General features: G+C 35.3%; 2 protein-coding genes across 2 annotated transcripts; both read right to left on the reverse strand.

The window, feature by feature from the left end:
- Positions 1-10,078: 10,078 nt before the first annotated feature.
- LOC131055858 (momilactone A synthase-like) lies at positions 10,079-39,992 on the reverse strand. The gene is made up of 5 exons (XM_057990174.2): positions 39,935-39,992; positions 39,538-39,765; positions 39,267-39,456; positions 26,031-26,179; positions 10,079-10,134 (listed from the first exon to the last, which is right to left on the reverse strand). The coding sequence occupies exons 1-5, from the start codon at positions 39,990-39,992 to the stop codon at positions 10,079-10,081; spliced, it is 681 nt and encodes a 226-aa protein (XP_057846157.2).
- A 5,609-nt stretch (positions 39,993-45,601) lies between these two features.
- LOC131055853 (lectin 1-like) lies at positions 45,602-51,237 on the reverse strand. Its single transcript, XM_057990170.2, has 2 exons — positions 49,688-51,237; positions 45,602-46,303 (listed from the first exon to the last, which is right to left on the reverse strand). The coding sequence occupies exons 1-2, from the start codon at positions 50,404-50,406 to the stop codon at positions 45,736-45,738; spliced, it is 1,287 nt and encodes a 428-aa protein (XP_057846153.2). The 5' UTR covers positions 50,407-51,237; the 3' UTR covers positions 45,602-45,735.
- Between the last annotated feature and the right edge of the window lie 20,852 nt (positions 51,238-72,089).

Raw genomic sequence — 72,089 nt, forward strand, 5'->3', positions numbered from 1 at the left:
TAACATCTCTAAAATCTATGCATATTCTGATGCTTCCATCTACTTTAGAAACTGGCACAATGTTTGAAATCCATTCAGCATAGTCTATAGGTCGAATAAATCCGACGTCTAATAATTTCTTTAGTTAAGCTTTGACCATTAATGCTACAAGTGGATTCAGCTTTCTTAGTTTTTTCTTGAATGGCTTAGCTCCTGGAGCAATAGATAAATGATGCATGATTAAGTGTGGATCTACTCCGGGTATATTTGCATAGGACTAAGCAAAATAGATTTGATTTTCTTTGAAGAATATGATAAACTGGTTTTTCTTCTTTTGTCAGAGATTCTGCTAGGTGTATGTTTTTAGCTGCTTCTTCAGTACCAATGTTGATTGATTGAGTGAGCTCAATCAATATGGGCGATCGCTCCTGATAGTGTTCGGGAAGAGTGTCAAGTCTCCCATCCTTAGGTGCCTTAAAAAGGTTTTCACCCTCAGATGCGTCCTTTATTTTTACTTTTTTGTGATCTAATGTTGTCATTTGCTGGTTTTCAACATTAGATCCTTTATTTCTTTCACTTTTGCGACTGAGAGACTTGACACCCTCCCAATTGTAGATATCGTTACTTTGTTTGCTGGTAGAGTTTGTTTCCGGATTGACTGTACATAGGTAATGGATAATGGATTTATCATCTGGAAATATGGGTAAGTCATGGTGTTCAGGTTCATCCTAGTCTATTAAATCAGGAAATACGAGTGGTAAAGGGTCATTTGGTGGGTCAAGGTCGGTTACGGTAAGTGTCATGATAAAGGTATCGTTAAAATTGTTTGGGATATTGGTTAAGTTAATGATATTGTCGAGGTCTTCGATGGTATCATCTTTTGTGTATACTTGCTCGTAGTGTTGCTGCTCATTTTCCTTAGCTTCATAGATATGTTGCGGACCAAATTCAAGTAATCTAGACTCTGTGCCGTGTCCTTCCTGAGAAAGGGGTGTATGAATAGCACCTTCAGGGATATCTTCAGTAACATTTGAACATCTGCCCCATTCATAGTCATTAGAATCAGTTTTAGAAGTATTGTCCCAAAGTCTTTAGTATTGTTGACAGGTATGTTGTAGGGTGAAAAGAGATCCCTGATAATTAATACCAGTATGGTAGTTTTCTCCGATTCCCAATCAGAACCTACTTGTACTCTTTTTATATTTTCATCTACTATTTCTCCTTAGGGAGTAGTAATTTCTTCAGGAGGTGATTCTGCCTTGTTTTGAATAGGATCTTGGACATGGTGTACTTCCTCGTAAGATGCTTCTTCTCTCTGAATGGTCAACTCCTCTTGTTGTTTCTCTTTTTCCTGGTATTCTTGCTCTTTCCTTATTGTTTCTGCTGCTTCGTGTAGTGCCTCTTTCCATGATTCCTCGCTGTATTTCTTCTTTGCTTTCCATTGAGGTTTTTGATATTTATTCTTCTTTTGCCTTGGGGGTAGATTGTGTCCATAACCCAGTCCTGTTTTGTCTCTAGAAAATTGTGATGGAGGGTCCAGTGGTTCTGTGATGCCTTCTTGATGCTTGCCTATAGGTCCTTTTCCATTGTATCCAATACTGTTGTGTTGGTATAGCTATCTCCAGAGTAGCAACTCAAACTTCTTCTTCATCCTTGTATAGCCAACTAAGGATATCTTTCTCTTCTAATTCATGTGCTAGTGTGCTCAATTGGATAAATTTGCCATCAAACTTGGTGATGGGTTGCGTTGCTTGGTGTGTCAATGCATAAGGCTTCGCGTGAGTTTTTGGCGATGTTGGTAATTTGGATAGACACATGGGCTCGAAAAAGTATTCTCCCATGCCTTGCTCTTTGATTTTCATCTTTTGTTTGAAATCCATGGATAAAGTTTTAAGCTTTTCTTGATGATGATCCGGTTTTGAGGAAATTTGGGCTTCCTTGTTGTGTGGAACCAAGCTATCTTGGGCTGCCCCCATAGCATTGCAATGTTGAAAAGGGTTATTATCAGCAGAGATAGAAATCTCTTGTCCATTGTATGGGAATTTGACACACTGATGGTAGGTTGACGATACTGCTTTCATTTCATGTATCCAAGGACAACCCAATAAAATATTGTATGTCAAGCCTATGTCTAGGACTTGGCACATAGTGTCCCTTTGTATCGGTCCTATCTGAATAGGTAATATTACTGTTCCCTTGGATGATATTTCTTCATCATCATATGTCTTGATGGTGATCTTTTTGTGTGGATCAATAGACTGTTCAGAGAAGCCTAATGCATGGATAAGTTTTAAGGTACAAATATTGAGACCAGCTCCTCCATCTATTAGTACTCTTTTGACTTGATGTTTGTAGACTACTACTTCAATATGAAGGGGAGTATTATGTGGATGATTTAAAGAGATATTATCATGTTCGGAAAATGTGAGATTATGAGGCCCTATCATGTGAGCCACCATGGCTTGAAACAACTTGTCAATATCTAGATCTTGAGGTACATTTGTTTCAACTAGTGCATGTTCTAGAATGTCCTTATGTTTTGGCGAGATTTTGAATAACTCGAGTATGGATATCTGTGCAGGAGTTTTCCACAGTTGATCAACTAAGTTATACTGAGTCTTGGGGAGGATGGTTGATGTTGATGTATGTCCTTTCAAGACATATTTTTGAGCTCTGTTGGTTACATTGATCGACTCATGTTCGTGTTTGTCTTTGATTTTAATGATATTTGCTTGGTTGTCTTCTGTCAATATATGATTGATGGTGTTATTGTATACATGATTTATGCGAGCTCCTCTAGTATCGTTTGATGATGAAGCTCCTTCCTTATTGTAATTTGGAAGAGGATTTTTAAATGCATCATGATCACTCTTTGTTTTGAGACCATCGACCATTAAATCACTTCTATCAATCATGTCTTGAACAATTTTTTTAAGCCTCATGCAATCGTTTGTTTGATGTCCTTTGTTTCGATGAAAACCACAAAAGTGTGAGTCATTCCACCAAGGTGGTTTGACCTGGGGTTCAAAGTTGTTTATGGCTGGTAAAGTGATAATCTTGTTTTCCAGGAGTTCTTGGAATGCCGATTCTAAGGATTGTCTCAATGGTGTGTAGATGCATCTATTTGGAAAAATGTTGGTGTTATCCCTTTGATTTGGATTAGTTCCTCGATTTGTGTTGTTGCCTTGGGTATTGTTGGTGGTGTTTGTATTTGAAGGTGCCTAATTGGTATTTGGCGGATAAGTGTTAGTGCCTTGGTTAACACCCTTTTGATTCTTGGTAGCTTGGGGATTACCTGATAAAGCCAATACTGGTTGTTTGGACTTCATATCATTAGCATCGGTTCCTCCCTCATTAACAACGTTTTTGTTTTTGGTCCAGAATCTGGATTTGTCTATGGTGTTGTTGTTGTTGTTGTTGTTGTTGTTGTTGTTGTTTTTTTGGTTGTTAAAATGAGAGCTGGATGAATTAGTTCCTTCTTTGAAGAACTTCAATGTTCCCTTCTTGATGCATGCTTCCTCTACTTGGATTTCGTTTTTGATTAACTTGGCAAAAGATGGTATGCATTGGAGCTTGAGTATATAACTCATCTCACTATTTAGATTGTCGATGAAAATCTCCATCTTTTCCTTTTAGGAACATCTCGAGGATATCTCGAAACCATCCGTCTCCATCGTTGAAGAAACACCATGAATGTTTCATTGTTTTTCTGTTTGGTATTACATACATCGAGCATGGTGATTGCATGTTGAATATTGTAGGAGTATTGAGTTATAAATTTATTGACCAACTCATCAAAGGATCTGACGGGAGGTGTAAGCTTAGACAACCACTCCATTGTTTGCCCTCCCAAACTTCTTGGGAACAACCTCATCAAATAAGTGTCATTGTGAGCAAATTCAAGGCTCATGGTACAAAACTCCCGAACATGATCTCGGGGATCACTCTTACCATCATATTTATCATATTTGGGTATATCTGAATTCGAGGGAAAAGGTATCATGTTTAATCTCCTGTCAAAGGGGTAGGGACAAATTTCATTTAAGGAATATTGTACTGTGGTCCCCTGTTGCATGTCTTGCATTTGTTTCTGCAACATTTGCATTTGCTGTGTAAGAGCAACCGTGGGCGCATTTGTTTGCCGAGAAAAAGGTTCTTCTCTTTCATTATCCCTAGTTCGGGTATGGGTGTGTTTAGGTATATCTAGTTCAGGGTCACATGTTTCCTCTTCTCTCTGTTGTTCTTGATAAGCATAATTTTGAGACCTTGTCCTAAAGATTTCAGTGTCGAAGTCTTCAGAAATCCTAACTCCTTTTCTTGTTAGCATGAGCATGTATTTTTCTTTGCCAACCTCTATGAGTCTTTCCATAAGTTTTTGGAATGAGGGGTTTTCTTGACATTCTTGAGGGAGCTCCTTAGTGATCTTTGTTTCTCCTAGATCAGTATAATCAAACGGGTTTGATAATCTTCGACCCATATTGGACTCTGGTTGTGGTTCACTTTTCTTGTTTCGTTGAGAGCGAGTGACATCGGGCATCTAGTAGAAACTTTTCGTGACAAAGGGGATAAACTCTTCTTCTTGTTTTTGTTCGGGGGTTGGCGGTTCAAATCGAGCTATGTTATAAGTGATGCAAACTTATGGGAAGAAAGCGAGGTTGATCTTTCCTCCACGATTCAAGCGTTGACTGAATGTTGATTTTTGGCAAAAGGCTCTACTTCTCAATGGTTCTTCGTCAAATTCGTTTGACTTGTCTTGAAGATACAAGCGCATATGACAGAGAAAGGTGCGATGTGATTGAAGAGTTGGCAATTGATATAGAGAAATCTATTCTGTTTGGCAAGTTTCTGAGAACTAGGTTGTCGTTTCTTCAACTTAGTTTTGTGATGAAGACTTTTTCTTCTCAAAATATGAGGAGTGGTCATACACGAGTGATCAATGGTTTCCTTTGATTTTTTTGGATTGAGATACTTCGTTTGAAAACTTAAGCCTACTTTTATCGAGTAGAGGTTTAGATTCACCTCCACGACAAAGTGCATCAAATGATATGGATAAGAGTTTCTCGATATGGAGACTCGATTTGATGACATAAGTTTAAACTAGGTATGTTTGGTTGATGAAATCTGTTTAATTGGCGGACCTTTTGATCAATGTGATGATGTTACCTAGTTTTGATCGGAGAAAGCTTTACCCCTAGCTAGTTTTGGATTTGACAAATGTTGTTTTGAGAATGACTTGCTTTGATTGTTTGGAATATTTCTTTGATGTTTTGGTTCAAGTTTTTCTTGGCAAGGTCAACTGAGGATCCAAAAGGGTATCTGAGACTGATGATACAATTTTTCAAAAATGGTCAATTTTGCTCTTTGTTTTTCTAAGTTTTACCTATGTGCTAAGACAAAGACTGGATGCGCTAAAGTGTGATCTAAATGTGCTATTAAAAGCCACCAATGCGCTAAGCTACCTATGCTACGTGCTAAGCTAGAGTTTTGAATTTTGCTTTGATTAGGATGATTACGTGCTATTATGTCCTTAATACTCGCTAATGTTTAGACTCAAAGCGCTACAATTTGCCCCCAATGCGCTAGGTTGATGCTTCAAAGCGCTAATATGGTGTCTTAGAGCGCTAGTGAAAAGTTTGCTTGCCAAATTTCAGACTGTTATGCGCTATTTTTAAGAATGAGTGCGCTAAGTTTCAACTTGTATGCGCTAAAGTGTGTTCTAGATGTGCTAGGAGATTGGTTCGACGTGCTAAACTGCTCTATTTGCTCTGTTTTTGGTTTTCTTGGAATTTTCAACACTTGTTTAATTTTGATGGATGATTTTATGAATTATAAATTGCAAACACAACACGAAAGAGAAAACCATTTTTGCCTAAACTAAACAGATAGTGTATGTTCAACGAGGATGTGTTCAAATCCCCAATGTTTTTACAAGTTTGGATACAAAGAATACAAATCAGATAGACTCTTTATTCAAGGGTCATCGACAATATCATAGCCCACTAGTCTCGATACTCCATCAACTCAAACAACTGTGTCACCCCCTAGGGGGCGCTCATTTTTTTGCCTTTTGCCAGAAATTAACCCAAAGTGAATTGCTTCACAATTGGGTAGTTATCTTGGGAGATATATGGTGAGTAATCTTGGGGGCAGATTCTTCCCCACCCTTGCACTATGATATTGAAGATATTTGGATACTGACTCGGCTCAAGGTTTCTATTGCTAAGGTCCGTAATCAAGCTTCCTGTTCGGTCTTCAATGATAAAATCCATCGGGAGGCTTCCCAACCTTTAGAACAAAGACTTTACGTATCGTAAAGATACTAGGGGAAGACTAATCGCTGAGCAAAACCGTTGAAGGGACTTTCGTCATCCTCCACTTTTGATTATATTGGGTTGGAACACTTGGTGATAAAGCCGTTTCCCACTTAGTTCGTTCCCCTCTCACCGACCATTTAAATGGGGCTCTAAGAGAAACTCAGGAGAGCAGGCCTGCTAAAGGATGTAAATACTTGAATTACAGAAAGCTTAAGAGTGGTTTGGCTTTTTGGTCACCCAAATAAGGGGAGATCATATACCTTCCACTTTCGAGACAAGGCACAAAAATGGTTCCTTTTAACCCTTTAATTTAGTGATTTGCTAAAGTCTATTGGGAGATGTTGCTCCAAAAAGGCATGGTGTTATTTTTAATTTTCAAATCAATGAATTTTTTGATCTAAGTAAAGAAATCCAGGTCAACAAAGCAATTTTTCGATATGGTCAACAAAAATAAATTCGAAAGGGGTAAGATTTCCCTCTTTTTCTTTATCTAGAATTTGAAAGTGAAGTTCTTTTACTTGTGCAAAAAATGAAGTGGATCCTTTTAAACACCAAAGGATGGTGAGGTTCATTTTATACTTTGCAAAAGTAAAGTTTGTCTTTGTTCTTTTTAAATCCCAAAAATGAAGTGTTTTTCTCCCTATGAAAGCAAGATTTAAGGTTTTTTTGTTGTTCTTTTTAAGTAACCCAAAAGGAAAATGAGTTCATTTTTACCAATAAAGAAAATGAAAAATTTCAAATAACTAACTTAACAAAGTTAGAAACTAGAAAACTTAATCAAATGCCTAAAATAGTAAAAAATAAATCTTCCAATCCTGCAAAACAGATGTTAGTGACTTGCAATAAAATACCAGTTAGCAAAAAGTATTCTATAGGTGGACTTCTACAAGTCTAATTTTCGGTCTTGGTTACAACTGTGTTTTTCCCTCTGTATCTGCTATGCGCTAATCTGTAGACCCTACGTGCTACAAAATCTCTCTAATGCGCTAACAAAATACCCGGATGCGCTATGCTATTGTATGGACGTGTTGGATTGATGCTTCAAAGTGCTGATGCTTTTCGGGAATCAAAAGAAGTGTGATGCGCTAAGGTTACTGCGAAATGTGCTAAGTTTTGGGTCCAACGCACTAAACAATACTCTGAATGCGCTGATAGACAGCCCAGATGCGCTAAAGGAAGGCACTAACGCGCTAACTCAACTTTTCTGCGTACCTACAATGTTAGTCCTACATCAAAAATGATTTGATAAATGTGGTTATGCCCCACGGTGGGCACCAAAAATGTGTGTGGGAAAAGTGGTGCGATGAAACAGAAAATACGATTTCAGGACTAGTCCACACACCAATGGGACTCTTGGTGCAAGTTATGGAGTTTATTGGAATAACTCAACTTCCCAAGGGATGTTCCATTGTTCTCTATCTCACAAGACCCCTAAGACAATGCCTTTGCTCTCAGATCACTGAGAAAAGTGACTTAGGGATGACAATCATGAGAATGAGGGATACTTGATCAATCTAACATGAATGCAATCCTAGATGTGCATGATATTAACAAGTATGAATTAAAATAACATGTATATGATGATTAAGATGGAAGGATTAATAAAAGAACTATCCTAACATGATATGCTAGCCTATTATGGTTATTATGATAATAGAAATGCTTCTAAAATGTTTATTAGATTATTTCTATTCAAAGATGGACTAAATGCTTTATAAAAATGAGTATAGATTAGATGCATGAAACTTGGATATAAAAATGGAGGAATGAGAGCTCTATTTATAGGAAAAACAGGGTAATGGATGGTCAGGATTGGATGATCTTATCAAGGACCAGGATTGAAAGTTATCAATCCATGTTTACAATTCTCACTAATGAAATGGTGACAATTGTCAGCATAAGACTGCTTGAGAGGAGATGTAAGAAGCATTAAATGCTTGAGAAGACCTCATGGTTACCTTAGGAGGTAAGGGTTAAGGTTAGGTTAGCGTTATCGATTGAACAAAGCTTTTACCCAAGGGGTAAACTCTTGTACAAGGGTTAAAGGGATAACCAAGGGTAAAGCCATGAATGCTTGATGAGACCCTTGGGTTAGATGAGGGTTGAGTTAGAGAGAAAATCTCTAATCATGATAGAGGGTTGAGTTAACCATTAATCGTTTAGAAGACTTTCAAGGTTAACTTGTTGAAGACATAAAGCCCTTAATGGTTTTCAAAGACTTTGGGGGTTTGAGAAGTGACTTCCCTTTGTTTAGGGACATGACAATATTTAGTAGATGGGTTAGGATAATTTATAAGTGATTAGAAGAATCTAGAAGGGGGGTTAGAGAGGCAAGTGGGAGATGTAGGAGAATGCAAGTGGATAGAGGGTAATTTTAATTAAAATAAATTGCTTTATTTCAACAAAATAGATGCAAGTGGGGGATTTAAATAAATTAGATTAATTTGTTTGCCATGAGCAATTTAATTAAATGTAAATTTAATTAAAAGGGGAGAAAGGGAAATTAATTAAATAAAGTGATTTATTTAATTAAAGGGATAGAAAAGACTTAGATGAATTTAATTAAATAAATTGAATAACTTATTAATCAAATAGATGAATGTGAATAATTTAATTAAATAGAATTTAATTAAATAGAGGAATGAGGTAAAAATGAATATTAAATAATCACTTAGGAAAGTGGTCATTTTTATACGTCTACAACCGTCAGTAGCATTGAAGAATTTACCTTATTTCATTGGAGAAAACCTGACAACGATGGTAGATCATATCGGAGATATTGCATCACCGTGTGTAGTTCACAATATCACACGGGAGAATGTCTCCATCAGATTACTTGCCATGTCATTCAAGGGAAAGACACTACAATGGTTTAGACAACTACCTGTAGCTTCTATTAGAATTTGGGATCAATTAGGAGCTGCATTGAATGAACGATTTAAGGACATGTCAGACATTCTATTATTGATAGAATAACTATTTACAATAAAGAGAGCACATCACGAGCTCATGACCGATTTTAATAGTAGATTCCAAAAGACACGGAGCAGGATTCTGACATCGGTAAGACCCACCAATGACCATTCTTTCTTGTATTATTTGAGATCTCTTAATAGCGATATATCCATAATGATTCGGTCTATGGGAGGTTTTACCTTGCCAGATGATTTTAATGTCGCTATTAGAGTAAAGAACAGTCTAATTCTGGTTGGAAAGTTATCTCCTAGAGCTCTTATGCCAATTCTTCCAGAAATACAATGAAATATGCTATTACCGGCCCCAATTATAGTTGTTGTTCCAACCTTAGAGTATCCAACAACACATCAAAATCTTGTTGTATGAGCCTCATCCCGAGAAATCCAAGAGTTAAAAGATATGTTACAAATTAATAAAGGGAAGTCAGTCCTTTGCCAACCTAAAATTTATAATCACTGCACTTACCCCAAATAAATATAAGGTCAAAGCCATCATGGGCATCACAATTACATGGTTTCTAAATATTCAATGCAAGACACATATGAGAAAAAAGGTCCATAAGTTCAGGAAAATATTTTCATTTGTGTATATATGAACTAGAAAGAAGATGATAAGGATCTACCACAAGAAAATATCATGGTTTCTGGATAGAAGGATGAAAGTGTCGAAGAAGATGAGCTGGCTTATCAGATTCATCTTTGCAAGCAAGAGATAAAGGATCAAAGAAAGCAATATGAAGAGTAGTTTACAAGGGTAATGGAAGAAAAGAATGAGCGAATCAAGGCTTTATCGGTTCAATTTCAAAAAGATCAGATTCTTTCAGTGCCTAGTTTTAGCCAAGAACCTCCGGCCACAATATCTTCACCTATGACATAAGAGGTAACACATGCAGATAATGTTCAATATGATAAAGCGGGTCTATTATTTGAAGTAGAAGTGGTTAGTAGTCTATAACAACAAATACAAGAGCAAGGAATGATTCATTTCGATCTATTTGTTGAGATTCATTTGTTTGTTGATGATGATCAAGACACATGTGAGCTAACCTTTACAACAAAAGATAAAAATAAAATAACTCATCCATAGGAAATAGGTATGATGCATGAGCTTGCATTCTCAAGAGGTTGTCCTATTAGGCACTTATCCAGAGAGGAGAACAACAAAGCATTGCAACCAAGCTTTTAACTGAGCATGAAATTCTGAAGGCCAAAGATCCCGATCATGAACTTATAGCAGAAGATATTTGCATCCCAATCATCTCTTCATTTATAAAAGGATGTGATTATGAACAACTAAAAGAGGTAGAAGATATGTTTTTCATTATTAAAGAGGTTATACAGTATTGTCTAAAGCATATCTTCAGCCTGATTCTCTTTGTAGCCGCCCAAACATATGCACAATATAACATTTTGTCAAGAAAGGGCAGTTACTTTTCAGAACCAGTCAATGGTTTTGTTTGATCTGATGCCATATCTGGTTAGCATAAGATATGATAGGTTTATTCTTAGTTTTGTTTTCAATAAGTGCATTTGTCGCACATCCTTCAGTTCTATTTTAGGCTAGTTTGTTTCAATAAATGCTAATACACAGTTTTCAGGCCTTGCTATAGGCAGAGCCTTAGTAGTTTTCTTTCGGTTTTGTTTCTGCTGTTGTTTTGCTATAAACAACTGAGCTACAGAGGGGTTTCACAAATTAGAGGAGATTTCTCAGAAGATGAAGATAAGGCATGACTCTGTTCCCAATGGATGCAACAAAGGCTACTGGTCTGATTCATTGTGCAAATTGGTGTTTTGATGAAGAATTGTTGTCATTTAGAAAATAATCTGGTGCATCACCTTCTTGAGTAGTTTTCGATTTTCATCTTTTCTCACCTTTTCTTACTCTTTTCCACACCCATAATTAGTTTTAGGAGGTATTAAAAGGGAGTCGACCCATAACCCGGAGATTCATTTCTCATTCTGAGTTCACCCACAACTCGAGATTCGTTTCCATGTTGCACAAGATTGCATAAGCATTGGTACTGATTTGCTTTGCAGAAGCAGGTGCATCCTATGTGACAACACTTATCACATTATTAGTTACACACAAAATATATTATTATAATATATAATAGTAATATTGTTATATTCTTTATATTATATTGTTACTATTATAATATATTATTATATCAATATCATTATTATTATTAACTTTAAATGCATCTTTTGCATTCTAAAAAAATAGAGATAAAGTATTTTTACTCTTAACCAATTACAAGGATATGCTTTTCAACAACAATCATAAAATAGATACATCAAAATTGTGTTGTCACATATTTTTGTATATTTAGAACCAAACTTTAGTTGGACAAAATTTATGTTTACAAAAACTAAAATTTTCTTATAAGTATGAGAATATCATTTCAAGCTCTACAACAATTGTAGCATCAAGCTCTTTGTTTTTTTTAGCTTGTTGATCCCAAAACCTACAAAATTGACAAGAATTGCTAAAGAAAACAAATGACATAAGCATAGTCAAATGAAAAATCCTCCTAGCCAATAATAAAGAAGCAAGTTAATCTCCACACTAAAAACAAAAGAATATAATGTTGTATTAGAATGTAGAGGCTATTCTCATAGCTTCTTTAAACAACTCGAACATTTGCACGACTAAGAGTAACAAAGGACTTGATCTCACACGCATTAGTGGCGAGTTGTTTTATTGCATTGTAAATGGGTGAAATCTAAGATTGTTAGTTCCTACCATTGCAGGGTCCTATATCAATCATTATTTTTAAATGGCTAAAATAGTTATTAATCATTGTCCTTTCCAACCAATCATTCAAAAAAAAAATTCAAACTAAAACAAATTTTTATCTTTTCAAAAGTCAACATGCAATTTTTTAGCAAAATTGATTTAAAAACTGATTTATTTGTCATATGATTGGTCTCTATTATTTTCAACATGCATAAATTTCAATTTTTGTCCACAAAAAATACAAAATAAATACATTAGCAAATGTCAAATCATCTTTTAACTTCAATTTATTTTACTATTATAAAGAGAACATAGAGTACATCATTTATTATTACAAGTGACATCATGTCACATTAACAATATATTTTTATTAAAAAAAACATATTTTTATACATATATAAGCATTATTAAATTTTTGAGTGACATTATGTAACATCTAGAGTTTATTTTTCTATTTTTTAAAATTTAAAATTTACATATTGATGTTTGTGGTGGGCGACACAAATGATTTAGCTTTAAGAACGTTATTTCCATTAACATATTATTATTGTCTTGAATTTTTATTATTATAACTTTAATTTTAAATTAATAGATAAAATTGACACTCAATTTTTTAATGGACGAACAATTTTTCCTTTCCGCTTTTTATTGTGCTTGCTCTTCAAGTGCGTTAGAAATTATCAACCGACCATTCACCTCCTCCTAGGAGTAATTGATCACCTTTTTGAAAGTTTAAATTAGCTAAATTTATCGTATTAAACTAATGTAATATATAGTTTATAAATTAATATAATATACATTCATTAATTTAATTATAGGGTAATGTAGTCTAAATTTAATTGGTAGACTATAATGGGATTTTTGATGTATATTGTCAACAAATCAAGCTTGACAAAATCTACTTCTTAGATATTATATTAAATAATTCAAGCTTGATAAAATTTGTTTTTAGGATATGTAATGAATATTTTTGAAAGGAAATTATAGTAATATAATATGCATTTATTCATTATAAATAGTATTTTTACTTAATTTTATGTCTTTCAATCAACCATTCTTTAATTTTATATTACTATACTTACATTTGCATGGTTATTTTAAAATGTAACATTTTTAATAAATATAAATTTATAACTTAATGTAGATTATTACAAATTTAGTTGATATAGTATAATGAGATTTTAGATTTTCTCTTACCATTACTATAATGTCAGAAAAATCAAGTTTGAAAATATTTATTTTTTGATATTTTAATATAGAATATATAATTAATTAATTGTAATATACATTATATGGAAATTTAAATAATACTAATACTTATTATCATGTATAAATTGAATTAAATAAATTGTCAAATTAAGAATTGATTTTTTAAATCTTATTAATATTGAAATTTATTATAATTATTTATATATATCATTAGGTTGGGATAACCTCTGTAAGCATTTTTAGTCGTTTGTTTTGGAACTTGTAGTTTACACGTGGCGATAAAGAGAAGATAAACCTTCTTTTTTGAAATATGTGAGAAGATTAAAATAACGCCATTGTCTTAGCATGTGATCACAAATCCAAAGCCGTTAATGTGTCCATGTGGAACAACATTATTATTTATAATGTATAACATGATATAAAAAGAAGCTCATGTTTATCGACTATAATGGATGCACAATTGACCAAATTGACAATTAATTAAATTAAATACATTAATTATATTTGTAGTCACATAAATCTGTCCAGTTTAGTTAAATGAATATTTGATTAAAAACCCACTAGCCAACAGTTAATTAAATTAACATTTAATTAATTCATCTTCAAACAATCTCCTATTAATTAAATAAATTATTCAATTTATTTTAATTCATTCATAAAACTAAATTCACAATCAATTAAATGAATAAATCCTATTTATTTCATTTAATCCCCTTTCCTCTTTTAAATAAATATATTAAAACATTTATTTAAATCATTAGACCTATTTGTTGAAATAAATGAATTTTATTTTAATAAAAATCCTATTTTCCCTCACCCACCAAACCCACTTGCAATCATAAATCCCCTTTTAGATTCTTCTAACCTCTTCCTAATTAACCTAACCCATCCCCTAATTATTGTCACATTCTTAAGCAACTTGGAGTCACTTCTCAAAGACTCCAAAGTCTTTGAAAAGCATTTAATGCTTTATGTGTCCAACAAGCTAACCTCTAAAGTCTTCCAAACCACTAATGACTCTTACATGGCCATTAATGGCTCTTACATAACCATTTATGGTTAGATCCACTTGCACCCATGGTTAGGGACTTTGACCCCTAACTCAACCTTCATGTAACCCATGTGTCTCCTCAAACATTTATTGCTATGACCATGGTTATCCTCATTAACTCTTGCACAAGAGTTTATCCATTGGATAAAAGCATTATTCTTTGGATAATGAATTTATTCACTCAACTCAACCTTAACCTTACCTCCCAAGTTAACCCTCAGATCATGTCAAACATTTAATGTTTCTTCCCTCTCCCCTCAACCCCTCTCATGTTGACACTTGTCATCTTGGGATTGGGTTGAAAGTCCTCACATGGATCTTAAACCATTCAATCCTGACCCTTGTTGAGATTACTCAATCTCAACCATCCATTTCTCCTTTTTACCTATAAATAGAGCTCACATTCCTCATTTTTAAATCCTGAAGAATTCTCAAGCATCTAGCATTTTTAGCTATCATCCTGAAAACTTGTATGCATTTACCTTATAGCAAATTTTAGAGAGAGCATTTACCCTAAATCACTAATATATTGTTATGTTGGACTAAAATAAATTATTTTCATTTCATACCATCTAATATTAGTTTGTTTTACATTGGCATTTGCATAGTTAATCATTTTCAATCTTGAACCTCCATAAGGCATCTATAGTGCAAAAAGCTACTGAGAGCTACACTCATTTGGAACTTAGAGAGGAGAGGAAAAAGGAAGGAGAAGCTACCAACATGGTAGAGAGAATTTGGAGATGTTTAGTTGCATTTCTTAGATTCATTAAGCTTTCTATTTGCTGTGTAGTGTCTTTCTTGATATGTTTGCTTAGGATAGTGTTTAACCTTTGATTTGCTAACACTAATGACTAACATCTGTTTCTTGTGCTTCTCTTTGTGTGTGTAGCAACCAAAAAGGTTTTTCTAACAATCCTCCATTTTGCAGAGCATCATTTGGTGAACCCGACGTGAATCCAATATTAAGATTTCCAAAACTACTAACTTTTTTGTTTAAATTGCCACACAGGTTGCGCTTTAGCGCTTTTGAACGCATTTTAGTGCCTGCAAAACTTCCTTAGTTAGTGCTTTTGTTCATCAGAATAGCGCTATTGTTTGGAAAATAGCGCTATTGACCGTAGTTTAGCACTTTTGCATTTAGAGTAGTGCTTTTGTCATTAGTTTAGCACATTTGTGCTCCCTGTTTGACAAAATTTATTTCTGTCTGACAGACTCTTGTATCGCTATTGACCATAGTTTAGCGCATTTTTAATGATTTTAGCGCATCTATTAGGGAATTAGCGCTTTCGAGTTAAATAGCGCTTCTGTGTTTCCACAGAGTGGCGCTATTATAACAGAAAGTTGTAATTTTTTTTACTTTGTAACCGTAAATTAGAACTTAGGCTTGTGGAAGCCCACTCGTACCTCATTTTATTTTATTTTTATTTTTGACTAACTGTTTGGTTGTTTGTGCTGGATTGAAGGAGTTAGGTTAGAAAGCATTTGAGTTTCTTTCTTTAACTTTGTTTTTTTCAAAGTTGGATAAAATAAATTCACTTTATTTTTGGCTTAAAAATTGAATTTAACACTTCATTTTGGGTTCTAAAATTAATCAACTTTTCAGATTGGGCTTAAAAATAACCTCATTATGCAAAAATAAAAAGAACAACAAACTCAAATCCCACAAATTTTCTTTCTTTGCAAGTTAGGATTCATTTGTATTTTGGGTTTTAAAAACAAGACAACACAAACTTTATTTCTTGCATCAAAGTTAAAATCCACAATCAACACTTGATTTTTTGCAAAGGTAAAAAGAACAATCAAAAGTTTTCTTGTTTCCAAAAGTGATTTACTTCAAGAAAATGTGTTTCAAATTCAGTTGACCAGGATTTTAAAATTCCTAGTTTACCAAACATTTTGCCTTTCAAGTTAAAAATAACACCATGATTGTTGGAGCAACATCTCCAAATAGTTAGATCACATTGCGATAAAAAATGGTTAAAAAGAACAAGTGATTTTTGTGATTGGCACACTTGTGCAAATTTTGTCGACTGGTCCTACTTCTAACACACACTATCCTCTCCCTTGGCTTTCATGGTCCTAGGTGCAAGAGAAAAGTGTTAGTAACACTCAAAGTTTATCTTTTTAAGAGAGGCTTGCCAAGAGACACATCACTCTTGGGAATGACCTCGCGCGGTAAATCCTTCAAGCCGCTATAGAAATCAGGTATGAGTGAAAGCTGTAGCCTTGGGTATAGCTGTTCTTACAGTGTAACTTGCCTAAAGGACAAATGGGCCCCACCACAAGTTACAAGGCTCTTAAGTGAGTCACTGTAGAATGAACTTATGTCCAAAGACAACAAAAATTACTAAACACCTTTATGTAATAGCTGTTAGGGTTTCAAGCAGATCTGAAGCAAATATGAACTAACAATTATATGCAGATTTAAATACGAAAAGATAAAGAAATAAAATAGGACACAGATAACACAGAGATTTAACGTGGTTCACCCAGAATGGGTTACGTCCACCATACACAGCCGTCCAATCTTTCTTATTATCTAGCAAAAATAGTACATCAACCTTATAATGCCTTAAGCATCCCAGTCACTTATAGCATGCGTTTTTAGTGCAACAAACAAAGTCGGCCTTTTTAGGGTTTTATTACAATGTCGGTTTTCATCAACGAAAAATGACAAATTTTTTTTTCTCGGGGGTTGCGCCCCTGAACCCCTGCCCGGGGCCCGGCCCGGCCCCGGACCCCGACGAGGATACGTGCTGAGTGTACAGTACTTTGCTAATCAGTCGCCACATTTCAACAATCTCCCACTTGGAGATTGATACTACATGACACCATTGTACATGCAACATCCGCTGGATAAAACACTAGGACTTGACTGGTATAAATTCCACAATTATCAATCAAGAAGACCAATAGAAACTGATGAAGAAATCAGCTTCTCCTGTGGAACTGCCTTTGTGAACATATCGACAGGATTCTCACTTGTGTGAATCTTCTCAAGCCGTAACTGACCCTCCTCTAAAATAGTCCGGATGAAGTGGTACCTAAGCTGAATGTGCTTTGTCCTTGAATGAAAAGAAGAGTTCTTCGCAAGATGAATGACACTCTGGCTATCAGTATACAATTGGCGATCCTCCTGTGTCTGACCCAATTCCTCCAGAAAACATTGTAACCAAATCATCTCCTTACTGGCTTCTATAGCAGCAACATACTCAGCTTCAGTGGTTGAAAGTGCAACAACCTTTTGCAGCCTAGAAATCCAACTGACTGTAGTTCCCCCTATAGTAAAAACATACCCTGTAGTACTCCTCCGTGAATCAATATCACCCACCAGATCAGAGTCAACAAATCCACTCAGAGCAACATTAGATCCTTTGAAACATAATGCCTTCGTAGTAGTTCCTTTCAAATACCGAAGAATCCATTTCACAGCATTCCAATGTTCCATACTCGGATTACTCATAAACCTGATCACAACTCCCACTGCATGTGCAATATCTGGCCTTGTGCATACCATTGCATACATCAGACTGCCAACAGCTGATGAATACGGGATGTTAGACATTTTATTAACCTCTTCCTGTGCCTTTGGGCACATCTCCTTAGTCAATTTGAAATGACTAGCCAAAGATGTACTAACTGCTTTTGCATCCTGCATGTTAAATCTTTTCAACACCTTCTTTATATACTCACTTTGGGACAAATTTAAGGTTCTATTTTTCCTATCCTGTGTAATCCTCATACCGAGAATTTGCTTAGCTGCACCCAAATCTTTCATAGCAAATGACCTGACAAATTTCTGTTAAAGATCATTTATATGTTGCATGTTAGACCCAACAACCAGCATGTCATCGACATAAAGCAACAGGATAATATAACTGCCATTATCAAATCTCTTAAAATATACACAATGATCAAAATGACATCTATGATAACCGTGTTCAGCCATGAAACTATCAAATTTTAAATACCATTGTCGGGGTGCTTGCTTTAGGCCATACAGACTTTTCTTCAACCTGCACACCAAGTTCTCCTTACCTTTGACCTCATATCCCTGTGGTTGCAACATGTAAATTTCCTCCTCCAAATCTCCATGGAGAAAAGCTGTTTTGACATCTAATTGTTCAAGATGTAAATCATTTGTAGCCACAAGACTAAGTACAGTTCTAATTGAAGTCATTTTTACAACTGGAGAAAATATTTCATCATAATCTATACCCTTTTTCTATGCAAAACCTTTTACCACAAGTCTGACCTTATATCTTTTCTGACCTCCTTCCTCCTCCTTCAGCCGATAAACCCATTTGTTAGGCAAGACTCTTTTTTCTACAGGTAAAGGGACTAAGTCCCAAGTCTTATTTTTCATCAAGGAGTCCATCTCCTCTTTCATGCCTAGCTCCCACTGTTGTTTGGCATCTACCTGCATTGCTTCTTCATATTCTTCTAGTTCACCAGAATCCGTTAATAATATAGAATACAAAGAAGGAGAAAATCTTTCAGGGGGTCTACTTGTCCTCGTAGAACGTCTAACACTTGCAGGAGTTTGTGAGACAATCTGTTGTTGCTGAGCATTAGGTACTTGTGGCATTTCATTTTCAGGAATCTCATCCAACACCACATATTCTTGTTTGTCCTGTTCATGCTTCTTTTCCTGCATTTGTTCTTTATACATAACCTTCTCATTGAATATAACATCTCTACTTCTAATTATTTTCTTATTTTCAAAATCCCATAACCGATAGGCATATTCATCTATCCCATATCCTATGAAGGTACATTTCTGAGATTTAACATCAAGCTTGGTTCTATTTTCTTTATCAACATGGACAAAAACTTCGCAACCAAAAGTTTTTAGAAAAGAATAATTTACCTTTTTACCAGTCCATGTCTCCTCTGGAATACCACCATCCAAAGGGGTTGAAGGTCCTCTATTTATCAAATAGACAACAGTATGTACAACATCTACCCAAAAATGTAAGGGCAATCCAGCATGTAATCTCATGCTCCTCGCACGTTCCATGATGGTCCTATTCATTCTCTTTGACACACCATTTTCCTGTGGAGTTCCTGGAACTGTCTTCTGCATTCGAATCCCATTTAAGAAACAGTAATCTTCAAATGCTTTGTTGCAATACTCACCTCCATTATCTGATCTGAGACACTTCAACTTTTTTCCTGTTTCATTCTCAACCAAAGCTTTCCATTTCTTAAATGTTTCAAAAACATCTGATTTTTGTTTTAGGAAATATACCCATGTTTTTCTGGTTGAGTCATCAATAAAAATAACATAATAACAAGAGCCACCAAGAGATGATACCTGAGCCGGTCCCCATACATTTGAATGTACAAGCTCTAACTTCTCACTCTTCTTCTCTTTCCCAACCTTGAGAAATCTGACTCTTTTCTGTTTACCATAAACACAGTTTTCATAGAACTCTAAATCAATCTTCTTTAGTCTTGGCAATAGATTTTTGGAGTGAAGGATTTTCATCCCTTTCTCACTTATGTGTCCAAGCTTATGGTGCCACATTATCGAATCTGTTCTTGCAACATTTATTGTTGTTGTCCCTGCAGTAACTTTATCTGTAGCAGCTAAGGTAGAGTAAGTGTTACCAGTACACAGATATAATGTGCCTACCTTCGCACCTTTAGCTACTACTAATGATCCTTTAGTGACCTTCCACATACTATCTGAGAAGGTAACTATGCAACCTTCACTACCTAGTTGCCCTGCAGAAATTAAATTTTTTCTTAAATTAGGAACATGTCTTACCTCCTACAGAAACCATTCATTACCATTATGCAACTTGATCTTTATCTTTCCTTTTCCAACAATTTGACAGGGCTCATCATCACCCAAATATACCTGTCCAAAATCACCTTGAACACAATCTAGAAAATATTTTCTATGGGGTGTAGCATGAAATGAAGCCCTAGAATCTATTACCCAGGAATCATTAACATTATCCAAACATAAGATTAAAGCATCTTGTAAAGTATTACTTGCAATATTAGCTTCCTTACCGTCATTTTCATTTTTGTCTCCTTCTTTGTTTTTCCGAGACCAACAGTCTTTCTTTAGATGACCAGGCTTTCCGCAGTACCAGCAATCTTTCTTTCCTCTAGATTGAGAGCGTCCTTTCTTTGACTTCCCTCGCGACTTCTCATTCCCAGGGCCTTTTGCTCTTTCCTTTGATCTTCCTCTGTTTTCCACATTCAAAACACTACCCGATGATGTTGGAGTCTCACTTGTGCTTTTCCTTCGCATTTCCTCGCTTAGGATAACACCAACAATATCATCAAATACCAAAGTATTTTTACCAGAAATAGAGTTACTTACAACCATAACCAAGCTATTCCAGCTTTCTGGCAAAGAACATAAAATCAAGAGAGCCCTAACCTCTTCTGCAAAGGTAATTTTTACCGAAGACAATTGACTGGTAATTGTATTAAATTCATTTAAGTGCTCTGCTACAGATCCTCCCTCACTCATTTTCAAATTAAACAAACGCTTCATAAGAAATACCTTATTCGAAGCTGAGGGTTTCTCATACAACTTAGCCAATGTTGCCATCAAATCTACAGTCGTTTTTGCTTTTGTTATATTGAATGCTACAGATGATGCAAGGCACAATCGAATGGATCGCAGTGCCTTTCTATCTAAAATGTCCCACTCCTCATCTGATATTGTGGTCGATTTCTTTGCCTTTCCTTCCAATGGCCGCCACAAATCCTTTTGATACAGGTAATCCTGCATCTGCATTTTCCATAATTGATAATTCTGGTCGTTAAACTTTTTGACCTTGAATTTGGAATCCTCCATTGCTCCCACTCAAATCTGAAAGCCTGCCAATTTATAGAAAACCTCGCTCTGATACCAATTGTTAGGGTTTCAAGAAGATTCGAAGCAAATATGAACTAACAATTATATGCAGATTTAAATACGAAAAGATAAAGCAATAAAACAGGACACAAATAACACAAAGATTTAACGTGGTTCACCCAGAATGGGTTACGTCCACCATACACAGCTGTCCAATCTTTCTTATTATCCAACAAAAATAGTACATCAACCTTACAATGCCTTAAGCATCCCAGCCGCTTATAACATGCATTTTTAGGGCAACAAACAAAGTCGGCCTTTTTAGGGTTTTATTACAATGTCGGTTTTCATCAACGAAAAATGGCAAAATTTTTTTTCTTGGGGGCTGCCACCCCCGAACCCCTGCCTAGGGCCCGGCCCAGCCCCGGACCCCGACGAGGATACATGCTGAGTGTACAATACTTTGCTGATCAATCGCCACATTTCAACAGTAGCCCACCCGTTCTATTGATTGAAGATATTTGTGAGAAGTTCAGTGCAAGAGCATAGAAGGTTTTGCTCCCAAGTACTCACCATACATATTTCCTTGAGTAGGAACATAACTTTTTGAAAGGTTACTTGTAGCCTGACAAAAGTGGTGACTCCCCCATCATAGTGATCATCTATTTGTTTTGCTCGTGCAAGACTTAGTATATCACATCCTTACTTGCGATGACGAGATTCATAAGGTATGTAGTACCAAAGTTGAAGAAATATCAAGATGTGGGTTGAAATTATCGCAACTGGCCATTTGATCTTAGGGATAAAGTGTGTTTGAAGTGTCTTCGTTTTGTGTCAAGACTAGTGATAAACTGAGTCGACTTCAGGCTTTTTGGAAAAACATACTCAAAAACATTTGGAAAGAAAGGGTCATAAAAGTCCAAAGATTGGGTTGATCTAGACCCACACTTATTTGTGCCTTTTGAGGCAACATTCTTGTGTTTGTGTGATTGCTTTGTTTTCTTGTCAAAGAAAAAATAAAAAAAACATCAATTCAAAAAAAAAAAAACAAGTATTCATCCAACACAAACATTTTCAAATACCAGCAAAAAATGAAAAACAAAGTGCAAAAAACAAAGTATCAAACTATCTGACCATTCTTCACATTTTGAGAAGGAAGAATCTTCATCAACATATCAACTTGAAGAAAAGACCATTGAGCTCAAAGGCTTTCATCAAAAGAAGGAAATTCTTCTATCTTAATATACAAATCTTTGTCTCACATAGAACCTTCTTACGTCACATGCGTCTCTATCTTAAAGGAAAATCCAACGAGTTTGATCAAAAGTCTTTAAACCACAAAACTTTTACTCAATATAGAGCTTTGAGTTATCATAAAAACAAAGGAGGCAAAATCAATCCCACCTTCTTTCCAGACATTTGCATCACATATAACTCAGCTAGGGAAGAACCACCAACCCCTGAAAGAGAAGATGAAGAGTTTGTTCCTTTTGTAACACAAAGTTTCTATTGAAGTTAACATTTCATCCATTCTCACATTCACACATCATCAATCCATTCCAACTCTCAAAACATAAAGAGGTCTCCTCAGTTCTTTTTTGATATTGCTTGAATAAAAAACAACACATCACTTTTTAGAGTGTCTCTACATCTAGGATAAACTCATCCTAAGAGGCATTTCTACGCAGGTTAACACTAGTCTATGAGTGCAGCCTCTCATTACTAGGTAGTTGGGTCTGTAACACACCTCATGCCTCTCTAAACCTTATCATATCAAACATTGTCAACCAAACACACCAAACAATTCAAGAAAAAACAAACTTTGGTAACATCTACCTTTAGTGTTAGAGATCCATATGCGAAACACTTCACCAAAAATTTATCTCTCATTTCATCACCAACTCATCATCATTTTCACCAAACTTCAACAATAGCTCTCAAACAAAATGGATCAAACTAGATCAAGGTCTAGACAACTCGAGATAGAAGAGGAAGAGGAGGAAAATCTCAATGAATTCCAAGAAGCTCTTGGAGGAAATGCAAATGATGAAAATCCAAGTACTCCTACTCCTGCATCAATAGAAAGGGCGCAACACAATCCTCTCTTTAATCGACTTTTTGAGGAAATACTCAGGAGCAACGTTGATGCTCACTTTTTAAGACTTGCCCAAGAGGGAGCCAAACTACCCTTTGATTTTGATACTACACAACTAAGGCAAGCTTCGGAACACTAGAGTCGTAATGAGGATAGACAAGGTCGAGATCACATCAGATACAACCTTCATCAAGAAAATCCCCCACCTCCTCCTCCTCCAAATGACATTGACATGTTGTGGCAACAAGTCGAGAATTTATCCCAACAACTCCATAGTGGTGTGAAAACAAACCAATTTTCACTAAATGATATTTGTCCCTATCCCTTTGATAGGAACCTACATATGCCACCTTTTCCACGAGGCTTTGAAACACCTAAGTTCAAAAAGTATCGAGGAAAAGGAGACCTTCGAGATCATGTTAGATAATTTCATTAAGCTTGCCTAGAAGTGGCATATGAGGACACATACCTAATGTGACTCTTTCCTCCAAGTTTGGGAGGGACAACCACATCATGGTTTTCCTGACTAGCAGGCAGCATTAGGACATTCGAAGAACTGGTCCAGAAATTCATTACACATTATTCACACAACATAGAGCGCGATGTCACCATGGCAGACCTGTGTAACACCAAGCAAAAACCAGGAGAACTATTTTTAGCTTTCCTGCAACGATGGCGACAAATGTCTAGCAGACGTTCCCTTCAGCTACTTGAAAGAGAGCTAGTGGAAATATTTATTTCCAACTTGAATGAAGAAATGGAATTCCATTTAGACATGAAAGGCACAAATTCTTTCAATGACATGATCACACAGGGTTTAAAATGTGAACGGGCCTTCATAAAAAAGGGGCTTATCAAGATATACAATGAACCAAAGGACGACCCTCACCCACGCTTCAACAATGATAAACCTAACTTCTGGAATAAAAACAAAAATATCATCAATGATGGAGTTGTCGATGCAAGGACTATCAAGAGTGCACAACCTGTGGTTCGATTTGTGGGGCAAAAATCCCCTCCTAAGAACAACATGGTTGCTCCCCCGCCAAATCAAGGACACAATGTACCGCAAGAAGAACCAAGACAATGCCAACAAAATTATAAACAAAAATGAACATACACTCCCTTAGGGGAACCTATTGAAACAGTGTTATGTCAGTTGGTCTCTTCAAATCTGGTGACTTTACCAAAGATGTCCAATTACGAACCTCAGGTCAAACCTTCATGGTGGAAGGATAATGACCATTGTGAATTCCATCAAGGGAAAGGGCATAAAACAAGCAATTGTCATAGATTGAAAGATCTTTTTCAGGATCTTATTGATGGAGGAGAGATTGAAATTGAAGGACACGACCCAAAAACTACAAATAATGATCATCTTATGTTTAAGAATCCACTTCCATCACAAGATCAAAGGGGTCTTTCCACTTCAGGGCAAAACATAGATACAACCGATTATATGCGAGCCGTCTATAATTACATTGTGAATCGCCTATATGATGCCAATGAAAAAATTACAACCATTACCATAAAAAATCCAAGCTCTACCTGCAATGTTGTTACCGTCGTAACAAGATCACCATTAAAGAAGCTCCACAAGGCACACCTTCCATCCCAAAGCAGTATAACCTTGTGGAACAGTTAGATAAGACGCCCACACTTATATCTATCTTAGAGCTTTTGCGCCTATCCCCATCTCATAAAACAATATTGGATCAAGCTCTTCAAGAGGCGTCAGTCCCTGCAAATCTAAATACAGATCAATTCCAAGTCTAAGGTCATCACCATGTCTCACTTTCTCTGAAAGTGACAATACATCCTTCCAACAACCTCATAACGCCTCACTCCATATTGAAGGATTTATCAACCAACATAGGATCAAGCGAGTCTTGATCAACAATGGAGCAGGCCTATATATCTGTACATTACAATTGGTCACAACATTGGGATATGCAATTGAATTAGTGGATCCATGCAAAAAGATAACCATAAAAGCCTATGATGATGTAGAGCATTCTTCAAAAGGAGCAGTTGTGTTACCAATCCGAGTGGGCCTAGTGGTGAAGTATATCATATGTCAAGTTCTGAACCTTCCTCTTTCGTATAATTTGTTGTTAGGAAGACCTTGAATACATGCCATGCAAGCTGTTCCATCCACCTACCACCAATATCTAAAGTTCCCTCATAACGGTGTAGAAATTACAATCCTGGGCGATGCAAATCCTTTTGCATATTGTCACAATATCAACCATCAACCAGAGATTACCATTCCTAACAACAGAGAAGCCATCTCGTCCACCTTATATATAAGTCCAGCCTCTCTTTCCAGTTCAAACACCACTATACCCAAGCAAGAGAAGCTCAAAATGAAAATGACAGAGGAAGGTCCTGGAGGGTACAATCTAAGCCAACTCTTTTGTGTTGGACAAATGCCCACATCTCCTAGAACTCATGGTAAACCTCAATGGTTACTTCAAACACCACTAGTCAAGCCAACATGCACTTTAATGCCTTTCATCCTTGGAAAGAGTCAAGAAGAAGAGACCAGAGATGAGGACTTAGTAGAATGGATCTATAAAGATCCTATCACCACAAACATACCACAAGCTAAGCTTCCCACAAATCAATATGGAAAAGGCCTTCTCATTATGCAAAGAATGGGTTATGATGGTCAGAGTGCCTTGGGACCTTGCAAGCAAGGACGACATGAGCCATTGCAGCCAGAATTAAAGCCCAAAGATAACAGAGGATTAGGCTTTCAAAAGGAGATTCTTCCTAAACCCAGATTCAAAGGGAAACCCAACAAACCTCTATATCAGTCTACTACAAACATAAAGAGGTCACCTTTGATTATATTAGCAGCACCAAGAACCACACCAATTGCTCCAATACGGTTGAAGATCCCACCAATAAAACCAGCAACCCCCCCAGTAGCAACAACTATATCAATAGCACCATTATCAATATCAGAACCCCCAGTAGTATCAACAACACTGGCAATTCCAGCAGAAGCAACAGATTCAACAATGCCGATACTCCCCGTATCAGATTCACTGATCCCCATAATCCTTCCTGCAGCACCAATCATTCCATCTCCAAAGGTACATAGGACGATTACACCAGCAATGTTTAACTCAAAGGATATCCAGATTTGCTATAGTAATCGGATATTGGAAAGCGACTCAGAGAACGACTCACATGAGTGGGAATTTGATTTCATCCAGCTCAATACTTCAGATGAGGAAGATGCATCACCCTCTCCACCTCACAAAGAAATCCCTATTTACGGAGAAGCACAGATTAAAACCTCTTGGGTTCCTAAACTGGAAACACCTTCCACAAACCCTACGTCACATCCTACACCCGATTCTGACAGGAAGAGTACCATGAACAGCCTTCACCACAACATCTTGACCCTCATTGACACATCTTATGAACTTAACCTGATCGATGAGGTAATGCCCATTATCCATCCTGAACTCATCGAATGGAACCAATCTAATCCCCCATGTCTTGACCATTTCCAACATGATGAGGTGATCATTGACTTTTTGGAACTACGGGATAACATACCAAGCGGGGATCACAAGGCTGGATTCGCCATTGAACTTAATAGCACAACCTACTTTGGGGCGGATGCCAAACCTTTCAGCTGCAAAAATATTACAATAAAACATGGATCTTCCAGTGAAAACCACACGGTGGCACTGTTTGATCCCAAAAAAGTAAAAAGAAAGAGCGTATCCAATGGCAAAAACCTCTCTGAGGCGCCCGAGGATGAAAGGTTTGAAATCCTCCCCTCTAGTACAAATCAGGAACGATCAATGGTCCTTATCGAGGAAACAAAAGAATTCAACGTGGGGACTCCTGAAACTCCTCACCACATATATCTGCCATCTCTTTTAACTCCAGAGGAACAACCTAAGTTTGTAAAAATTTTCCAGAAGCGTCAGATGAACTTTGCATGGTCATATGCACACATGCCTGGTCTTGATCTTGATTTAGTCATGCATCACCTCACCATAGCAGAAGGAGCTAAACCAGTAAAACAAAAGCTTCACAAGATGCACCCCCAGATTGCGGTACTAGTCAAAGAAGAACTTAAGAAACTCTTTGATGTTGGTTTCATCCGACCAATTGATTATGCAGATTGGATCTCCAATATTGTACCTGTCGGCAAACCAAATGGGGGCATCCATATCTGTACCGACTTCAAAGATCTAAACAAAGCATGTCCTAAGGATGAATTCCCCCTACCAAACATTGATATTATCGTAGACCTAACAATAGGACATGTCATGCTTTCTCTCATGGATGGCTTTTTAGGGTACAACCAGATAAAGATCGCACTAGAGGATCAACATAAGACAGGCTTCACATGTCCATGGGGAACATACTGCTGGAATGTAATGCCTTTTGGTCTAAAGAATGCAGGAGCGACCTATCAAAGAACAATGACCACCATATTTCATGATATGATGCATACCATCATGGAGGATTATGTCGATGATTTATTGGCAAAATCCTTAACACGAGAAGGTCATCTAGAAATCTTAGATAAAATCTTTGATCGACTAGAACAGTATCATGTTCGACTCAACCCAAAGAAATGTGTCTTTGGAGTAACATCAAAGAAACTTCTAGGATACATTATCTCAAGCAAAGGCATTGAGGTCGACCCAACAAAAGTCAAGGCAATCATGGACATGCCACTTCTAAGGAACTCAGTCAGCTAAGGACATTACAAGGGCGGCTACAATCCATCCGAAGATTCATTGCACAACTGGCAGATAAGTGTCACCCCTTTACACACCTGTTACACAAAAACATCCACTTTCAATGGGATGCCAGATGCTAGCAATCATTCCAGATGCTTAAAGATTATCTCATGAATACACTGCTGCTGATCCCACCAGATCCAGGTAGACCTCTCTTGCTCTATATTTCAGCAACAAATACAACCTTGGGAGTGCTATTGGCTCAACACAATGCAGAAGGGAAAGAATGTGTTGTTTACTACATCTCTTGCACACTGGTTGGCTATGAACTCAATTACACACCTATTGAACAAGCTTGCCTAGTAGTAATATTTGCAGCCACTAAACTAAGGCATTACATGCTAACACATAAAGTAAAATTCATTGCAAAGATAGATCCACTAAAGTACTTACTCAACAAAGCAACATTGACAGTCCGCTTGGCCAAATGGGTGATGATTCTAAGTGAATTTGACATTGAGTATGTGGACCATAAGGCTATCAAGGGTTAAGTTATTGCGGATTAGTTGGCCGATGCACCCCTCATAAGCGATCATCCTCTCATTTCCAATTTTTTGGATGAAGAGATATTCATGATCACAACAACACAACCATGGAAACTATACTTTGATGGCTCATACACTAGGCATGGCTCGGGGGCAGACAATCTGTTTATCACACCTCAAGGTGACAACATCTCGAAGTCTTATAGGCTCACATTTCCATGTACAAACAACATAGCCGAATATGAGGCCTTGATCACAAGACTCAGACTAGCCATACAATGGAAATTGAAAGAGTTACAGATATATGGTGACTCCCAACTGGTCATCCGACAAGTAACCAATGAATATTAGACCAAGGATGATAAACTCATGCTGTACAAGCAAATGGTGGACAGTTTAAAAACATCATTTACTACTATCACCTTTGAGAAGATACCCAAAGATCAGAATTGAGCTACTGACGCTATGGCTACCATTGCATCTCTCCTCAATCTTCCACATAATTCAACATATTATGAGTTCTTGGTAGAACAACTTTGGATTCCCGCTAATGATATCCCCGAATCTGAGATGATATGTCGCCTCGTCAGTTCCGAATCCCCATGGTACGGTGAGTACTACACCTATCTACGTGATCACATACTTCCTCCTAACCAATCGAATAACCAACACAAAAACCTTCATTCACCAAACCGCTCGATATACCATCATTGCTGAAACCCTATACCGATGCAGTCTTGATGGTATTCTCCTTCAATGTCTAGAATAGGATGAGATAACAAAGGCCTTGGAAGAGGTACATGAAGTAATTTGTGGAACTCATGCAAGCGGTCCTTCCCTGGCAAAGAAGTTCATACGCGTTGGATACTATTGGCCATCCATGGAAAAAGACTCCTACTATTTTGTCAGAACATGTAAGAAATGCCAAGTTCATGGAGACCTGATACATGCACCAGCATAGGAATTGCAACCAATCACAACACCATGGCTTTTTTGTCAATGGGGACTTGACCTTGTGGGTAAAATCCATCCATCTTCATCCGACGACCACAAATTTATTATTACCGCCACCGACTACTTCACAAAGTGGATCGAAGCTATTCCACTTACCCAAGTCACCGACAAGTAGATTGCCTCATTCATCCTTAATTACATCATCTGCTGGTATGGTGTACCCATGTCCATCATCATAGATAATGGGCTTCCTTTCAAAAATCAGGACGTCCGTGAACTCCGTGAGAAGTTTCACATCCAACACCGCTTTTCCACTCCCTATTACCCACAAGGCAATGGTTAGGCCAAAGCATCAAATAAAAACATATTGAGAATCCTCAAGAATACACTCAATGATGCCGACCGTGATTGGCATGTTCAATTAAATCCAACACTATGGGCGTATCGAACTAGCATTTGAACCCCTATAGGTGCAACTCCCTACCCACTAGTCTATGGAGTAGAAGCTATCTTACCTATTGAGGTTGAGATACCATCTCTACGAGTTTCCTTGCATAATCTCATAGATGATGAAGCATGCAGAGTATCATGTCTTCAAGACTTGGAAATACTTGATGAGAAATGACAAGCTGTATAGAATCACCTCAAATCCTATCAACAAAGAATGAGCAAAAGCTATAATCACCGAGTGAGACCTCGTACATTTGAGGTAGGTGATCTTGTTCTTTGAGAGAATCTTTGTAACCAACCAAACAGAGAACATCAGGGAAAGTTTGAATCAAACTGGCTGGGTCCATATGTTATCATTGTCGTATTTGGGTCCAAGGCATATCAGTTGGCTACTTCAGAAGGAGAACCACTGGCATATCCAATCAACAACATGCACCTCAAACGGTTTTATACATAAACTGTACAGAGCATCAGGCTCCCATACATATCAGAAAAACACCAAAAACATTTAGATAAATGTCCTGAAGAAAATACAAAAAAATGAAAATAGTAAAGAAAAATCATGCATCCAAACGATGAACAACCACTCCAGTGGCACCTTGGGTAAGTCCGATGGTGAAAACCTGACAAACAGGTGCCACTCGTAAAAGCTATGGCTCCATTGTCTTTCAGACTTGTTGTGATCACATTCATTACCTCCACTCATCCATCAGTCAAAGCCATGGCTTGTTATTGATCTGCAATCAAGGATAGGACTTCGTACATCTTGCATCCCACTTTTTCATAGTCATGTCTAAACTGGGGGCAATGCTCTTAACCTATTGATGGAAGTGGATTTTGCATTACTTGTGATTAATTGAGTTCTTCATACAAAATTGCCTCACAAAATACCAAAAACATTCAAAACTGTCTCACAAAATACCAAAAACATTAAAAAACACTCACAAATATCCAAAAAACATCAGAAAACATCCAAAATCAATCAAAAACATGACAACGCTTTTGTACATAAGCCAAGGAATATGGACGAAAGGTTGTCATAAGCCAATGGATAAAGTCCAAAAGCTATGATAGACTGGAAGCTACGAAGAGGATGTATGACATAAAGATCCTCAACCTTGTCAAGATCAAAGGTGGAAATGGGAATATAGACATGAGGGATGATAGGATAATGGAGAGTATGATAGGGGTACAATAGGATAATGAAGGATTGAAGGGAAATAGGATATGATAGGATAAAATAAATGAAACTTGCCCGCAAGTATGGTATGCAAGAAGTTTATATTTTACACATGATGCCTGTTTTCCAGGTTTTCATTATGGTACTTGCCCAAGGCGCCTATTTGCCAGGTTTTCACTAATGGACGAATTATTTTTCTTTACTTTCCCTTTTTGCTTTTTTTTGCTTTTCTTTCCTTTTTTTGCTTTTTTCATTTTTGTTTTTTGGAAGAAAATGGACACAAGATAGGGGATGGAAGAAAGACTCAAGAATCTTGTTGTTTGGATAAGAGCCTTTAAAGATGGATAATGACTATTAAAAGCATACTCAAATACGTTGGTAGGATAATGACATGGAAATAAAATGAAAATATGGATTTAGGCCAAGGATTGGATAGGATGGATGAAAGGATGGAAAAGAGTTGTTGGATAATGGATAGGGTATTGGAAGAATTGTGCTTGAGCAGATAGAAATATTGGCAATATCAGCATTTGCACATACCTTGAGGGGTAGTGGACTGATGGAGGAATAGTAGATCTTTAATTTTGAGATTTTGATGGAGGAATAGCTATGAATTTTGGGACATAAGGACCGAAAATGGATGAAGAAGGTGGTGGAGGAATAGATTTGAAGGTTTGGATGGATGTATAGCAATTTTGGATAACAAGTTGGATTTCTCTTTAGAATGTTGTGCTTCAAGGAGCCGCTTGGGAATCCACATGGTTTTTGTTTTTTCATTCTTTTGTGGTTCCTTATAACGCATTGCTTGCACAAGGGATTTACGAACCCATATAGATTTTAACTATTTATTTTTCTTAGTGGGCCTTTGTGGTCTTTTGGACATTTCTTTTTCTTTTTGGATCATATTTTTCTTCATTTTGACATGTCGATTAGATTGGACATGTTGATCCTTGACTACATGCAGATTATTGGACTTATGACCTTTATGCTTGGAATCCAAATTGATTGGAGGGGGAAAGGAATGTATGGATGTATAGGAATGAAATGGAGGTCTTTTGGATGGATGGAAGGTGCTCAAGGATGTGTGCCTTTTCTAACCTTGAATATGGGATGAAGGGATATAAGGACCTAAAATGGATGGAAGGAATGAAGGGCGAGGCATATGTTTGGATTTAGGTGGAGGGACACCAATGTCTTGAATATTGTCACTGTGGCCATGACCATTAATAATTTCTTTAATATGGAGGGGTTCATTCTCGTGAAGGTCTACCCCTTTGCCTTTATGAATATTTTGACTTGTATGATACTCTTTGCTTTGGGAAAAAGACGCGAGACCATTATGAGGTGGATATGCCATGATGGGATCGTGAAGTGAATTAGACTGGACCAAAGTGGAGGAACCCATTGTGCATGTAGGGGATTCTTGAACATCTTACACCGATATGTTAGGATCATGAGGGGGACTAGGATCAATAACAAGCACTGCATGAGATGGAATGGGAGGAATAATGGGATCATCAAAGGAAATGAGGTTTTGGATTGTATATGGAGGATTAGGACATGGGGATGGAGGGATGACAACATCCTGTGGTGGACATGGAAATAAAAGGATACTTTGATCTTGACAAGTAGGAAGATTATTGAATTCCTATTTAAAGGTGCTTTTCTCTTGACTTTCATTGGGATTATTAGGAAGAATGGAAGGGAGATCTTGATCTTGGTCAAGGAGTGGAATACCAATAGGACGTAGAAAGGCATTATGTTCTTGGATAGGAATAGGGGGGTCATCAAAGGAAATGAGATATTGGTCAAATGTAGTATGCAATGGAAAAGTTTTAGGGTCTTGATCTTGATCCATTTCAAGACTTATTTCTTCGTGGTCCGAATCATCCTCTTGACATGGGGTATGATTTTGAATATGCATGGGGGATTTTGGCAAGGAATAAATGCTTTGACATGAGAGGGATGGAATTTGTATGGAACTCTCTTAAAGAGAAGCATCTGGTGGCATTGAATCTTGCATTTCCAAATAGTACAAGGGATTTGTATAAAGACATAGATTAGCATGTATTTCTGTTGCAGACAACCCTTAAGAGGATGCATCATTAGGTGTATCATTTGAAGGCAATGGTGGAAATTACTCTTGTGAAACTTTAGGAGATGATATGGGAGGTTCTTGCAAAGCTTCAAAAGGTGTAGGAATAGATACCACTAGAGAGTCAATTTGTTTATGTGGGAGTGAGCCATTGCTAGACATAAGTGTATGATTTTGATCTTTCTTGAAAAAGTCACTTAGGGCTCTCTAAAGAGCTTTGTAATAGAACTACCCTTCTTTGGAGAAGCACTTGAATCCTTGCAAGGTTTTGACATGGTTGGGTTTTGATTTTGGGCTTGATTTGTTTGAACTTGTTGTGGGACACAATTTGCTTACTCACATGCCAAGGCCCATTGTAGGTGTGTGTCAGTTATGAAAGATCGATGCTCAGGACTTGAGGCCAGGTCTCTTATAATGCATGGTAAGTATTTTTGAGGATTGGTTAAGATTTCTTTGTCCAAAATTTCCACAAACTCAGGATTGTTCATTGCCTCAATAACTTTAGAATCTGTGTATGATTCGTCATCTGAATCCGCCTCTTCTTGGAAGTTTGGTAATGATTGACCTCAAACATAACCATAATCTAGATGAAAGATGTGTTCACCATTTTCCAAGGGTCTTTGTACGTAGGGACCTTGACTTAATTGGTTTGAATAAAAAATTGGCGACACATTCATTGGTGGCATTGGTGAAACATTGCCACATCTTGGTTGCATTGGCATAAAACTTGATTCAAAATGTGATGGTTGTCCTAATTGAACAATTCCATACTCTCGTGGCATGTTTGCAGGCGGACCAACATTTGGATTAAAGTTTGGTTGTATTATATTGCCTTGTTGTTGGGTTGGATAGAATTATGATTGCATTGGATTAAAACTTGATTGCATTGTGTTATTAATTGGACCAATCATCGGTTGATATGTCAAACTTTGTTGCATCATAGGAGCTTGGAACCTTGTTTCAATAGACATGTCACTATGCAATGTTTTTGGGATTTTTGAATTTTAAGGATGATGTATGCAGCTAATGCAACCTAGATCATTGACAATGCCACTTATGTTTTTGGACTTTTGAATTTTTGGAATGACAAGGGTATACAACTAAATGCAACTTAGATGATGATAATGCAACCTAGGGATAAAGTGCAACCTATGTTTTTTATTGTTTTTGAGGTTTGGACAAACTCTTGGAATGCAAACCTAAAGATGTGACCCTTAGGAAATTGAAATGAAGTCAAGACTTTAATAGGACAAAGGACAAAATGACAATAGGACAAATTGACAATGTCTCACCTATACGCTTGGATACTAAGCTAGATTTAACAAAATGATATTGATGACAAAAGGACAAATGTTGGACAAGGTCAAGACCCCCTAACAACAACTTAGGGTTTAATCTAAAGTTTTAAATTTTCAAGTTTGGCAAAACCAAATTTTAAGTCTAAATGCAAAGGGGACAATGATAATGATGAGGACCTAGGATAAGGACCCAAGATATTATATGAATATGACTGAAGGACATGAAATGAAATGCCCTAAGGGTATAAAATGAATCAAGGCTATTATGCAATGATATGAGCTAGGGTTATGATATGAGCTTAAGGACAAAACTTTGGAATATGATATGACCTAATTGTAGGATATGCATGCAAATGTGATAGAGATAACCTAAGAGAAGACCAAGGGTTTTGGACTATGCAATGATGTGATCTAATGCAAGAGAAGGATATGCAAGGGAATAATATGACCTAATTGGAGATATAATTTTGGGATGACAATGATAATGCAAGCTGCAACCTAAGTGAAAACCTAGCCTAGGTATGACAATGCAATGAAGACCTAGGGAAATGATTTTTAAACCTAAGTGCAAAATGAGGTTGCTTGCAATGAAATGGACTAAAATGAAGGAAGATGACAATATGTCCTAAGACCTAAGTTGGACTATGCAAAACCTAGCTGTAAGTGACATGAATGTTGAAACAAGGGTACCCGATCTTTTAACAAGCCATTTTTATAAAATATTTGTAAATTATTGAATGAATACTTTGAAGTTCTTTGGACCAAGTTTGACTTTTTTAGAATTTTGTTTGGATGCTTGTTTATTGATTATGATCACTTTTGAGAGTTTTTTTTCAATTCAACCTTTGATAAGCATATAAGACAAGATGTTTGTTTGAATTTGACACAAGACAATCATGCATCTTCAACAACAAATCCTATGTCTGGCGATGACAATAGTCATTGGATCTCACTTGGTTTCCCAGCTACGCTTACTCAAAGTAGATACTTAGATGCTTGACCCCATTGGCTCCCCTCTATGACACTCACTTCTCTGGGGCAACCCATCATCATTTCCCATGAAAACTCCCCATGACAAACTTTGTATCTCTACTAAGAGCCGTAAAAGTGTGAAATGACATCAGAGGTCCGATCTCTTGTACCAATGACTAGAAGGTTTTTGGTCTCTAAGCATAAAGGTTTTTAGTCAAGGCATCCGTTTAGGTGGGCATAGATTCGACGAATTTAATCGTCACTATGCCATTCCAGCACCAGTTGCTTGCAACTTTCATCACACACATAGTTATTTAGAGTGGTTTGGAAAAGCTTGGCCTTATCTCGTCACCACTTTGGGTCGTTCCCTCTCACCAATGTATGTGTGAAGTGCCAGAAAAATATGGAGGCAAGCCCACTTCTAAAGGTAAAAAAACACGAGAAAAATGAAATAAAACATGGCAAACATGGTGTTCATTAACCTTTAGAAAAATTGAAGTGTGCAACTACTCTAAAAATCACAAGCACTCAGTTTTGATAAGAATCTTTGACCACGTCTTGCACCAAATCAATTAGTAGTTTCAATGAAATATTTTTCCCACAAATGTCAATATGCTGCACAAATCATCAATAAAATGTCCAATTTGTACCCCTACTTGGAAAGGTAGATGAAGATTGTGGGATTAATTTTAACACCTTATAAAATGAAATAAGCATTTGTTGTTCATTCAATCCCCTAATTAGACTATGTGATGATTCATTTTGAAACCCTTAGTATATTGTAATGAGAGATTTTTGTTGATTGACCTCGTAACTAAGCTATGTGAGGAATTGTTGTTGATTAAAACCTCCTAATTAGGCTATGTGAAAAAATGTTGTTCATTAAAACCTTTTAATTAGGCTATGCGAAGAATTGTTGTTCATGAAAACCTCCTAATTAGGCTATGTGAAAAATTATTGTTCATTAAAACCTCCTAATTAAGCCATGTGAAGAATTGTTGTTCATTAAAACCTCCTAATTAGGATTTGTGAAAAAATTGTTGTTGTTCATTTGCATGTTAAAAAATCCTGCATAAATCCTTGTTTAGACTCCATAAAGCCCACATGCAACAATAGATTCTCAAGTAAAACCTGCATGCAACAACAAATCAATACTTGAAACTTGCATGCAACAATAAATTAGTTCATAAAACCTACATGCAAATATTAGACTTCCAAAATTATCAAATTTAACATGTTCACATCGGGTTCACCAAAAAATGTGAGGTAGGAAAATAGGAAAAGCATCAAAGCCTAAGTTATGCAACCACAAAACATAAAAAGCTAAGACAATGATCCTATCACATTCAATAGAGGAAGAAAGACAAGATTTCAAAATTAAAACATCAACCATATGCAAAAATCTCCTTCCTTGGACTCCATTTGTTATTCTTTCGCCTCCAAATTATGTGGGTTTCACCTGCAAGTGCAAGTGTGATTGAAAGCAAAGTTGCAAAATGAAAATGACAACATGAGGGTAGTCAAATTGTGATTTTTTTTAAATGATTAAAAAATTAAATCAATTTATAGAGAAAATTGCCTCCAAAATGACATGAGAAAGTCAAGGCAAATGGAATAAGCAAATTGATTAAAAAATGACATAATTGATATGACAAAATATGAAAAATTCCTATGACCAAATATGACAAATTGAAGTGAGATTTATGCTTCATGATTTATGATAAATTGGCCTCAAAATTTGCTCATTAATTGGAGCAAAAATAGCTTATTAATTTATGGCAAAATTGAGCACAAAAATAGCTTCATAATTTGAGCAAAAGGTGGAGAAAAATTAGCGGAGAAATGGTGGGAGAAAATATAGGAAATGGGAAGCATGAAATAAGGGATGACAAACTATGAAAAAATTAGGAGAAAATTAAGGGAGAGAAATGTGGGAATAATCAATAACTTTTCATTTATTAATTAGTCCACAAAAGGGAAATTAGCCAATTAAATAAAATATTTAATTGTGACACAAGACACAGGGTAAATGAATAAATTCATTTATCCTAAGAGAAATATTAGAAAAGGACTAATAATTAAAGAATTATTAAACCTTAGGAGAGAGACATAAGTCAAGATGATGTCATGAAATAATTAACATGATCAAGATAAGGATTTAATGATTGAATTGACAAAGAAAATTGACAAAGATAAATAATTGATGGAAAATCGATTGATTATTGATAACGAATAATTGATTGATAATGATTGATGACATGAAATTGCAAATTGATTGGTATTGATTGAGGTGGATGCTAATCGAAATTGATTAAGGTTAAAAATGCTGATTTTATGACATTGATAGCTAATCATGATCATGAAATGACAATTGAGATTGGCATCGATAAGACTTAAATTGAAACAATTGAAGGAGAGAAAGTAGAAGAATGACACAATGTTGATAAATGATCAAGACCAAATGTGCAACATAGAGGAAGTGTTAGTAAAATGCAAAAAACCTAAAAATAAGGTCACATAGATATGTTAAAGTATGAAACTGCAAGCGTTGACCATTTTGTAGTTCCTACAAATGGATATGCAATAGATTAGACTAAAATAAAATCCATGTTGAATGCAGGGAAGGGGAAGATCCTTCCCAAAGAAACATGAAGCTCCTCACGTGGAATGTCGGGGATTTTGTTGGTAAACAGATTTGTCACTGCAGTCGTTTACCTGAAACTGACCCTGTTTGCCCAATAAGCAGTGACAACGTTCCAACAGTTGGAGAGATCGTTCTGTGAAACACGATCTTCCTCTGTGTTTGAGAGGGGCAACTCCCTCGTATGATAGGGGTGTTTAGGATTTTTGTGTACTTTTAACCTGAAAGTACATAAAGGAGAAAACATATAACTAAAAGGAAATAAAGATAGAAACCCCAACAATAGACATACGACCATCAACTGAGATTTCTCAACATTCGCAACAAATTACGAGGGGAGTTTGTAACGCAATATGCTTAGCCATGAGATGACAACAAAGAAGCAAACCAAATCTCAACATACGCAGAGATAAGATACTTCGACACATTCAAACTGAGATACCAAAGGTTGCTTGTGCATCATCACATCAATTGTACAAATCACATATGCATAAAAAAGACTACCAATTTGACATACGAGAAATCGACAATAATAACACATGAATACATTTAGAACATATGAACTAAGACGTATTCTTCATTATCCTTTTGGAAATATACAAGTCCAAAATCCTTTCTATACATAGTGCAAATCAAAATGTCATTACAAGTTTCTTCTGGAATTCCAGCAGAATTTTTCCCTTTGTAAAAAGTCTCCCCCTCTTAGATTACCAATAGCCTTGTATTTATAGGCTTCCCAGAATAACCACCTTAGTAACTAGCTCTATCCTGGGTTAATAACTAACTCTTTTCTGTGTGAATTTCAAAGAGTTAGTAACTTACACACTTATGTGTAGAAAAAGTCAACTTCCTAACCTTTAGTTACAATGAGTGACAAAAAGTCACCTTTACCAAAATGGTAACCTAAAACCAATATTTCCAAAGAAAGTGCAAGTTACTTGATTTGTCAAGATGACCATTATGTCTTTTTCCAATACATGCCCGAATCATACATTCTAACTGCATTTGCTAAGCACCTTTCCTTTCTATGAACATAATGCCTTCTTGAATAATAATGGGAAAGCTTGCATTAGGTATGACTAATTCTCTTTCCTTCATTTTCATTGTCACCTGTCATATCTCAACAAGCATCTTGGGAAAAATACTTGTCATCTCAAATCACCCCACACATTAGCCACTCCTCAATCATCTTTGTCACAATCCCAAAGGATGACATAGCATTCACACATATTCCTTCCTTTGCCAACTGCACTGCACCACTCTTCATCAAACCCCAATAGAGCATTCTTGGAAGCCATGTAACCATGAAAGGCATTATCTGTCTTCATCAGTCCCAAAACACTGCAATTGAAGAGTATGGAACCAGAGTTGCGTGGAATCATGACCCTTGCAGCATGCTTCATTCCTAACATAGCTCCTGTAACATTCACAGCTATCACTCTTTCCCAAGTCTCAACAGAGACCTATGCGATGGAATTACCATGAGTGTGCAATATACCTGCATTGTTCATCATGATATCTAGATGCCCCTTCTCCTCCATCGCTCGATCTACGACCCCTTTCACATGGGTTTCTATTGTCACTTCACACTTCACAAATGAAGCATTCCCATCGAGCTCTTGACAAACTTTAACCCCTCCCTCTTCATCGATGTCAACAACGTACACATAAGCACCTTCTGCCACAAATTTCCTAGCCGTGGCTGCACCTATACCATTTGATCCACCTGTCACAATTGCATTTGTTTGATAATTTTTGAAATCTTTTCACCAAATTCAGTTTGTGCAAATCTGACATTATCGTGTGCCATAAGATGACATGTATTCGCAACATTCTGTCAAATAATTCCCTTCCATTTCTCATGCACGTCTGCCAGAGCATTTTCAACTCAATACCTGACAAAAATTTCCTCATCGATATGCCTCCACGCAAATACATTTCACGAATATCCATTTTCCACACGCAGGGAGAATGTTGGAAAAGGTTGTGGAAATCGGTGTGATGAGACCACGTTTCTTTGATCACAACATGCCACGAGATGACCTTTTTTTGAGGAATTATGTCAAACTGTTTGCATGCGTGGGTCTGTGCGTCTACATTTGATTTCTTGGTAGGTCTCTGGTTTCCGCTACTCATCCCTGTCGATCCCGCGTGGATACACTTCACTTTGTTCAGATGAGGGTAGCTTGCTAATGATGGTGCCCCATAGGTTAGTTGGGCGCTTATCTCCTCTCTTCGGTTATTGAAGAATTCTGTCAAACTATTCACGTGCGCTGTCCGCGCTCTCCCTATGCCCACAGTCTGCATTTGGTAGACATCCAACAATCATCGCACTTCATGAGACCACATTTCTTTGAGGAATTCTGTCAAACTATTCACGTGCGTTGTCTGTGCATTCCACATTTCCCACGATTTGTAGCAGCATAAAAAAATTGATATCAAAGACCAGCTCTGCTGGAAACAACATTTAGTTCACACACCTTGTCACATTATCATGCCTTGACCACGTAATTGTGAGGGATGACGCCAAATAGTGTATGTGCACTGCTGATAATCTCGATATTCTTTGAGGAACTTATGCCAAACAGTTAACATGCATTGTCAAACACATTTCCTATGCTTCCCCGGTGAATTCTTATCTGCCACGATATTCTGTCAAACAGTTCACATGCCACGTCAAGGCTCACATGATTTGCATTTGACGTGTTCCATATCTCCTTGAGGCGGTCTTTCAAACAGTTAAACACCTATGAGCGGCATTAATCCAAACACTTTGAGAGCTTCCTCGCAAACTCCATTCCATGCATATCCTGTATTCATCGGATTCCATGAGACCACATTTCTTTGAGGAATTCTGTCAAATGGTTCACATGCATTGTCTGGGCTGCCATGGTTTGCATTCGCTGGTGACATTCTCTTCCTTTGTGATGGCTTGTCAAAGAGTAAATTCCTTGGTCTATGGTTGCACTATCACATGGACTGTGGTGGTCTCCCAAAACAGTTTATGTACATTTTCTCAAAACAGCAGCTACGCCCCTATAATCTGCATATCAATCATACCAAGTAGCTGCAACTCCACGCCTGACAAAGTTCTTTGATCCTCTATGCTATGATGAACATCGCGGTAGATTAACTCAACCTCAGCTAAAGGCATTCATTTATTCTGACAATCTATGCCTTTCAGACTTCGCATCTATATTCCATTTTCGGTATGTCTGTGCTTCTTTTAGTACATTGATGAATGTTCATAACCTGCTAGTTGAAGCTCTTTTTTTTTTTTTTTAAAACTCTTATTCAAAAACGTTAAGAATGCTCACTTTTTGATCATATCTAACCTTCTTCGACAAAGTGGGACCCGCAAGGTTAAGATATGAGGTTAGAAATGCTCAAAAAGTGAGCAAATATGGGTTATTGAGCATTTCTAACCTTTTTGGCAAAAGGTTAAGAAATGAGGTTAAGAATGCTCAAAAAGTGAGCATTTCTAACCTTGTGCTTCAACGAGCTATCCTTTACACCTTGGAAACCATTTTTCGTTGAGAATGAATCAAGGAGGAATGCCACCGATGTCTGAAGATGATTTTCTTATCGCAAATGACCAAACATATTGAAATAATTTAAAATATTAAATTATCATTTGAGAAATAATTTAAATATTTTAAATATATCGCTTTGGCTGGAGAAAAATGGCATAACTTTCAAACGGTAGGGAGTTAGGTCCCGAAATTCGAAACACATGTTAATGAAAGGGAAAAAGGTCCACACAATTATTTACACCTCGTGACGAAGCCTTAAATGAGATATTTTAATCATTTGGGAGCAACGGACACCAAAAATTGAAAGTTTAAAATATGATGAAGTATGAATTGGGTTCAGGTGAAAGTTGGCCACACGATATAAAATGACGTTTAGATCCTAACTGTCAAACGATTTCCCTCAATTTATGGTAATTCTCAAAATTCTTTCATTTTTCGTATTTTAACTAGTAATGACCTTGGACAATGTGTTCATTACTTATGCGTAAACACTCATTGGACCTTTACTCAACATTGAGATTGATTTGAAGTTCAAATTTTATGTAGGACAAATATGGGGGAAACAGGTTTAAATGCCCCTAACAAGAGGCACTTAATCAAGCGCGGGATCAAAATGTATCAACTTGAGGTAGTGTTTATTCAAGAAACAAAATTGAATAAGGAGGAAATGGAAGGATTTAAGAGGTTGTTGGGGGCATGGGTAGTCTGGGCAGTTCAAGCAGTTGGGGCTGCAGGAGGTCTGGCAATATTATGGAATCCTAACAGGGTTTTAGTGGATTCAGTAGTAGAAAAAGAAAATTGGATGGCAGGCCTACTGAAAATTATAAACAATGATCTACATTTTGGAGTGATCAATGTATATGGTCCAACACCAACTGATAAAAAATGAGAGCTCTAGAGGGAATTCGATATATTTTGTAGCAATAATGACTTCCCACATACTATTATAGGGGGAGATTTTAATGCGATATTGCATTTATTAAAAAATAAAGGGGACATTCGAAGAGAACTACAAGCTCAAACAAGCTTTGGTGAATGGGCTCAAAGGAATAACCCAATAGACATAAAATGTGGAAATAGAATATTCACATGGAATAATAGACGTAAAGGATTTAGCAATATAGCAGAAAAGTTAGACAGATTCTTCTTCAAAGGAGATATACTATAATGTAAAGGAGAGATGGTTGCAAATATATTAGCGAAGGCAGGATCAGATCACTATCCGGTGATTTTGGATATTGGGGAGGAACAAAAACCGAGGCAAAGTCCATTTAAATTTGAAAATATATGGTTTAAGGATGAGAAATTTTTTGATATCATAGAAAAGTGGTGGCAGGAGGAAACCTTCGTAGGGTCAAAACTGTTATGCTTTGTCTCTAAGATGAAAGCTATAAAGCATAAATTGTTAAAGTGGAACAGAGAAAAAATTCAAAATATATTCACAAGAAAAAAGGATTTGGAAGAGGAGATATCGTCGATTTGAGATCGTAGAGTAATATAATAGTTCTTTAGTTTTTTGCAGCCTTTCCCAAGTATCATCCTTTCATTACTCTTCTCTGGCTATCTCACTATTATATTGGATCATGGAGTAATCCAAAATATTGATAAATTTTTTACATAGTCAAATTTAGAAACCTTTCCAACACATCTTTCTATGTTTTTAGATTCTTCAAACTCCTCATTGTGGATGTTACACATCTCTCTGGGGTCAGGGCCTTTCTTTACCGGTAATTTTGGTGTTGGCACTAGATAAAAAAAAATTATTGATCGCTTGATCAAAGGGCAATTCTAATGATCAAGGACAATAATTTATTACAAATTATCTTTCCATATAGAGGTAGAGGTCTTAGAAACACATAAAAACTTCATACAAATCTTTATTTATCTAACTCTTAAATTTGACTCAGACAAAGAACTACAGTTCTTTCCATGTGATTGGGAGAAACTACAGTTCCAACAGAGTTCACCTCCATGGTGAGGGCATCATGGATAGTATTTTCCTTTGAATTGCCACAGATAGTTACTTTAGTTGATTGTAGAAGCGAATGCTAAATACCATCTACATTACTTGTAGACACTATGTTTTGTTGGTAAGTGAATTGAAATAAATATAGGTATAATACATCTTCAGGTCATAATTTATCTTTCTCTCTCACACACATTACCTTAAATATGCAAGGTTGGTTAAAATCAGAAGCCTAGAAATATTTGTTTGAACTATGCCCATGATAAAATACAATTCTATTTGTCATTTATCACTTATTGAAATATATTATAATATTCATTACCTCATTGCCAAAGAATACCCATAATTTTAGGAATACATACAAAGTTTTTTTAATTAAACCTTGGATATAGATGATTTCAAAATATACACAGTTTACACCTTTTGAAAATAAAAGCCTAAACGTAAATGTTTTTAGAATATACATGATTTAATGAATATATAGATAGGATTTTGTGAATGAAATCCTCAATACTTACGATTTCCTAAAATTGTATATAGTGGGGCTTTTATATTTGAAATTTATTCAAAGAATTTGAAATAGAGAAGTCATGTATACATTGATGGGAGAGATATAAGATCATAGGAATAGAAAAAATTCAACTTGAAGAATGATGGAAATCACATAATCAAATGGTTGAAAAATAGAGGCCATAAAGAAGTCACAAATCAAACCAATACATTTAGTGCAAATTGAAAAGATAAATGATATATTGGTGTAACTTAAATACCCATGTAAATACCTTGGGTTCATTGGAGAGGATTACATATGCATATGGAACGATGGAGACTATGATAATCATGAGGGAAGCATGCTAAAATGTGACTAAGGTGAAATATTTGGTTGAGAATAAGGTGGAAAAGCAATATACTATTTAGACTTCAAATGAAATAAAGTGGATATTAATAGGAGTGTGGTCTATGATGACACATATCTCTAACATGATATTTGGAACCACAAAATAAGATATTGTGAATCTTTAAAGCTTTAAATTGATTTTATTAGGTTCGTAAGTGATTTTTTAATTTTATTTACTACACACACACAAGAATAGTAATTCGAGGACTCGTGCAATTTTATTGGTGGTGGTAGTGCACAATTATTAGAACATTTATATGTGGGTATTGGACAACACCTATAAATTGTCATTTTTGGACATTTGTAAGATAACGAGTCTTACCACATTCAACATAACTACCCAAAAACTGAAACACTAACTTTAAAAACTTAAATCACACACCAAAAAAATCTTAAAAAATGAAATTAAGATAAATAACTAATAAATGTCCCCTTAAACTTGAAATATAGAAAAGTTATACAAATTGACCAAACTACTTATAACTTGATTGTTATCCTGCTTAACAACCTAGATATAACTTCTAAATTGTTTAGTTGCTAATTGCACTCTAAAGCATAATTTTTTGGAGTTACTTTAGTTGATTGTACAAGCTAAATTCACACACCAAATAATTACTTGTACATACATGGTAATTTGATTTTCTATTCTACCATTAAAATCATTTGGTAAAGCCATTTATTTACCCCTCTTAAAAAATGAACACATCAACAATCCCCCAACATCAGGGCACTAAGGCATCATATTCTCCTAGAACAGATAAACTACATGACTTGAGATACATGTGATTGGAATCATCTCCCGGGGCCAGATAACATAATTACACTACACCAAACAAGAATGCATGAATTCAAAAGTATCTCTCAATAGAAACCTGACCAGAACAGAGGCTCTTGAGAGACACAACATCCGCCGTAGAAGCCTCATCAGAACGACTTATACTCCTTTCTTCTTCATCACCAACTTTCCGACTATCACTATCTTCACTCCACTCAATCTTCCCATGCTCCCAAGCCCCGAACCCAGAAACACCATTTCCCCTATAATGCATCGGCTTTTCACAAGGCAAAGCAGGAAGAGGTGCTTCAAAGTTAAGAAACCTCAAAGCCTGTCTAATGGTGGGCCTATCAATTGGATCAGGGCTAGAGCAAAGCAATCCAACGGTCAACACACGCTCCATCTCGTCCCTGTCAAAGACACCCCGAAGGCTGGGGTCAGCAGCCTGCAATAATCTCTCTTCTTTCACTAACTTCCACACCACCTCAACCAAAACGGCCTCATCCGGATCGCTTGTATTGACTTCAAAAGGCCGTCTTCCGCAGGCAATTTCTAAGAGCACTGCACCGTAGCTGAACACGTCGGACTCCAACGTGGCCTTCCCCGTCAGCGATCTCTCTGGTGCGATGTACCCGATTGTGCCACCTCCGATACTCATGGTCAGTGACGTGGCATAGTTTGAGAACTCCACGAAGCGCGCCAAGCCGAAGTCCCCGAGGCGCGCTTCGTAGTCGGAGTCGACCATTACGTTGCTGGTCTTGACGTCCCTGTGGACTACTTTGTATTGGCACTCCTCGTGCAGGTACAGTAGCGCCGCCGCCAGGCCTCGGCAGATTTTGAGGCGCTTCGGCCAGTCCAGAACCTCCGTGGGCTCGTATAAAAGTTGGTCTACGCTTCCGTTGGGCATGTAGTCGTAGACCAGTAGAAGTTCGCCTCCTTGGTGGCACCACCCTTGTAGTTGTACCAGGTTGCGGTGCCTCAGCCGCCCTATTACTACTACTTCTGATAGGTATTCTCTGTCGCTCTGGCTCGAGCTCTGTGAGAATCGCTTCACTGCGATTGCTCGATCTGAATCGCCGCAACGTATTGTTCCTGAATTCACCCATGAAAACGTATCAGTCCACGTTTTTAGTTATTATATTTATGAAAGGAAGAGTTTAAACGTCTGGTTGTTTGTTTTTAAGGGTTTGACCTGGACTAGTACTTTCCTAGCCGGCTATTATACGAGATTTTTTGGTGAAATAGCAGGCATTGAGAATTTAGTGTTATCTGTTTGTTTGTTTGTTAAGTATGCGTCATGGAGTATGTTAAATAAATCTTAAAACAGAGTTAAAAGACAATTAGGACAAGCTAAAGGATCTTCTTGGAGTATTGAATATCATAAACGTGTTATAATAGTATTTATCTCTTAAAATAATTGGAGATAGTATTTTCTAGAAGAACCAAAATAAATGTGTTTTTTAAGGATTTGATTAGAGGAATAGAAGATACCAAGATTAATGAACGCGGTCTGAAAGAAACGTTAGAATTGAATAAAATTATATATATACAAATGAGTTTTACATATATAAATTAATTTAGAATTATATATATATATGTGTTTTTGTTTTATATCTATTTACTTGAAGTTTTTTATTTATCTATTATATTATAAATAATAATTTCAATATCAATATTCTGCATCTTTTAAATTCATGTATTTAAGATATCTATATTAATATATATTTTCACATATCAATGATATTGATATTTAATTAATTTTTTATTTTTATTTTAAAAATTTTAATTAAAAAGATTGTGATATATGAATAAGTTAAAACTAGTATCATTATGAAGGAGCTATATTAATTGCATTTTTTTTAATTGAAAGGATAACATGGAAATAATACTACCTTCGTATATTTTTTGAATAAATATAAGATGAAAATAATAATAATAATAATAATACCTTTATAAACATCTCCAAATCCACCTTCGCCAAGGAGTTCTTTAGGATCAAAGTTATTAGTGGCACGACTGAGGTCCTGGTATGAAAACTTTTTTGGGAACACATCCCAATCGCATGCCCTTGTTATTTCTTTGCTTAGGTCGGACGTTGGGTTTGATCTCACATCATCAGTAGTTGGTGTTAATGGAATATTGATTCTTTTCTTCCTTAGCATATAAATTAGTATTGCAAGAAGTAGTCCCATTGACAATATAGAAGCTGCCAATGTTGCTACCAACATCTCGTTTCCTCTATTTGAGGATTGACCAGACCAGGCCTTAAATGTCCATGAGTGAATTTTATGGTACTCATGATAATCACTCGTGGCAGCAGAAAATCCCACAAATACCTCTTCGCCAACTATATACCTATAAAAATAAATTAAAATGTGATTTAGAAAACAATCATTTAAGGACACTATTTAAATGATACAAACATCAACAAGAAACAAATGAATCATGTTATTAAATTAACTAATTTATGAGTGATAACTGATTGAAATTATTTAAAAGTACAAGATTTATTATTTGTATAATTATTATTTGATAATGTTGATAGGTTTATAAAGTTTTTTCCATTTAAATATTTATTAGGATTTGGATATACAGAATATTTAATTATCATAAATTTAATTTACACATGAAATTTATCTATATAAGATAAATATTACATCTTATATTAAATTATATTACAATAGACTATCATTTTTAAGTAATATTTAAAATTAAGAATTCACAATTGAATGATCGCAATTTAATTTTATAATAATATGTTAGAAATAAATATGATTTATTATTTGTATAATTATTATTTAATAATGTTGATAGCTTTATAAAGTTTTTTCCATTTAAATATTTATTAGGATTTGGATATACAAAATATTTAATTATCATAAATTTAATTTACACATGGAATTTATCTGTATAAGATAAATATTACATCTTATATTAAATTATATTACAATGGACTATCATTTTTAAGTAATATTTAAAATTAAGAATTCACAATTGAATGATCACAATTTAATTTTATAATAATATGTTAAAAATAAATATGATTGTTATATAAAAAGACTTATAGACACCATTTTATTGAAAATCTATTTTTTTTATAATATTAATATATTTAAAAAATTAAAATTATAAAAAAATTATTATTTATTGAAATTATGTGCTTTGAATTTTTATTTTTATTTTTAATTTTCATGGATGAACTAAATATTTATTATACATTAATTATTACATTCCAAGAGATAAAATATATAAAAATTACATTTAAATTTAGTACAATAGTTTAATATGAGAATAAAAATTGATATAATAACAACAATAACAATATTATATTTCAACTATCATAATATTTGAATAAATGGTTAGAAATGACTTAGTATGTTTTAATTGTGGTATTGTGTTTCCTCTCATCAAGGTTCTCAAACTCCTACTAGGATATTATTTATGGTTAAATTGCAATGTTTATGGAGTTTCCGAATGGGAGATGAGGGGATTGGTTTCAGGGACCAAGGGCCTAAATTTGGGGATGATGAAGGGATGGCGAGGGGATGACAATGAAGTGGTGGTGGGGATGGGAGGAGGAAGGATGATACCCATATATAAATAGAGGTGAATTGAAATATTCAAGGCAAAATTTGTATTATAACATCTCTATGAGTATCCTATGAAAGGCCAACTAGTTTTCATGAAGTTATTTCAATCAGTATATAATGACACGACCGATGGAGGTGGTAGAAGTGGTGGTGTTGTGGGGGGACGTTTCTCCCAAGTCCCCAAATTTCCAAAATGACATGTTCCCATGTAATAAATTATAACATTGTGATTCTTAACAAGAAGATTTTTAAACCCTTACTAAAATGTTATTGCTGACTATTCTTGTTAGAATGAGATCCCATCTATCATATTTATAACTCAAAGCAAAAATATTTAAATGAATTTATTTTTGATATAATAGTATTTAATATTTTATTACAATTACTAAGATAAATGATGGTGGCCATGGCTAGAATAAGCATATTTGTGTGATAATGCATACATCTATTTTGCTCTCGAGAGGTTATAATAAATCGGGAAGTTATAAGAAACGTACAGCCTAACACATTCTAACCAGTTGGATAGCTGAAAGGAAAATTTATTCTTACTACTCGGACATTCAGGATGTAGAGGACTCTCCATCTCTCAATTTAAAGAAGATAGATTTAAAAAAAACAAAATTGAAAAAATGATATTATCATTTAAAGAACAGGTCTCTTAATATATCATATCTAATCTTTCCTCCATTTCTCAATTCTTCTGTAACACCTTATACTCATGATTTCAAACATTATAAAAGAATGTTTTAGATAAAACAACCTAGGTAGTTTTGTAATACGACCTTAAAGTTGTCTTTCTGTGATTTCATCTCCTTTCACAGATTAAAATAAATGAGCGCAAAATTTTATATTATCAGACTGGTGAAAAACAAGATTGAAAACGTACCTGGAAACATTTAACTGACAGGAAAGCACCATACTTGTGATGCCAGGATCCCCAAGAGAAGCATTAATGGCGTACACATTCAGTCTTCCTGTAACTCCATCATATTCAATTTTAACATTGATTTCATTTCCAGCTCCTAGATTGAGGCCGTAATTTCTAAGCGTCGACAGGCAGGCAGAGTTAATATTGTTGAGATCCAGGCCAACATGATTGTTATCCGGGTCAAATGAATTCATAAACAGATCAAATTCTACAGCCACTCCATAATTACTTGTACTGGAAATTGAATCATAAAGGCCAAGGTTGCCGCCTCCGCTATTGTTTGGGATTAATTTGTGCGGAAAAAGCCCAAACGCAAAGCCGTCACCACTGTGATTCACGTCAGGTCTGGTGACGGAAAAAGTGAATGCGGTCTTGAAGGAAAGCGTGAGCCCTGTGGCTCGATCCCAGATCTTTATCGGATCAAAGTACACGGCCCTTCCAATGCTGTGTGCCAGCCCACCGGCTGTTAGCTGCAGAACATTTTTCTCAAATGTAGCGTTTCCGAGGGTTTCAATGCCCTCCGGGGACTCGAACGTTCGATACCTGAAGTCGACGGCGGGTAAATTTGATGTCGCCTCTGATCCAAACAAGAATATGAGACATAAAGCCAGAATCAGACCGGAAGAGCCCATGAAATTCATGCAGATCTTTATTTTGGCTCCAAAGGCTTCAATCATTTATGCCCTAGCTGTATCCCTAATTGGATATCTTCTCAGCAACTGAACTTGAAAATCTGTCAAGTGACAGAATTTGGAAATCTTCTCCGTAAGTCTTGTCAACCATTAAATTGAGAGCCTCGGGAGAAATATCATCTCTTACTGAAAATCGTCGCTTCAAAAAGTGTGGAATCTTCACTGCAGCTAATGTTTACCCTAGTCTTCAAGTTATTTATGCCCTTACTGGAAATCTTCTCTGCAACCGAAATCTACTCTCTTATTTGGTGGAACTTGAACTTTACTGAACCTTCAGGTTGAGGTTTTCTTCCCTATCTGTGCTTAAATTTGCATTCCAGCCCTAAACAAAATTTTGAGCTAGCCTCTTATGCATATATGATATTTCAAATCTTCTCTGCAGCAAAGTTCGGGGATCCCTTATGCGGTCAAGTTCAAGCATGACTTGACCTTTATACCGAAGTTTTCGTGAGGCATCAAATCATTTATGTGGGCGCTTGAGAAACTTCTTGGCGATTTCGGAAATTTAAAATTTTTCCCTAAAACAACGTCTCAAACAATCTTAAGTAGCTTGTTGGAGGTTTTTTCTACAATGGAAGATTCTTACCAACCAAATTGAACGCAGGTTCGAGTCATCCTCCCTCCAACTTAGGTTAAATCTGAGACTTCCTTACGACCGGCTTAAAATAAATAAGGTGGGCATTTGTCTGATCGAAATTTGTTCAAGCGAGGAAGTGGGTGGAGCCATCTGTGAGAAAAGAGAAGACAATTTTTCCTGCTCACAATGATGAACGTCAGCACCGGCCACGCCCTCATTAATTATTTACCATTTTTTCATAGAAGATATTGTCCTGTTCTGTTTGTCATATGAATTTGGTGGTCAGCGTAAACAGGAACGTGTTGCCTGTAGAATGGTTTAAAATGACAGATGGACTTCATAAGATGCTGGTATGATGCGACTCGAGCATAGGCCAGCTAAAACTCGTGGAAATGCAGCCATGGATTCTTGTCATATAGCACAGTCTGATGACGTCTGGTTCTCATAAAATATCTAGATTAATGATCATCCTTCTATATCTTTAGCTTTCATTTGTAGAAATGTAGAGTCGGAAAAAATGCTTTTCACATTATAGGTTTGAGTGCAACAATCATATTATGACAATATTCTTCTTCGTTTTCAAGAGGTTGAGATTCCATAAAGAATATCTATAATCTATAAAAAGAATATTTTGTTTTGTGATGGTTCTTATCTTTTTAAATTAGTGTTGTGATAGTTCTTATCGTTTTTAGTTTAGTGTTGCTGATTTATGTAGTTAATTTATGTATGTTTTCCGGCTTGTAATATCTAACTGATCTACTCTTAATTTAAAAAAAAAAAAACTCTATTTATGATTGTTCTAAATAGAAACATTGTTTATTATAGTTCTAAATAAAATCTAGAATGATTGCTAGGTGACTTACACGCACTAGGATGAGTGATTAGAATATTTTCTTCATTTCAATATCAAATGTAGAAGTGAAAATTGCCAAGTGTTCTTAGCTCTTCTAAAATGAGTGTAATTGATATCTTTTTATAAACAAACAAAATACCAAATTGTGAAGATTGATGCAACGCCTAGTACCAAATAGAATGATATGGCCAATAGTCAAAATGTTTAATTTTGATTTTTCATTTAAGTAGATCAAGATTTTATCTATGAGGACAACGTCGCCTCTACAAACATGACCCAGGTTAGACATCTTGGTTGATTTCTTGTTTGTAGAATTGAATTGGATATGTAATTATAATTAGACAAAAAGCCAATCAGACTAAGGTTGCATGCACAAAAACATAGAGATATGTGATAAGAATAAGGTTAGGTACAAGAAAGGTACATAATACAATTGCACCTATTCACAAAAATGTGTCATTTGTAGCTATATAAATGTATCAAGAGATTATCTCAAAGTAGACATAAAACTAAATGGAAATTACATCAAGGATGCATTTTTATCTTTATATTTTTTCTCAATTTTTTAAGGAGCATGTCAATCTATAAGTATTTATCATTCTCAAGCATATAAAATTTAATGCAATAAATAGACAAAAGTGTAGTCTATAAAGGATGAAAATTCTCCTTCCATATTATTCTCTTTTACATATGTTCTCCCATGAATATTGTAAGACAAGGATGCAAGATTTAAGATAAAAGAAATAAAATTGATAACTTTAGTGATCATGTATGCCCCTTCAAATGATTATCCCCATAGGGTGCAATTGATTCTATTGAAATTGACACAAAGGGATCTAGAGGCTCAAACACACAATTCAATTATCTTCAACACCATTATTACATCCAATAACCAACTAACAAATAACTAGAAACTAATCTCTACTAACTAAATTGATTATTTACATTATTCAATACCTATGTTAAGCACTAATTTCCAATAGATTCAAGGAATATATTTTATTATATATTTCAATGATAAACATAAGAATATAGTATAGATTGACAATAGAATGAACCATGCCATAATCATAATCATTTGATAATCATCCATGTGTAAAATTAGAGAAATCATAACTAGAAGAGTGTACATTGTGAGAAACAAAGAAATGAAATGAAGATAGATTCAAAGATACAATCATTTCCCTAAAAAATGGGCATTATAATAATGATGTAGTTTTTAATGTCCAATAAAATGTCCAATGTGACATCCATGAGCACAAGAACATACAAGGTAAGATCAAGAAGATAATATGGATCAAGACAATGATGATATCAACCTATATACCTAAAAACACACACAAAAGTATAATATATTGCCCAATATTGCATTCAATGGCACAAGCACATATAGGGCAAGCTAATGGAATGAAGCTTTTCAATGGGGTAAGTCTCAAGATGGTCAAGATTACAATTATTAGATAAGTGTTATACATCTAGATAGTCAAGTGTAAAAATAGAGATCAATATGATGAGGTGGAACTTGCATAATGTTCCCCAAAGTAGGAACAATATGATAAAATTTGACAATAGATGTGATCATGTATTTGCAAAGTATATGATAAGATATAAAATTAGAGTAATATATTGATGTAAGTACAAGATCAAGGCACGTGACATAGAAATATAAGCTCTATATATATGACCACTCAAAAATATAATAGTGTGTGTTTAATAGATAAGATGGGTGAGGGGGGAAGAATACCATGATCCCTAACTATAACCATATAAAAAAGTATCAATGATAAGCTTTCAAAATAAACATAGCAATTTAAGATAATGTAATCATAAGATATGCTTTAATTTAAGATCAAATTAAAGGAACTTTATATAGTGCAACATGACTATAAAGTCCACAAAGGTATCTTATAGGAAACATAATTTGAAGACATAGTATACCAAAATGATATGAATGTAATAATCACACTCTATCGTACATAATACTTGTTGAAATGTGTGATCGTTTAGATAGCTAAATACCCCTTTTGTTGGTCAAATAGACAGATAATAAATTTATTTTGTGCTATAGTTTTATTGATCTAAATAATAAACTATTGTATATAGAGACAACCTACTAAATTTGGTCATTATTTCAATTAGAAAGAATCTTTATTTGGAACAAACTTATAAAATAATCTAACTCTTAAGTGAGTTAAATATGTTATCTTGTTGCATTTAAGAAAATTACAAGCTCAACAATATTTTATGCTTCTAATTTTCATCAAGAATCTATAATTATAAGACTTTAACATGACATCTTTCTCAAGATTGCATCTCTTTCTTTTCAATCATAGCGAATGCTAAAGAAAAATAAAAAAGTTGCCTACCAATTAGAACAAACTAAAATGCAAATTATTTAGCTCCACATCAACCAAAATAAAAAGAAATTAGTAATTGTATGGTTATAATATGAAATTCAATTATTCCTAATATCGATCTTTCTTTCTTTTTTATCAAAATAACATTTATACAATCATACACATTTTGTAATCTTCTTATTCATAAAAATACAATACATGTTTGATTATTATATCAATATTTTTCCGTTTCACAATTATTTTCTAACTAGCAAATATTTTGAAAACTACTCTATTCAATACAAAATAGAGCTCTAAAAAGCTAGTATAACCATGCATCGATACAAATAAGAAAAAGATGATAAAATTCTTATACAGTGTGGTAATCAAATCGTGTTTAATACGTTTTCATGGTATTAGAACCTTCTAAAAATCTAGGGTTGTGTAGGCTGTGATCTGTGAACTGGGATTTTATTGAATTGGGTGAAAAGTCTGCGGAGAAAGGTATGTTTAAGCTTGAGCTACAATTGTTGAAGATATTGTCCTATTCTGTTTGTCATTTAATAAGAAGAATGAATTTGGTGGTCAGCGTAAACAGGAGCGTGTTGCCTGTAGAATGGATTAAAATGACAGATGGAACTCAGAAGATGCTGGTATGATGCGACTCGAGCATAGGCCAACTGTAACTCGTGGAAATGCAGCCATGGATTCTTGTAATATAGCACAGTCTGATGACGTCTGGTTCTCATAAAATATATAGATTAATGATCATCCTTCTATATCTTAAGCTTTCATGGGTAGAAAATGCACAGTTGGAATATGCTTTTACAGTGTGGGCTTGAGTGCAACAATCGTAGTATCACAATATTTTTTTAAACATTTTATATCAATAATAACTCTTCAAGTGGTGAGAGGTTGAGATTCGATAAAGAATATCCATAATCAATAAAAATAATAATTTGTGTTGTGATGCTTCTTATTATTTTTAGTTTCAGTGTTGTGTGTTGTTGATTCATATAGCTATTTTATGTACCTTGTTTATGATAGTTCTAAATAAATTCACTTTATCACCCCATCTATATATCTCTATCTCTATATCATTCTATCTCACCATCTATATCTCTCTCTATCTCCCCCTCTTCCTCTATAGATCTCTCTATCTCTTCCTCTTTATCTCTCACTCTCTATCCCCCATCTTTCTATCCTTATCTTCCCCTCTACCTTGCTCACTCTATCTATTTTATCCCTCTTTCTCTCACTTCATCTTCATCTCTACCTCTACCTTCTCTCCCTTTATCTTTAGACATGTCTCCCTCTATTTGTTTGTCTTTCTCCCTCTACCTCTTCTTAGACCTCTATATCTATATTCCCATATTTCTTCTTTCATCTATCCCTATATCTTTATCTAGTCATCTCTCTATCTCTCTCTATCACATATATCTCCCTCCCTCTCTATATATCAATTCTTATCTCTATCTTTATTTTTTGTCTTTGCCTTTCTCGTCTATTTATTTTTCTCTTCCATCTCTATCTATTCCTCTCTTATATATATATACACACCTCTCTCTCTCTCTCTCCCTCTCACTATGAGTCAGTTGGTAATGGAAATTATTATTTTTCTGATTAAAAGGTTTTATTTCAATTACGATTGGTGTTGAAATAATAGCTAGTTCGGATCAAATATAAGTATTACTTGTATTGGGCTGGACCCAAACACATTATGTAACTTGTAACCATTAAGGATGTTGATATGTGCATGTAACTTGCAAATATGAAAATTGGGCGTGACCCATAATGTAACTTGTGGGTGACTAATTGGCCTATCGGCCTTCGTCACATTAAATGTGCAAAATTAAATATAACTTGTAATTAGGTTTGGCCCTATAATGGGTGATGTAACTTGTGGATAGGTCTAACCCTGTATTGAACATTGTAACTTGTAAATGCAATGGGGTTGACCCTATATTGGGGCGCCAAGTTTAGGTCATCATATTATTATTAATTGATTATCCTTGTGAGGTGACCTAGGATGAATTAGATGGCTAAGATCACATATATAGACAAGATTCATTCATTCGTCATTACACACAATGGAAGACATCAAATTACATCCTTGATCAACAACGAAATTATCCAGTTAGCGAATACAACTACAAGGACAACAAATTGCATCATAAAGATTAGCGAGCATATCCGTATGGCAGCGAATTCATCTCCAAGAACAACAAACTAATTCTGGAGTAGCGATTATCATTCATGGTCAGCGAACTGACTCCTTGATCAACGAATGGTCCTATGATCACCAACAACAAATCATTGATCAGTGAATGGTCCTATGATCAGTAGTAGCAAATCACCGTCATATGATCGGCAACAACAAATCATCTTCAGTCAAGTATATTGTAGATAAGTTCATCATACCGAGCTGTGTATATGTTGATGTTCATATTGCTTCAAGTGTTGAATTAAACTTGTCAAGTCACATATTAATTATTGCCTAATATAAACTGAGATTAATTGCTAGGTTTTTCACCTCCAAGAGGGAGGTTTTCCCAGGGTACTCTTGTGTTCTATGTGTTCATTGTGTTATTTCTAATTATTGCTATCAAGCTGATCTAAAATTAACATGGTATCAGAGCCAAGTTCCTTCTATAAGGCCTAACAGCTTGAAGGAAGAACATGTACTTCTTCTTGTGCAAATTAAGGCTAAAGAAGTCTATGGTGAATCAGAAAGTTCAACAGCAATGTCTTCTTGAAAAATTGAAGGCATTGATGGGACGATAGAAATAATAAGATTTCAGGAGTTCTCATTCCTCTATTCTCAATTATAGGGTCCATTTGGTTTGGAGATTTGCATCTGATTGCCTTATTGTTATCGGTGTCTTATCTAGTGCACAAGGTTATCTTGCTTGTTAACTACTTCATCTAAGGGTTCTTTCATATGTCAGTTTGTGCACTTGTTTTTCAAATCTTAGTATTCCTTTTATTCCTTTAAGGGTTGCATAACTATCTTCCTCTAGGGTTTGTAACAATCACCCTAGATTGAGCTTTGTTCTTATGTTAAGAATTTGTTCTAATCCAGTTTGAATTATTGGAGTTAGTATTTGGTTATGCCCTACTCTCTACTTTGATTATGTTTATCTCTCAACCTATTTGATGTTGTTTGCTATGAATATGTAATGATCTGAATTGATGCATTGATCTAAATACATCATTGGCACTTAAGATTTCAGCATGTGTATTCAGATATAAAAGACTGTTTTCCTAATGTTGTCTATATTGAATAACTAGAAGGTTATGAGAATCAAAATAGAGAATCTCATTAAAGAAAATCTCTTTACGGCCTCAAGCAAGCTTCTTGAGCTTAGTATGAGAAGATTGACAAGTATTTGATTAGTTTAGGATCTTGCAAGAATGATGTTGATTCTAACCTTTACTTTAAAAGCATTCAATGGTGAACTTCTAATTCTATTTCTTATATATATGTGGATGATTTATTTCTAACTGTTGGAGATAGTCTCATCATTAGATGTAAGAAAGAATTAGCCACTAAATTTGGAATGAAGGATCTAGGCCTAATGCACTATTGTCTAGGACTAGAAGTATGGCAAAGATCTTATCCTTAGTCAAGAAAATATGTCATTGATATGATGGATTGTAAACCTATGTCTACTCCTATAGAAATTGATTTTATCTACAACTAACTTTGATTTTGCAGATCCATCAGAGTACAGGCACTAGTACATTTGGGGCTGATTTCCGATGGCCTATCGTCGGAATTTCGACTATTTTTTGTCGGATTGCTGACAAATGAAGTTGTCAAAAACTCGTCGTCGGTAATTCCGATGGTGCCATCTAACATCAGAATTCCGACGAGATCTTGAACTCTTTCGACGATGGCCATGATCGCTCATCCAGCCAAAGAATGTTGTCGGGCTTAAAGCATCCACGTCGGATGGACGTCAGAATTCTGACACCTACCAGGAACTTGCAGTGACGATGACTACGATGAGTGTCCGACAATAAAGTGTCGTCGGACATACAAGATCCTCGTCGGATGTTTCTTCAATTGGCGTCAAAATTCTAACACCTGCTAGGAACTATGCACCGACGAGGATGTTGTTTGTTTGATGATTTGCTCATCGATGCAAAGTTCGATCGATGTCGAAATTCCGACGGTGATTTATTTAAAAAAAAAAAAGAATACGCATGCCAATTACAATGGTGCTTGTTGGTTCCCTTTTAGCATGTCCTACTAGATGGACCCAAGTAGTTCAATTTCAAGTATACTGGGATGAATTTCAATGCCATTTGGAATCCCACATGAAGCCACATTGAAATTTTATCGATAAGACTTCCTATGCACTACTTCATACAATACAAAATTGACTTGATTCTCAAATCTCTTATTCCAAATATATCTTTAACACATCATTTTAGGAGAACAAAATCAACACAAAGTCCAAAAATTAGTAAATTCAAGAAGTATCAAGTCAAGTTCATCCTTATGGTAGTCTGATTATGCTTGCACCCAAGAAAGACGAAATATGGTGACTCTACATTGACTCTTATGTCTCAACAAGATCTCAATGAAGAACATGTATCTCTTTCTACACATCAACAATCACTTGGGTCATCTCTAGGAACACTAAACCAAATAAACATATCTTCGATCCAATAAAAAATAATTGGAAAACTATATTCAAAATGTGAGGACTCTATGAATGGATGGCTATGACTTTTAACAATTTCTAATGCTCTTGTGACACTCGTGCTTGATAAAAAATGTTATCATTGTCTACATGGATGACATCCTAATCTTTAACAAGATCTTAAAAGAATGCATGCTACATGTTGTACAAGTACTAAATACACTACATTAATACAAGTTGCAAGCTAACCTTGATAAATGCATTTTGGCACCACACAAAATGAACACCTTGGTTACATAATCAACCACACTTGCATTCATGTTGATCCAGAGAAAATCAAGGTTATTAAATACTAGCCTATCTCATACAATATTGGAAGAACATATGTTACACATTACACATGTACCACATATGCTATGCCAATACAAGTTGCAAACCAACCTCAACAAATGAAATTTTGGCACCATGCAAATTTAGTTACATTATCAACCACTCTCCCATTCAATTTGATCTTGAAAAAATCAAGGTGACATGATACTAGCATACCCATGCAAACTCAAATAATTGCACATCAACATGAGTATGCATTAGGGAGGACCATACATCCATGAAGTAATCATGTTGAAAGCACAACATGATGAGTCAACCCCATAAAGGATGAAGTATTTACATAAATTATGAAATATACTTTTGACACATATAGTGCGCAAGACACATAAATAAACATAAGATATCGATCAAACGTAAATCTTGGATCATACCAATAAAGAAGTACATATAAATACATGAATATATTTAAGGCATGATTTGAATAAGGATCATACATGTGAATATATGTATCTTATAAAGCATGGGTTGTTCATTGTAACACGTAGAGTGTCCATGAATTCACTTAAGCACACATGTTGTGCATGGAGCATGAAGAATACACTTGAAACATGAGGAATACAAATGAATACACATGAGTCATAAGGCATACAAATGAATACCGTGAAGCATGAAGCATACAATGAGAACTTAAAGCATGAATCATGCAAACAAATACACTTGAATTATGAAGCATACAATGAATACTTAAATCATGAAGCATACTCGTGAATATACTTAACACATAAAGCAAGAAGCATACATAAAGCATGAGGCATCTAGATGAATCCGCTGAAGTCATAAATCATACACTTGAACATATGTAGATCATGAATTCTCTTAAGTCATGAAACATACATATCGTTACACGCAAGGCAGGAGCATGAAGCATCCATGCAAGACATGAAGCAATACAAACAAATACCCCCTAAGGTACAATGCATATATATGAAAAAGTACATGTATAAATCATATAACGAGGAAATAATGTTGAAGACACAACAGACACATTAATATCCATAATTTATCAGGTATATATACATAAAAAATGCATTTAAGAGAAATATACATGAGGCACATGGATGCACTTAAAGCATGAAGTGTGCACATAAAACATAAAGAATACATATAGAGCATACACCTGAATATACTTGGGGCAAGAAGCATTCATGCAAAACATAGAATGTACACATAAGGCACAAATACATGTAAAGCATGAAGTGTACACATGAATTCACTTAAGGCATGCAACATACACGTAGCATAAAGTATACATAAATACCATAAGATGTGCATACACGTAGCGTAAAGTATACATAAATGCCATAAGATGTGAAGTGTACACATAAGGCATAAGACAATGGATACATGTAAGCAAAGAATCATCATACATGAATATATGCAAGGCATGAAGTAATGCATAGAAGGCATGAAGGAGCTATGTAAAGTACAAACCATACATATGAATACATGCAAGGCATGAATCATACAAGTAAACCATGAATTAATACATAAATACACATAAGGTACAAGAATATATGAGAAAGGTTCTCACGGAGTGGACATGCTGAAAACACATCGATCATGAAGCATACAAGAGAGAGGTATTCATGGAATAGACATCTGAAAACATCTCATTCATGAAGTAACACAAATACACATACGATATAAAACACATATGCCAGACACATGACAGACATGGTGCAAGCACGAGGTATACATGAGGGAAGTGTACATATAAAACACCCATGGAGTAGGCATGCTCAAAACATATTAGACACTTAGCAGTTAAAGGCATACTCATAAGAATGCAATGTTGGCCAGATCAATTCAATTTTTGATTTATTTAAGAAGAGGGCTAAATCATTAGTTCTAACTGAGTAGTTGTTAAAGCAAGGTTGTCCAATAGGCTAGCAGAATAATGCTCTGAATATTGTTAATTATGTTTGACAATATAATTTTTATGCCCTGCATCACAATGCTCCAATGTTGACCTTACCTAATTCTTTGTTGCTCATTGAAGCTTACACAAATGCTACTGAGGATGTCATGGGAGCCATCTTGTTATAAGATGGTAAAATAGTATGCTACTATTCGAAGGTTTTCTTTTCAACAATGAGGGAATATCTAGCTTATGATAGAACTTTATGCATTAGTCTAGGCAATGAGAAAGTGTATAAAAAATAGTATGAGAATGACTCAAGTTATGGGGAATACAAATAGCAAGAAAATACATGATCATCAAGGGAAATTATAAGATTGTTTGACAAATATAAGATAGCAACCATGTAGATCATACAATAGTGATAAGGAGAATGCCTAAATAATAGTCCATATGAATCACCAAGTAATAGCAACATATAGTCATAATAATCCTAACACACAGCAACCATGGAGTTAAAGAACACTGTCCAATGTATAGTTATAGCAGGATAAGAACTTTATATCCATCTATTCTATTGATACATTATTACAGGAGATAAATAGCTATAACAGTCCCAATGATGCTATAGGGCAGTCATACTGGGTTAAGAGCATGCAACAATGAATGTACCAGTATCAACATAGTGCCAATGAAAAGATCATGCATGAGGATCATTCATAGCAATCAATGGCACAAAGGATAGTATAAGCCCAAACATAAAGGAAGATCATCACACAATGTATATTTGTCACAAGCATTAGAAGTCACAAGCGAAATACAATGTTATGAGTCACAATAAGTGCCTTGGAGAGTGAGGAAACACCAAAAAGAAGGTCATCCAGATTGTAGAGCAGCACAAAATCCATAGATTGGAGGTAGAATACAATCATGAAGGCATTTTTTTGAAAAGACGGGGTTAGAGCCCAGTCATGGTAGTATCACAAGCATAATGTTGTCTAGATCATTTGACAGTCAACAGTGAAAACAAAGTCCCACACTTAATAGCTAAAGGACAGTCCCAAAGTCAGGTATATCAAAAGCATAAAAGAAACAGTTACAATGGCTAAGGGTCCCAAAACCAGGAGATCAGTAATGTATAGAGGATCAGGTGCAAACACCATTATCATGATCACTGTACAAAAGGTCACAGTCCATTCACTGGAAAACAATGAAAAGAGAAACATTGACTTAAGATGCAAAGCACAGTCTTCCATTCATCAAGACAGTGGCATCAAAGTAAATACAATGAAAAATAGTGTCTTAGAAAGGAATCTTGATATTAATGAGGACATTGGAATTTATAGCATTATAACTAATCAAAAGTCACCATCATGGAGGTATCCTTCATAGGCATATGATATAACAAGAATGAATAATGTATTGATAGCCATCAAAGAGTTTGTCATAGTGTTTTATTGTAGTAGAACAATGATCATGATTATAATTTAAATCCAAATACCTTAAAAGGAGCAGCATAGGATTAGCAGTCTAAGGACAGTTTGCAGCCATGGAATTTATAAATAGTTAAAAGTCCAACACAGTGAATAATCAAATACTACTACAACAATTCTTCATGGACAATCCATAGCCTAATAACAAATACACCGATAAGGGAAAAAAGATCACTATTATCATGGGTCTGAGACAATATAAAATGATCAAAATATACAGTTATTAGCATTCATAAACCACCTTAGAGGATTGGCAAAGAAAAACATAGGTGTTCTCCTCATAGAACATAGAGATATGGAGCAATAACGAGATGTTAGGTAACAATTATATAATTTGGATGAACTCAAAGAGACATTTACAAATACAACCTACCCTTTATAATACCTAATTGAAAAAATGGATGCAATGCAAGTCCTTGTATCAATAATGTCTGGCAGATAGTAAAAAACTAGAAAAATAAATTCCATATAAAAGTGGTTAGACTTAAAATGATAAGGAAAATAAAAAAATGCTAAAGAAAATGTCAAGTAATAAAAAAACTTACAAGGATGAGGCATATTCATAACTTTTGCAGTCCCGCCATGGATATCAACACTAGAAGCAACTCATACTATTAGTGTACATACAAGACAATATGGGAGTTCATTATACCCAACAACTTGTGGTGTTGTTGTTCGTGTTGGCTCTGTTGGACCTTGCAATTAAGATTGAATATACATTATTCAATAAGATTAACTGTGCAACATAATGAAATATTGAAAAGTGTGTTATCTTATTGAGCTTCGCTTGGTTTCGAGAATAGTTTAATATTCTCTACTTAACAGGGCCAACCACGAGAAGGTGGAAGCTCATTTGGCCCCTCCCCATCCCTCGCCCCCCCCCCCAACATCACTCTAAATTCCCTGTTAACATCTAACATTCATTCATTCTTTCTACCATTAATAAAATATAACATTCATTCATTAATATCACATAATGTTCATTAACACATAACATTGATTAACATTAATTAACACACAACATTCATCAATATTAATTAACACATATCATTCATAACCATTCATTAGCACATAATTACATTCATTAACACATAAAAATTAGCCATTATCAAATAAGGTAGATTACAATCATTTCTTTTTTTGTTTTTTCTTTGAAGCTATGAAAAGACTAAGTGGAGCATCGTTTTCTTCATCATTTCCCCCCTCTTCAGTTGTTTTGCCCTCTGCTCGTGATCTCGATGTATGCCTAGTCCTATACTGAGGACGAGGACACTGAAGCGAAGTGGGGTCCTTTGTAATAACAAAGAAATGGGTTAAATTCAAAACATTTTTTTATTATTGTTACAAGTATTTCATTAATTTATAGAACATAATTGTTGTGCTCTTTACCTGATGGGGCCACATCATTTTGTCTAGCCTCAACCTCAACATGTTGAACACCCTCTAGATCATCTAGAGTTGAAATACTAAAGGCTAAATTAATGCTGAACACCAATTGCAATTAAATTTGTTTAAAAGAATCACAATGATCCTCTTTACCTGATTGGGGAACATCATGTTCCTGATGTTGTGTACCTGGATCATGCTCCACTTGGTCACCACCGACTACATGCTCTAAAATATTAACAAAAAAGGTTACATTAATTACTACTCTAATTAAAAATTAAGATGTTTAATTGTATTAATAATTACATAAATAAATTTGAATAGAAAATGAATACCTCCACTACTTGGATGCACATTCGGACCTTCATGTGTAGGTGGTGTTTCACGATTAGCAGGTTTCATTCCAATGTCATGCACATTATTATCATTGCTTGCTTATTTAAAAAAAATATAGTCACTTTATGTTGGAACTCAACATCAATTAGATTATTGGTAAAGTATTCAATTTGAAACAATTTTCATTTAGCTTATTTACTTGTGTGACGGATGCACCAGAATGTTCTGTTTGCCCACTTAATTCTCGTAGCTGATCAGCCACTGTTGTATAACCTTGCTGGTAGGCAATTCTCTTGTCATCTTCTATGGGTGCTCTATTGAATTTAGAGCCCTGCATTTTTGCGTGGTATCGTGAATTTTTCTTGCATTGTTTGATAAAAAAAATTTGTTTGCAATTTATAAATATTTTGATGCGATATTTCATTTATAGATATTTACAATTCGTGCGGCAAGTTTCATATAACCACCAGAGCTGAGTTTGTGTTGCTCGTGCTTTTCTTGTCTTGCCTTGGTTGCCTTTGACATGTCACTCAGTCTATGAAAAGTTTGAAATATGTTAGATTATATAAATATAAAGAGTAATTAATTAGTACATAATTACATTCTTAATAGTATCCCAAACCTTCTTTTGGCGTCTCGTGGTGTATTTCCTTTTTCCTTTCAATTCTCTCCTTGGCATAAAAAAATAGGTCCTTCCACTCCCTCTCTGGAATCATGGGGGGATGCTTATACTTTACGTTCTTCTCTAAATGAGTCCTGTATTAGTCCCTCACATACTTTAGATATGTGCTAGCTATTTCAAGGAGCTTGGTTTTGTCAAATGTGCCATTTCCAAACCACTCAACCATACGGTTTGTCAATTCATCTTTTAACCTTTTTTCTTGGCCATTCCACCTTTTAAAGCAAAAAAAAACATGTTAGATTCATAAATGAACTAAAGCTACATTTATTATTGTTCAAGAAATGGATCAAAGGAAAACTATTCTAGCAATGACATGAAGTCAAAATAGTGGATTAGGGTTAGTTCACATATGATGTTCCACCTTTTATGTATGGTGGGCCCAAATATCTGCAATGCAATGTCATTAAGATTTTTATTAAAAATATCATTTCTTGCAAAAAATTCATGGGATCATTAGTCCAAAACGAGTGATCAAAAAGTAAATTACAATTAGACTATATATAATAATAATTTTAAAGTACCTGGAACCTTCTGTATCTTTAAGGGAATCATTTCTTCGTCACTCACCACTAATGTGGCCTGCAACGTTCCTGTACTAGCAATATGAGAAGATCCAGGAAATGATGGTATGTTATCAATAGTAGTTGCCTCTGGCGCATCCTCATGTGCATCTCCTACTGCAAAAAATGAATCCACTATGAAATGCCCCCAAGAAAGAACGCTTGAAGGGAAATAAACACATAACAAAAGATAGAGCAAAAGAGGGATCTACCAACAGTGGGCAGGCCAATATGACATGCAGTAGAGGATGTTTGCATGTTGCATGTTGCGTGTTGCCGACATTGGAGTTAGCAATACAGGTAGGGCTAACCTCTGATGAGGCGCCGACGATATTTGCACAGGAACATTGACAACACCTGAAGAATAATAAATTAAATATATGAAAAGTGTAATAATTGTAAACAAGGATGAACCTTTATTATAAACATTGACAGTATCAAGTATGATGTATTTTGGGTACTCAAATCGATAAGCTAAGCAAGTGATAAGCTAGTAAAATCATCATCACCTGAACTACCTGCAATACCCCGATCATGGCCACCAGGTTGATGAGGACGCATAAATTGTTGTAAAAACAACACGTACACATTTTAGTTAATGACATAAAAGAGTATAAAATATAAACCATTATTGAACTTTTGTTATAATTAAAGTTTTCATTACTACTTACTTGCAAGTTTTTTGTTGTCTGAATCAATTTTTGTGCCCTCTCTCATATCTCATCAGTCTAAGGCTCCACGGATGCCAAAGCAACAATCTCTCTACTAATTTTTCTAATATAGACTTTTTTTTATCAATTTCATAGGGTTTGTGGAATTTGCAGGGTCATCATTGCTTAATCCTATTAAGTCCACATCCCTAGAGAGGTGCTCAGGTACTGCAGCTCCCTTTCCCTTTCCCCAAACATCCATTTGTGACAAGAATATCATTAACAATTACAAAATTACTCTAAAACACTCAAAAAAAGAATATAATAATGTAACAGTTTGCTTCTATCTAATTTGTAGAATTACAATAAGATTTACCTACTAGGTAGAAGTGTCGCGACCTACATCCCTGTCTATGCTATGTGATGGATTCATGTCACCTTGTGACAAAGAAAAAATATAAAAACGTTAGTGAAATGAAACCAATAGACTTAGTAAAAAGGCTTCATAATAAAATTGTATATTGGAGTCATTGATTGGAGGTTGGTTAATTTAAATGGTATATAGTATGTACTACCTCCATGATAGTAACTTTGTTTGTATGTATAGAATTCAAATTGTAATCGATTAATAGCTCTTCCCCTGCACTTATTGATTTTATCGCACATACGAATACATGATTTCCCTCGCATGCCTCAAATATGTAATTGGGTTGTTTATTAGTTGACCCAGGTCACATACTATTTATAAAACCTACAATATTCCCTATTGCTTTTGGCCTTCCTTCAATGTATACAACCACTTGTTTACTTTGACCATTATCTTTTTGTTGTATATAATTTATTGATAGTGCATACCTACGCATACTTTTTTTATATCGAACAATCTACATCCAATTATTGTAATTGTAACAAGGTATGACAAAATCCATCAATTCGGCAATTTTGTTGTAACAGACCTTTATGTCGTCCATGGAAAATAGGCCCAAACCATGTAATGACAAAGGTGCTATGCGATATATCGTATCGTTAACACAAAAATAGGTGTTTATTGGAGGAAGTTCCTTGGGTACCCATTGTTTCTGTAGATGTTTGTACCTCAAGGGCACCTCAATGTCGCCTTTGGTCTCACCATCATAAGAACATGACCCCCCTTGAGCAAGGAAAAATTTCATGCGCTTATTGAATTTTCTTCTAATCTTTTGACCTCTAGTTGATCTCCCTATTGTAGACCTACTACATGTCTCACTTTCATTTTCTATTCCTGCATTTCCCTCACTTGAAGAAGACACATCTGACAAATACCTATTTGGTGGTACCTGCACTCCATCAAATGCGAGATTTAGTTGGTAATGAGAGAGATATTTTGCAAATGAGGGTAATGTTGATGAAGAAGTCGACCCTAAAGTTTATGTTGAGATTAAAATTTGAATAAGTCCAACTGGGGCCTCAAGTGTTGATAACTGTATTAGATTTGTTGCTAATGTCAAGGTTTGAAAAATTAAGGAAGTTTTTTTCCAAGTAATTCTTTAAAAATAAATTGTTTCTATAGGGTGGATTGACTTATACCTATCGATCCATGAGATTGTGCAGGATCCTCGTCAAAGGGGTTCAGATTCCTGCACATGTAATTCAATTATCTTATTTTAGCTAAAAATTACATAGTAAACAACATGAATTTTGTAGACAAAAAGAGTATTAAATAAAAAAAATATTTTGTCATCATAATCATTGTAAATTTTTTAATTCCTTACCTTTATTTTATGTAGACTATGCAAGATCCTCAACTAAAGGGTTGACGATGTCTGTAGTCAATGACCTGATCCCACCAAGGGTGACAACATCACACAAAATATATACATGAAATCAGCACCACCAATTGAGCATCATAAGCATTACATTTGTAAGTTGATAAACAATAAATACATGTATCATAAGCATAATAAGCATCACATATGTATCATCATATATGTAATTGAGCATCATAAGCATCACATATATTTCATCATAAACATGTAATCCATCACATATGTATCATAAATCACCATCCATCACATAGGTAATAAACAATCCACATTCTATAAATAAACACAAAGTTCAAAAAATGTCACATGTATCATCATAAACATGTAATCCATCACATATGTATTTTAAATCAACATCCATGACATAGCTAATAAACAATCCAAATTCCATAAATAAACACAAAGTTTAAAAAATGTCACATAAATAGTCACTCTCCCTATCTCCATCTCCTTGGGGTGGCATAGTTCTACTATTAGGACCTGCTAGAGGTGGACCATGAATTAAAAACATTAAAAGGTGCATCATGGATTAATTATGTAATGACATTAGAATTCAAAACATAATGAATTAATTATGTAACCATATAAGTCAAATAAATTTCTATCAAGAAATCAATATTAAATAGATAATATACTAACCGCATACCTCATACATTTCATTCATCATCATCATCATCATCATCATCATCATCATCATCATCATCATCATCATCATCATCATCGTCTTCGTCATCGTCATCACCATCACCATCACCATCACCACCACCATCATTGTCTTCGTTATCATCATCACCATCATCACCATCACCATCACCATCACCATCACCATCAACATCAGCATCAACATCACCATCATCATCGTCATCGTCATCATCATCATCATCAACTTCTTCTTCTTCATTATCATCGAGTAATTGTCGATCATGATCATCTTCTACTTCTTCGATATCTTCTTCTTCCATCACATTATACTTTATCAGTCTTCCTCTTGGATCATGTCTAACAACAAATGACCAACCCGGTTTATGTAGAACCTCTGAGTAAAATACCTGCTCACATTGGCTTGGAAGAACATAGGGCTCATCCCCAACTGGTTCAAACGACCTTGTATTAACCATTGTAAAACCATTATCATGTTCAATAATAGTTCTATCAGGATCATTTCTATTCAATCATAGCATGTACCATTTGACGACGAACAAAACTAATTTGAAGGAATTAAAGTCACACTCAAGTATATCATCCAAAATGCCATAGTATCAATTTTGAGACTCTTGAGGATGTATGTCGTTTCTCGATGAAATATTTGTCACCTCAAAGACTGCAGTTATCCCAGAATCGTGAGTTTTCTTCGTGTCATCCAACTTTTTGATGTGAAATTTATGACCATTGCAGCACATAGCGTTGTGGTGTTTGACCTGCAATATGTCAAACATGTAAAAATTATTGCATCGTGAGTTGATAAACATATGGGTGATTAATAAATTTATACGTACCTGTTTATCTCTTAAACCATATGCTAAATCAATTTCCCTTTGCATAACATTGGAATCTCCATTACGATGAGCTTCTTTAACCAATGAAGCCACACCTTCCCATGTTAATGTGTGACCAAAATGTTGACAACGTTCAATCCATACCGTCATCGAATCAAAGATTATTTACAATATACAAATGTAGTGCATCCCACTCTCGACCAACTGTACAAAAAATAAATAGACGTCTTACAACCGATTTACTTTAAAGATTAAGAATTAATTAACTACAATAACATCTTATAATTACCTCTCACTTTCCTCAATCTACCTTTCCTCATCAAGTACTCCCCTTTGAATTTGTTAATGGGGTTGGGATCCCAAATGCGATCCACGTGGATCTTTGCTGCAAACTTAGGAAGATATTCAGAAATGTACACCATAGTTTGGTATGCCATATATCCCTCCACCATAGAACCCTCAGGATGTGCTCTTTGTCAAACCAAAGCCTTCAAAAATTTCAAGTGCCTCTCAACCATCCACATTGACCTAGTGTGTACAGGTCCACACAATTCAATCTCCTCAACTTGGTGTATGAGGTAGTGTTCTTGTGCATTGAAAAAAGCTGAAGGTAGACACTTTTGCATTTCACACATTAGATGAGGAATTTTTCTCTTCCAATATTATATATCTTCTATATGGATTTCTTTACATGACAACCACCTACAAGATATTCAAGACATAAAAAAATATATTACATAACAAGTAAAACAAATCACAAATATAATATCTATACAACGAACTGAACAAATATCACTACTTACCTCATGTATTTTCCAAGATCATATATGACTTGCTTGACATTATTGTCGAAGTGGTCTGGGAGAGATAGAGGTAGAATTCACTACAACAATTATAAAATTATCTTTTCATTTTTTTCTAACATAATACAATGAAAAGTACATGCGTAGTATACAAATATATAGTAAATACACAAGAACGTGAATTACCTTAATGAAGGTATGCCAATCATGCATTTTCATCCCTGGCCCAAATTCACTTTTCTTTGATATGAGATTGTTTATGTTCGCAACAAATGCTGTGGAAAATCGAATTTTTCATATGGCTTCTTTTATAGAATTGCTTTGCTGGTCCATTAATAACCAAGGAAGGTCACTATATTAATCTGGTCTCCATGGCTATTTGATTGAATGACATTTTTCATTGTATGATTGGATTCCTGAATGTCACTGCAAATTTTGATAATTTTTTCTTTGTCACGCCTTCCATCCAATATTTTCCATAATGTCTCTGTTATATTCTTTCCAATATGCATTGTATCAAACAAATGCACAATTTGTAACTATTCGTAGTAGGGAAACCTACTAAATTGTCGGGGATAACTTTTTAGTCCCTTAGGAAGGTGGTCATTAATGCCTTGATGACCTTCACGATCATCAATCACATCATCAGTAAACAAAACACAATAGAAACTTGATGTTTTATGACATAAACCATTAGATGGAATGGCATTACCTTGATGATTAATTTTATTATATTCCAACTTCCACAGGTGAGGTATCATTCTTTGTGGCTTTGATGTATTCTCTTCTTTCCCATTGAAAAGATGTTTTACAGTATTTCGATACTTATGATTTTTGTGGAGAAAGTGTCTATACTCATCAAACACCTGCTTTCCTGAACTTTTTGAATGACGAGATTTCATCTTTGGACCACAAATTGGACATGCAAATTTTCCCTTTGTTTGAAGACCTACAAGATAATGTATAATTGGATTAAATATGTTAATTTTTTTAATTATAATTATCATCCGCAACTTGAACACTATAACATACCACAAAAATGCATTAGCCCTGGGGCATCGTGTATTGTCTATACAAGCATCGCATGGAATTGAAATTGTCTTTGTCTTATTGGTCTAGAGACATCATACATAGTGACACCATTCCATAACTCCAACAACTCGTTGATAAGAGGCTCAATATATACATTCATATCTTTAACTTGGTACTTACCTAGTTGAATGAACAAAAACATTATATAATTATTATGACCATTTTACTGCAATATTTATAATTAAATGTAGATGAATATTAAATGATAAAATACTTGGAACAATCATTGCCAACATTATGTGCTCCCTCTTAATTGACATCGATGGAGGAATGTTATTGTTGATAACAAAAACAGGCCACACTGAGTAAACAGATCTCAGTTATCCAAATGGATTGACACTTTCCGCTGCCAATGAAAGCCTGAGATTACGAGGTTCTTCTTTAAAGTGTGGCCACTTTTCCTCTATGTCCATAAATGTTGAACCATCCACAGACATTCGAATATTGTCATCTCGACTTCTATTGCATGCATGGTAATCCATAAATTGTGCCAAGCTAGTGCACTTGAATAATCGTTGCATACGTGGAATATTGAGAATATAATGAAGAACCTTGCGAGGCACCCTTTTTGTTATTTGATCTATTCGATATCTACTGATATGACATTTAGGGCATTCAGTTCGAAATTCATGTTGTTTGTGATATATAATATGATCATTGGGACAAGCATCTATTGCTTGATACTCCATTCCAATATCTTTC

This window comes from Cryptomeria japonica, chromosome 11, assembly GCF_030272615.1.
Source record: "Cryptomeria japonica chromosome 11, Sugi_1.0, whole genome shotgun sequence".
NCBI classification, from domain to species: Eukaryota; Viridiplantae; Streptophyta; class Pinopsida; order Cupressales; family Cupressaceae; genus Cryptomeria; species Cryptomeria japonica.

Bases quoted from the DNA above. Each gene is read 5' to 3' on its own strand.
- LOC131055858 (XM_057990174.2), bottom strand. From the start codon at position 39,992: ATGGATATTCGTGAAATGTATTTGCGTGGAGGCATATCGATGAGGAAA. The intron at 39,457-39,537 runs GTATATTGCACA...TGAATGTTACAG, and splicing joins TATCATGATGAACAATGCAG to GAGCTATGTTAGGAATGAAG. The intron at 26,180-39,266 runs GTGTGAATGCTA...TGGAATTGCCAG, and splicing joins GTTGGCAAAGGAAGGAATAT to TGTTGTTGATACTACTGGGG.
- LOC131055853 (XM_057990170.2), bottom strand. From the start codon at position 50,406: ATGATTGAAGCCTTTGGAGCCAAAATAAAGATCTGCATGAATTTCATG. The intron at 46,304-49,687 runs GTACGTTTTCAA...GGGTGAATTCAG, and splicing joins TGTCAGTTAAATGTTTCCAG to GAACAATACGTTGCGGCGAT.